Below are 72,089 nucleotides of genomic sequence, written 5' to 3'. Positions count from 1 at the left end.
ATAGCTACTCTGCCAGTCAGTGCTCAGGTAGACTTGATGTGGCATTCTTTTCCCAGCAGAATTCGATAAAGCAGGTAAGCAACCATAGAGAAGCAGTATCTTCAGAAGGTGCTTACATGGCAATTACCCCACTGAAATTCAAGAACTTATGCATGATTTTAGAATCAAATTGCCCAGTTGTTCTTAAGCAAAGGCTTTTTCCCTACTGCCCATTTCATTTCTTTTCTATCTGATTTCACTGTGAAGGCATAAAACCGAACTTGCAAAATCACAGCCATTTCCATGGCAACAGCTTGTGATGTTTTGAGGTCCACTGTTGCAGCAAACAAAAGAAATGACCAAGCTGTTGGGATAAGGAAGCAGTGAGAGCATTTTTTTTAACCATAAAGATTCATTTCTAAAATCATTGCTGGTTAATACGTTTATTTCACAGACATCCCCTATCCCACTTTTCCCTAAGACCACAGTCTCTTGCATAAGTTAAAATGATGAGTCAAAGGGTTGATCTAATAACAGTAAGGTCAATGGAAAGCCTGCTATTCTTTTGGGAAACTAGATGGTACAGGAGAACATGCCACGAGGAATATGATCTAGATAAGTAGTATTATTCCTGTATAAAGGGGATGTAAAATAACTCGATTCTTTGTGATTTACCTAGAATCATGTACTAGATATCTGAAAGATCCATCATGGGACTGGTAAATTACATAATTCTTGTACTATTTTTTTAATAACTTACAATCTAGCTTTAATATTCCACCAACTCTTCAGGTTTGTATCTGTTCAACAAGGTGAATTCTACTTAGAAACAGTGAGTTTCCATTTCCTTTAGGAGAGACGATCATTCTCTGTATTATGAGTTAAATTAAAAGTTGATTTACAAGGTTCAAGGTTAATATTTAAGTTCAAGGTGTACATTTGTATTTCCACAAATGCCATAAAATTAGGATTAAAAAAAAAGAGAGGAAAAATGGATTCTGGTTTCTTACATTTATAACACAATTGAATACAGCATTATCTGCAGAAATATAAATGTTATCTTTAAAACTATGGAGCTCAGTTCTGCAGTCATTGAAGCCAATGGAGATTTTGTTTCAATCATCCCCACTGTCAGTTATACTAAAAAAAAAAATGTTATTATAAAGAGATATATATTTTAAAAGTGCTCCTTTGATGAATGGCAGTAGCAGGATGGAATCTCTGAATAAGCTCTTTGAAGCCTGCAGTTTTATGAGCTCAGTGCCTTCTGAAGCTTCTAAAGTAGTTACAGACAAATGGAGACAGCTAAGGCTTTGCATGCTTACTTCAGACATAGGTGAGTGACTAACTTAGAATGGCCATTAATACTTCAAAGGTGAAGTGTGACCTGAATATTACCTGTCATAGTACAATTTATTAGTGAGTGGATCTGATCAACTTTTTTAAAAATTAGAGTCTTTCCACAAAATCCCAAGATCATGACTTAGATAAATTACACCATCTTAAATACAGTTTTACTTCTGAGAATTCACTTCAGAGACCAGTGAATGCAAGCACTTTCTGGATATTCATATGATGCTGGCTCCCCCTCATGCTTCCAGCTGAAGATTGCCTATGTGTTGCTAAAGCTTTTGTCCTCAGGCACTGTTCTACTCTCTCTCTTCTTGCTTTTCTCATGATATCTCTGTCCAGAAAGCCTTTCCTTCTGCTGAATGCCATAAAACCATCTTCTCTTACAAATTCCTCTTTGCAGTTCACTTTTCCAACAGTTCTCAGGCTACTCTGGACAGCATATAGACACAATCATAGAAACACTTACGATGGATTTGAAGAAGATTAAGAACTGTTACCAGTTCAACTGATGTTGTCACTTTCCATCAGAAGTGTGGAATGATGAGTGCATTGATAATCCTTTGAAAAATCTCATGTTCTAGCAGTCTTGCACATATTGTTTCCCTTCCCCTTCTTTGTCTGCTAGAGGTCATCTGTTTCTTTGTCAAGACCCATTGTATCTGACTGAGACTATAACAGTCCTCAAATGGAATTACTTATTTAATTATATTAAAATAACAATAATAATAAAAAGTGCATGCCTACAGTGATGTGCTATGGCATTAGTAACAGTTATGCTTCATTCTCCGGAAAACAACCCAGAAATGAGAATTGGAACAATTGACCTTTATAGATACAGGGAAAGAAGGTAATCAGGTCTGTTAGTATTTCTTTACGTGTCAGAACTAATTGTAACTTTTCATAGATCCTCTGTTTATGGACAATAACAGAAAAAAAAGCCTGACCTGTATTGTATTGTATCTTGGACTTTCAAGCAAGTTGTAAAGTTATTTGGACAACTTACTTGCATGCATAAAGCTGGACTGAACCCCAAAGTTACTTCTTACTAGTCTTCCAGAAAGACTGGAATGTGTGGGAATGCTTGTTACTTTTCTGGAAGCCTATGATTTTGATAGGCCAGCCACAGGGAACTTACAAATGATCAAACAAAGCATACATCAACTGCTAATAGTGGTGACATTTGGTGAAGAACACTGTGAGAACTGCTGCCACAGCCAAAACTAATTTCTCCAGAATCACAAATCTTACATTTTTAAGTGTTTTATTAGAAAATGAACCATGACTGCATATACTGTAGAAAAGGAATATGTTAAGAAACTGAAAATACAGAACATTTAAGTGGTTTGAAGTGGATTGTTGCAAATTTTTGTTCCATTACAGGAGGAAGCTTTCACAGTTCAGAAAATAAACAATCTTCAGAATAAAACAGGATCCTTTTCCTTTCAAATGAGTTCTCAGCTCCTACCATTAGCTGTAAGAAACCTTTTTGCTTGTCCGAGTATCTCTAGGTATGTCAAGTCACAGATTTTCCAGCTACAAGCAATGATAAATGGACACATTTCTCTTAGTGTTTTAGCAAGGAAAGTTCCATGTAATTAAGAGAATTTGAACACAGGTGCAATGGCATGAGTTTCTAAAACTGACAAATAGGGAAAATAAGTTTAGAAAAGAAAACACTTAAAAATATCAACTTTTGCAACTATTATATTAATGCTGTATGTGGCTCATAATGGAGAGATGACTATGAGTTTGGTAAGATGTAACACAGAATGAGCAGTAATAATGAATTTGAAACATCGTTTATAAATGTCCACTGTGCAATTCCTGATTACTAGATAATAATAAAATAATTATTAAAACTAAGTAGCAAGTTTCATGTCCATGACAAAGAAACCTATATCCAGAGATTATATAAATAATACGTAGATTCAATAAAATCACAGTCTTAGATACAAAAAAAAAAAGTTGGAAAATGAAATTTAAGCTGCAAATTCTATGAGACAAAAGCAACAACTAACAGCTGAGAGAACCAGCTACAGGTAATGTCTGAGAAATACTTCTGTGAGGTAAAGTAAAATGAAGTCAGCCTCTGAGGCTAAATTGTCTCAAGAGTTCCTACGTGAGACCTAGGAAAAGAGTCTCAATCATGGGGAATTTCTCCTCTTTGTAATGATTCGTCCATTTTGCATTCAAGAAATTTATCTTTTGCTTTTCTAGAAATCCTGCGTTATTTTCACAATGAAGTTAGCATAATGTTAAGACCGAATATAGATGAAAGCAGCAATGGAGACACGTTGTTACTGCTCTACTACTCTAGAAGAACCCCTAAATTGCTAGAAGTTAACCAGAAGTGTTAATTATTTTCTGCAATTTTCTCCTAACAGCATCCAGCAGCAAACGATCAGCGGGAGCAAGCTATTACTATTATTATTATTATTATTATATATTATATATGTAATACTATATATATACATTATATATATAGTATTATTATGGTATTATTATTACTATTTTAAGAGCAGGGCAAGTAAAGACAAAAGTAAATTCCCCTTAGAATGTGTTGGCGATTGCCTGATTACACACCTGTACTCCCCTTTCCTCTCTGCCCTGCTCTAACCACCGCTCTCCACTACCTGGCAGCATGCTTCACTGGAGGCCTGCGAGCAGAGGTTTGTCCACGTCTGTACTGTGTTAGGGAGTAACTGCAATGAAATTGTGCAGAACACAAAGCAAATCTCCAATCTATTGTTTCACAAAGGAGTAGAAGCAAGGGATAACACCTCTTCTCTGGGCCTAATTCTCAATACAGCAACCCAAGAAGAGGGGTAGTACCACACTATATTGGACATCTGTTTTTGAGAAACAACAATTTCTGATCTTAGAAACATAATATATATTAAAGGTAACGAATTACTAGGTCATTTGGAATCAGCTATCAGTTTCAAGCTTTAATGACAATTAGCAGAACCACATTTTCAAAAGCAAGTAAATGTGTTATTTCAGCCATTCACCACTTGATGCAACTGTTTATCTCCTTCTCCTGCCTGAAGAACAACTGCCTCAAAATCCCCATAATTCAAGGAATTTCCCATAGACATTCATACTTTCCAGATTCTCAAAGACTTCGCTTACATTCTTTCCTCCAGTGCCCTCTCCAACATTCCTGCCTTAATTTAACAAAAAGATATGTGTATATAATGGATGTTATATTTAAATGTGTGTGTATATCTATACAGACATACAAATTTATAATTATCTCAGTATACATACATACATACAAAGATACAGGGATTGCTTGAGATGCTTGCTCAGGCCACGCACAGTAGCTTGGTGTTGATGTATAATGAAGCACCACTAGACAGAACAGTCACTTGTGGCAGGTAGCTAAGAAATTTCAATAAAGTAAACTCTCAGTATTATCAAAATTATACATTTGGGGCTGTTAGCATGGCCTAGAAAAAGATGAGGACAGGCTCATCTCATTAAATGAGAAGAAATAGTGGAATTAGCTTGAATCTAATTACAAGCCACACTATCTAATGTAAAAACATGACTGTTTTTTCACTCCCATTCATTTTGGCTAGTAATTAGTTTTGGCCTCTAAAATGCCACCCTTTAATCATCCAAACACAGATGTGATTTGCTGTGCAATTTAATCTTGCTTTAATGAAGAACTAATGGACGCATCGCAAATTACTTTCCCTGTTGGAGAAAAATTCTATTTCCTGCTTTTCAAAAGATCAAGAGTATCTTGTGATAATAGCCCAAGCGGCCCTGGCAGCCTCGTCGCACAGAGCAAACAAGCTCTTTTACTCAACTCCCAATTCAATGGAGAAAAAGAGGCTACAATTAGCAACAAAGCAGGGGAAACGCGGCATTACTGCCGAATCACTTTCTGCAGCTCAACCCCCAGCAACCACTGCCTTGTTAGAGCCAGGTCTAAAGTGTCAGGAGCGAACAATGTGCTGTGATAAATTACTCTCTTCAAACAGCTGCACTGCTAATTTTCAATTATACACACAAATGGCTCTCAGATTGGAAGAAAATGGAGTGCATGGGGAGAACAGTAGTAGATTTCTATGTTTGTTTGGTGGTGAGTGTGGAGGCGGGAGAGTGACATCCTGAAAAGAAAGCTGTAGCGTGTGGAGTTGGTATTTCAACACCAGATGATGAGCCCTCCCAAATCTCGCAGAACCTGGTGGCTTCCTTTTCACGTCTATGCCAGGCTAACAGAGAAAAAGAAACGGAACCAGTTATATCCACTTTTCGATTAAGAAACTTTGATCACCGGCTACGTGGATAGGTAGCCTTAGCAGCAGATGCAAGACAGCTGACCAAATTGGAGACAGAGGTTCAAGTCCTGAAAGAGCTGACTCCCTCCCTTTCTCAGCTTTCGGAGAGAAGAACAGGGGATTCCACGTGTTATAAGTGGGAGAAACACTGAAGTACGTAAACTTGTGATTCTGTGTGGACAGTGATAATATGATGTCTTTCATAAGAGCACAAATTTGTCCATGATCAAGGTCACACTCTTCTCCATACAATCAACTGCTGCATCATATCCTGATGCTGTAGGATTGACATGACAAATTCTACAGAATTTGTTTGGGTGAAAGATGCTATTGAAAATATTTAGGAGTTTTGTTTAAGTCACGATTTCTGTTTTTTCAATATTTAGGATGAAAAAGCCAATATGAAGGTCCTCTTAAGATTACTGTGATCAAGATGTGCCTCAGTTTCAGTAAATTACAAAGAGTCAATACTCACTTTTCTTTTGCCTTAAAAAACTTCACAGTCCCACTGAAGACAAGTAGATTTGAATTTGGCTTATCATAGTGAAGTTTGGATTAAGGTTTGATTTTGATCTATTTTCTGAAAGATGGGAAGCAAGTATCAGAATTGCAAAATCGAGCAGCTTGCACTGAGGTAGAATAATCAAATCATAGATTCATTTAGGTTGAAAAAGACCTCTAAGATTATCAAGTCTGACTGCCAACCATCCCCACCATGGTCACTGACCACATCCCTCAGTGCCACATCTACATGGTTCTTGAACACCTCCAGGGTCAGTGACCACCACTTCCCTGGGCAGCCTGCTCCAGTGCTTGTACAAGTTTCACCAAAATCAGGAAAAATACCTTCAGCTTCCCTTGCACTGTTTTGCTTAATCTCAATTTCGATGAATAACTGCTTTTTTCTTCTTCTGCTGGGGGGAGGATGGGGAGGAAACAACTTTGGTTATATGACAAAATTGAGACAAACTTCAAAATCAGATTTCTTACATATTTGATATTCAGACATTGAGATTCAATTGTGGATATCAAACTTGAACTCCAGAAAGTAAACACTTCATATTGCTTTCAAAATCTTGGTCAGCTTTTACATTTTTGTAAGAGCAGAGAGAGAAAAAGCAATTTTGGCAAATGGGAATACTGAATCCACAATTTGGAAATGGCAATGCTGCCTGATCGATGGCAATTTTCCTAAAATTCTTTATTTGGAGTCTAATATTGGCCTTTTTCCAAAAATGGCAATTTAGCACAGCTTTTATAAAGGCAAGGAGAAAGAATAGCCCAGCACATAAAAGGTAAAAATGCAAAGCTAGATCCTCAACAAATGTAAGCTATTGTGGTTCCTTTGATTTCAGTACGAAACAACAGCACTGTGATTTACATCCTCTAATAATGCTTTCTCCTTGCACACCTTCATCAACACCATACTAACTCTAAGTTCAGAGGGAGTTTTGAAACAGATTTTATGGCAATTGCAGTCCATAGTATCCCTGAGACAGTCAAATACGACATATGCTGTTAAAGTGTTTATGGAAAAGGTTGGCAAAGTCATCAGATTTGTTTTATAAATAGCTATCATTTCAAATGAAATGGGCAAATAAAATCTAGTTGATTTTAATACTTTTCAGCCTAGCTTTTTTTTCCCTTCCAATAAATGCTAACATTGTATCTCCTAATTATAAAGCACATTACCATACAAAAAGGATTATTTTTAAATTTAAAAATGCCAGTCACAATTTAAAATTACTTTTCTCAAATATGGCTCCTCAGAGAAGCTAAGGAGAGAAGAGAAATTGAGGGGGGTGGAATGAGAGGGGGAGAGAGAGAGAGGATGCAATATTGAATTGTAACAAGACACTTTTATTTTTTTGCTGAAGTGGGATTTCACTCCCTCTAGTTTATAATCGTTACAGAAATTTAAACCTCAAACCATTTCAGTCCCAGCTTATACTAAGCTTGTTAGTGGTTTCTGATGCTGCATATGATAGTGCTACAGCATTACCATAAATCAGCAGAATTAACTATGATCTTCAGAAGCATGCCTGAAAGTGGGTGACAGAAGTCTGCAATTTGGCGCTCTGAATATTATGATAACATTCTATATTAAATGTTTATAATCTACTTAGAGCTGAGCTTCGAGTATATTTTATATTTGTGCTTTACCCAATATTAGAAATCATGGGCTATTATGGCTTTCCATGCCTATGTTGTTTGCAATATCCAAAATTAAAGAAAATACAAAAACACAAGGCAAGCAAGAGTTGTTTTTTTTTTCTTACCAATGTAATGTTATAAATATTAAGAAGTTAAAGTTTACATACAGGTTAGAAAATTTAAATGTACCTTGGAATAAATATACTTTACCCCTTTCCGTTCATAAATGAAATAATCTACAGCACTGACCGGATTTTAGAAACTCCATCCTAATACAATTTAGAAACTCTCTGCTGGTGTTGGAGATACAGACTCAATTTTCCTTTCAGTCTTCGTAAAAAGTAACATATCTAAATTATTCATCTAAGAGTAAATAACGACGATGATTTGCAGAGGTAAATCACAAACTCGACAGTTTTGCTGGCCAGTATAAAAACCAAGGTTGCTATGTTACACAAAGACATTCTCATCCTAAGCAAGCATGATCCAAAATTTTTTAAAATACAGCCTTGTCTGTACTGGGTAGAGGATCCCAGTGCTGCCCTCTCAACTTAAAAAAATAACAAATTGGAAGAGCCAATATTTTCCTGTATACATATATAATGACAACTGGCTGCAGGGTAGTAGGAGTACAAGCTTTTTTATCAGACTGCTGATGGATACGAGAGTCTTGCTGCATAAACAGGCTTGAGAGGCAAGAAATTACATCCTCGCTACTATAAATCAATACATCTCTGTACTTTCTAGTAAAAGTAGGTTGAGTTTACATTAGCTGATAAGCTAACTACTGACTTTTCAGGAAATTCTGAGCAAGAGCAGGAAAACAATGCTGTCTTCAGGGTTGAAAAGTATGTTTAAGAGCAGCTCACTTTAGATGTAAACTACCAAAAGTACAAACTAAGCAGGGAGCCTGCATTCTTTTTCTGAAAGGACCAATACATACCAACATCAGCTGTCCGACCTTGCTGTGTTAGCTACCAGACAAGGCAGGCAAAGCAAGGATACCAAACACATCCTGTTGAGCAACAAGATAAATGAATCCTGATTTCAGAAAAACATAAAATAACAAGTCTGTTGCTGTTTTCTACACCACTGTTAGACCCCAACCTGCCCACCAACTACAGCAATGAATGGTAAACAAACCAAAACACAACCAAGATAGTCTATGATGTCTGTGCTCCTGTGCATGCCCAGGTTATCAGCGCCCTGCCCGGCACACTGCTCACAAGGAAGGTGAAGAGAGCAGAGGTGACAGAGGACTGTGTTGTGCTTGGGGCTGTTCTAAAGCTTGCTCTTTCAGAGCAGCATAGGGCAGCAGCCGGGGTTCTTGGTGACAAACTCTTTCAATCAATAAGCATTCTCTTAGCTCACACTGATTCTTTGCGGTACAACCAGGGCATCTTATGATCCCAGGCATGACTTTATCTTCCTGCTGCAAAGATTCAGAGAACTGAAAACAACACATAACTGAACCATACTGAGTTCTCTGTAGTTTAATTTGGTTAATTAACAAATTACCTTCACTTTTGAGATTCTTGTAAATGAACTACAGCAGTGGGAAAACAGCTATGCATCATAATATATAGCAGGCAAGAGAGAAGCAAAAGAACCACCTGTTCCTTCGTTACTTTAGTTTCTACTGTAGACTATTTTGAAGGTTCTTCACATTTTTATACCAAATATCCTGAATGGTAGATGAAACCTCCAGCGAGCTGGTTTGCTTTAAGTTTTATTAGAGCTTTTAAGTTTCTTTAAGCTGAAGCATTTTCCGAAGTGAAGACTGAGAGCAGGGATTTACCCTCACGACATCTACTGAAATATTTTCGTGCTAGTATGAAAACTATGAATTAGCATATTGCGGTGTTCCTGAAATTAGAAGCTCCATGAACTAACCACTTTATGATATTTATGCTTTGCTTCATAATGCATTCTCCACAGATGAATCAAAGGGCCAAATGCAATTGCTGTTGTGAGATAATAAAGCATGAAGTGGTGTGCCTGGAATTAAATTTACATAAGACGAAAGATGGTGGGAACGTTTATGATGACAGTAACAATCGGTGAGCGTTCCGTGGGTCTGGCTTCTCAGAAATGGCTCAACAAAGTACCGCATCACCAGCGTGAATAATTAAAGCACTATCTGGGGATTTGATCAATTTAAAAAGGAAGAAGGAAAGTTTCCTCTTTTTTCTTGGCTTTTATGATCAGAGCTGTCTAGGACACGTATCAGAGTTATTTCCCCAAAATAGTCTCATAGCACTGTGTAGTTTGTTCTTCCTGCATTTGCTTCTCTCACAGATGTGTGTTTTATAGTTAGCAGAAGGGCTGTTGGATAAAGCCTAGCAGAATCCCCCACAGAACACACAGATTCAGGGCAATCCACATTTTCAGCCTCCCATTTTCCACCTGTCTGCTCCACGAGTGAAACAGCCCTGTGTCCCTGCCCCCTCTCTGCCACTCTGGAAGGTCACTAGGAGGAGGCAGCCTACTCTGTAGACTGCAGTCATTGATTGTGTCATAGGACTTCTGCCTGTCCCATTGCTCAATGCTTTAGAAGTCCTCAGAATGAAAAAGAACACAGTAAAAATTAATAGCATTAATATATCAATAGCATTAAAAATCAAAATATCTCCTAGAAACGAATACTTTAGTAACCCTCATACCCTCAGATCATCCTCAATGTATCTGGGGGAAATCTGAGGCATGGAGAAATTAAAATATTTCAAAACTAGCTTTTGCTTTCTGGAACACAAGGCATCTAATTCCAAAGACTGCAGTGTTAAGGTGGATTTCTATTCAAGGCATGCAAACGCTTGGACCTTTTAAAGGAACATCTAAATGTGCACAAGAAATCAGACATCGCCTCAAAAAAACAAGTGGCTCCCAGCTTTGTGTCACTTTGGTGGAACCAGCAAGATTGGAATTAATGACCTCTCAACTCTTAAATCTGTTCAGCCATAAGACCTACTTAAAATAGTCATGATCACCACTCCTGATCATGCAATAGCCGTTTACCAAATTGGAAGTACCCAAAAGCTCCCAACAGACATGCTCACAAAGCCACATTTGCACAGTGGCAGCATGAGGCCAAACTGAGTGGCCGCTGACATCCTTAGGCATCATACAAAACTGAAATGTTAGACTTCTGTTAAGCTCCAAGTATTATTAGTTGAAACTTGCTTGGTTTTTCTCAAGTGAGCAGTGGTAAAATCCTCTAGAACACAAAAGCAAGTGTAAGCAACTGCCAGCACTGCACTAGCACTGCTCTCCTCCTCTCCATGAACTGAACCCCTGCTGTCTAAGGGTGCAAATACAGCTAGCAGAAAGGGGACGAAAGGAACACATACTTCTAAGAAGTTTGAAAAAGCACTGCTGTGTTGAAATTACGTCAGTGCAGTTGTGAGGGCTTTTGGGTCTGTTCTAAGTCACTGTCCATTGGACAGTCTCACTGAAGCACCATGAAAGCTCATAAGGCAAAGTTTGCAACCTCAAAGTATTCAGTTAAAAAAGAGAAGAGTTTCCTTTGGCTGATGTGAACAAAGGCAGATTTCTTCGGGTTTCTACCCTGTGATCAGTTATACAACCTCAAAGACAATGACAAATGCTCACATCTCATTCATTAAGGCCTCACTGAGTTTCAGAACATTCTGAAGTTGGAAAATATCTTCAAATGTATGTTTCGTAAAGAGATTAGAAAGCAGAACTCTAGTTAGCTTTTGTCTGTCTGTTTTACTGAGGGTGTTATTCTAAGAGCATGCAGGAGATGAATGATCAACACTGAAAACCTTGACGCTTCCGTAAATGTCTTATGTTCATTTTTTAAGAAATATGACAGCAAGAATTAGTACTGGCTCTTCTATTTCAATAATGGTAGTCATGTTGAAATGACAACAAACATCATTACATTTACATGCACATTTATGCAGACAAAAATTGTCATTACTTATTTCAGTGGAACATTTTATAATTTGCCCTATAAACAAATAAAATCTGTATAAGCTGTTTTTAGCCTTCAGCAGTATGTCAACACAAGCAACTTAGAGTTAGACTTACTGACACTGGGAAGTATCTCCTTCTATTTTTAAAACGCTTAAGATTAAAGATATATTCTTTATTTTTCAGTTTTAAAGCATATAGCAAAAATACTTTTTGATTGTTGGCTGCAAATAAAAAGCAGATGGTAGAAATGTTGCAAATGTAAATTAAAAGGGGGGAAGGAAATAAAGAGGCATCCATGCGCCGGCTTTGACTTTAACGTTCTAAGTAGGTAATAAAATATGGCAAAACAAAAACCAAGACACAAGTTTATAAAAAAGTACACCTCCTTTTGGTCCATTGCAATGAAAATCTATTGTATGTTCCTCCACCTATTATCTACCTCATCTGATCTCACTTCTGTCCTTTGTCTACACTCTGATCACTGTTACACTTGATACAGATACTTTATACCACACTACAGAAATCTTATGGTTAAGGTCATAAGTGCTAGAGTGCTTGGTAAACACATCTATTAAGCATCAGCATAAACTGACATATTGTATAGGGAAAAGCATTTCCTAGCACTGAAGGAGTTGAACTGGCTTTTTTCTTGTTATTTGTTCTTGAAATGGTTCTTGTTAGAATGTACGATTGGATAAAGCCACAAGATTCAGGGAGTATCCAGGCGGGTTGTGGAAGAGCAGGACAGAGCTCCAGGTCCTCTTAATATTGAGTTTAAAACAAAGAAAACAAAAGAAGGTGATTGTCTAATTAAGATAAAGAAGATGGCAGAGGATGAAAGTTGCTGTTACATTTGGTTTGCCATGAAAATTTTTCGTGTAAAGAGGACTTGGATCAGCTTTCCAATGGAGAAAGTGGGAGCAGAGAATCTAACCTTTAGGGTGGAGCTTGAGACCTGATCAGAATTAATATGACACTTCTGTGGCTGCAGATTTAGCAGTCTAAGATATTGTCTTGTCCTAAGTTTCCACGCAAGCTCTTAGCATCCTATAAAAATTAGCACCAGTCAGGTCTTTTTATACAGAGGTAAAATGGAGAAGAATCGATCTGGAACGAGAAGCTGTGTGCTTTTTATTGCCTTTGAGTTCTATCATGCAAGCAGGAGCCAGAATTCAATAGATGTGGCTGCAAAATATCCATGTGCTTTGGTACTGAAGTTTCAGATTTTCATCGTGCATCTTCAGTTACCTCTTCTCCCTCCTTTACACACTGCAACAGGAGAGAACTTCAAGAAACTGTGTACAGAGCCCTGCAATCAACACAACTGGACGTGACCATCTCTGTTCTAATCATTGCTATTTCATGCACCAGCTGAGTGCTTGTTACAACAGAGCCAGTTTAGACTGAGCAAAGTCTGCAGGAAACCTACTGACTTCAGCAGAACTGTCCTGCATACACCTCAGTATGGCTGAGAACAGCATCCTCTGGTGGGTGCTCCTCAACTGAGGAGACAACTTACAGTTCTCTTTAATATCAGGGCTGTTTTCAATATTGCTTGTATTGGTCCAAACTCTGCTATTTAAGTTGAGCATTATACACCCAGATTAGCTTCACTGATGTAAATACAGTCATTCTAAATTTATGCCCATGCAGTTTACCAGAGGATGTTATTTTCCTATTTCTTAGGGCATCTGTAGTACAGATAGCTGAATATGGAGGACAATAAAAACTTTGCTATCAGAAAAAAGCATGAAGAAAGTGACTTAATATAAAAAAGTCATGTAAGTGTGACATACATGAGTGCTGATAGAAGCAACTGAATAAACAGCTGAAGAACAGCTGGAAGCAATCACCTGACCTGGTTAGGGTTACAAAGGGACACTATCTCTGTCATATGACTTAGGTCAGAATTATTGGTTCCAACAACAAGCCACATCTTTCCTCTTTTTTGAAATTCAAATGTGAACAAAATGTATTGCCAACTACAAAGAATCAGCACAAAGTAATACAACCCAGCAAAGAGGTAGTTACTGGTTACTCCTGCTGCTACTACTATTGCTTTCTGAATTAAAAAATGAAAGAAAATGGAAAGTTTCACTTTGAGACAAGCTTCCTGACTGTTTCCTCATCCTCACTGTAATACACTATGCTAAATGCATACCTTGACGCTGTTCAGCCTTTTAGTTCTTCTTGCCTCAGAGAAAAAAAAGCCCTTGTGAAGGATGTGCCATTAGGTATCATTATTAAAAGAAAAACAAGTTTTATGAGTAAGGAAAAGGAGGGATTGATACAAATGGCTGTAGTGTATCTGTAGTGTATCTGATGCTATTTGAATAACAAGCTATAGATCATGAATGTATTTGTTAATGAACAGTGAAACTAGAGCAAGCAGAGAAATACGTGGTTTGCTTCTCTGCCTTCATTTATATTGGAACAACAGACTACATTTATTTAGTTTCAGCACTGTTTTCTTCATAAAGATCCAGCCTCCAGCTGATAAAGTTGATATATATAACAGATTCAGTATCAGTAGGTGAAATAGTGAGAGGAGCAATTTCTGAACAAGCTCTTCTAAATACTGAGGAATTGTGAGGGAAACCTAAAACTAAAACATATTCTCACGAGGAGAAAAAAAATCATTTAAATGCTTGTCATAAATGAAAACAATTTACTTGTGCCAGTGTCCTTAAGTGCCACAAACTCTTCTGCCTCTGCTGCTACATTCTCTAATGATATTACTGCACATAGCACATCTCATCTAATCTGTTAGTAAAATCCTAAAGTCACTTATGTCAGTCTCTAATGCAAGCCAAATGAGTCTTCCCAGTAATAAGAAGCTTCGCAGAATTAGTTTTCGTTTTGCAGAAAATTGCCATTGGGGCTGGCACTTTTATCTAAAAATTTCACTCGTGCATAAGCAAAAAACTCATATATTATTTGGTTACATTCCATCAGTATGAGAAATAACATTGTGAGAATTCTATGCATGCTAATGATATATAGAAATCCACCTGCTTTCAGATAAAATGAGTTTAATTTTCTGTTGCCCACTGCCTGGTTGGCCTTTCATAAATTACTTATGCACAGCTATTATTAAAATAGAGGGAAAGCAAATTAGAAAGTCCTCATATCTCTCCACTGGATTTAACCAAGGCAGGGCTGTGACAGCTAGAGTCAGCGTTTTTGAAAAAATTCTGCTCTCTTGAAAAATTTTGCATCTCTATACAATTCTATGCCACTGTTGTAAACGTTCTGACCTGCCTTCTTACCAAATTAACCTAAATCCTTTCTATTTTTCAACATTAATGGAATCCTCTAGAGTCTTGCTGATATATATTAAAATATATTTATTGGTTAATTTGAATTCCAGCATTTTGTACCTCATTTCCCAGTACTTCTGTTATATCTGAACAGCTTGGAGCTTTAGCATTAGAAACTTACAAATTAAGATAAATACATCTGACAATTATCAGATCAAAACAACTTAACTTTCATTGGAATATATGATTGCAAATTTCCCTTCCTGATGAAAGAGAAAATGAGGACTGTCTGCTTGAAACAGTTAATTGGATTTGAAAGTACTGTACATTTCAGCAATCGGTGCAGCTTTTGGTTGGTCAATGACTACTTGACCTCCTGATTTTCCAACAGACAATTGGTTTTCATTTCTTGAGGGTCTTTTAAGTCCACAGTTCATGGTGACTTTAAGTTTAATTTTCTGTTAATGATATTATTTTGCTCTCTTAGGATAAAACTTTCTTGTGATGTGCTGAGCAGCAGTGGCAATCCCATTACCGGCTGAGGAAGGACGCCTCAAACCGCATCCTTCAGCATTGTCTACATTCTGTTCTAAATGTTATTTTAACATTTCTGCTTTGTAATTCTTGTGCATTTAAACTACTCGTTATTCCTCTCCTCGAAAAAACACAAATGCAAAAAAAAAACACCAGTCACAAAGCCTTTGTTGTCACCTGTCCAAAGCTCCCCTTTAAGTAACTGGGTCCTGATTCTAATCAGCTACTAGTTTAATGCCTTCCTCTGCTGTACTGACTGCTGATTAGTGGTGGTGTGGGTTTGTTTGGGCCAAGGACGTGCCCTACAGGTTTCAGGCTCAATCTCTCCATTTTCAAGCCCATTAAATTTGCATCCATACCATATAATAGTGCATTAAGCCCATCCACACAGCAGGCAATTTTCTAATGCTAACAACAATTTTGTCCATAGCTGACATCCACAGCACTTTGCTAAGCCCAGCCAATCAATGCTGGCACTGCTAAGAAGTCTCTGCAGCTCCTATACTAAAGCAGTTTTTCTGATGTTGAAGCAATTATTCTGCAGGAGTTTTTGACTACGTATATATAAAATGCATATTTATTTGTTATCAGATATAGGCATTGTTTTATTTCATGTCATTCTCAGCAATGACAAGAGCCATACAGATGTGCCCACACCCTCGGGCTGCTCCTTCCCACCGGAGCTGTGCAGACCTGCCAGCCACCTGCCACGCTCCAAGCCAAGGGAAAATGTCCCAACTAACATGTAAGCTATATGTAGGGTAACAGCAGAACTGGGCTCTGAACTACTAAAATTCATCCATAATGTGTGCACTTCAGCAGTGATGACAAAATATGCACATGTGCATCTTTTATTTCACAAAGGAAAACATTTTAAGCCCAACCGCCAACTGGCATTACCACTGTTGCTCACTTGACTTTTAATGGAATAACAACTGCTGCCAGTGAACCTGGTATAAAGGAACTCTAAAAGGCAAAAAGTACAATTCAGGCAAAGAATTGCAAGGAACTGTTTCTGGGGTCTGTTCCTCATCTTGCCATTTTCTCACCCAGGGACCTTGGCCTACAATGGTCTCACCATTTCCCAAAGTAATCTTAGAACTACTGACATAAAAGTTGAATGCCTTTCTAATATGGAAAATGCTCAGATTCCCATCTCTACTCATTTTAGAGCATACACATTCTCTCTTATTTCCTACACTTCTGTTTGCTAACCAAGAGGACAGGTGACTTGCAGGTTAAGTACCAGCTTTTACCCACACTGAAAACATTTTAAAACTCATTCAGCTCCTCCAAATATTGTTAAATTTGTCTCTGGTTTTGAAACTCTCAGACTGCATTTCCTTTCCTGTGTCCAGAATTACAACTTTGCATCCTTCTCTCTCTGCTTTTCAATGACAACTGAAATTATCAGAGGTGTGTGTATGCAGGAAGGTTCTCCAAATGAAAGTATATGTTGCAAAATCTTTGATAGGATGGGAAGAATAGTATGGTAGAGTGCCAGAGTGTAATACTGAGTTTCATGCATATTACTTGATTGTATGCTTCAGTAAAAGTGACGCAAGCTACAAAACATGACAGAAGGCTGTAGGGACGTAGTGCTCTCCACAACACCTTGCCTTCCCCTTCAGCTTCCTGTCCCTCCTGGCAACTCGTTGTCTGTGGGTCACACTGTGCATTCTGACACAACTCTTACCCTGTGCAGTTAAGGCCTGAGCAGCTAAACTTCGTATTGAGGTCTTACCACGCACAAATGCAAAGGTTTTAGACAAAGCTATCTGACTAATCTGTGATGAATTACTTCAGTGTAACGTTTATATGATGGGAGGACGCAGGGATCCTTGTGCCACTACAGCAGATGGTAGACAAACAGAAAAAAATGCCACCCCTTCTGCAGAAAGTTTGCAATCTAGACATAAGTTGTAGGTGTATCTCTGAATACTATAATGCACTATATAACTAGCTTATGAGAATTCCATAGACTGAAATACATTCTCCTAATGCCAATGACAGGTAATTTTGAGCAATAATGAGCAATTATGTTTGTTTTGTTTTTTCAAATTGATCTGTTGGCAGCTCTTGAATAGTTCAAATATTCACTTTATGTAACTTAACCAGATGCAACAGGAAGAAATGAGAAAAAGCCTTTCATGAATTAAAAAACCGATATAAAACACATAAAGAACACCAAAAACTATGATTTATTTCTGTACCCTCTCAAGTACAGAGTGTCCTGTGCACCAGTAGAGGACATTCTATACTGTAAGACTGTTGAACTGCTGTAATTAAAGGTCTGTCAGACTTTCCATTAAATCCCCGATTTTCAGGGTTTAATTAATAATAACAGTGAAAATTAATGTGAGTAGAATTAAAACCACTGTCACAGCCCTACTGCATATTAATTCGTGATTTTAAGTCTCTACAACACGTGGGACTGATCCAACTTTCTTTAGGCAGAGCTCCCATCACAGGGAAAACCTCTTTGAATGTAAAATTGCTCTTTGGAGACAGTGGATGTTTGTCTGAGCACAGACAGTGCGACTGGGTTCTGAAACACCTATGGCACTTTCATGGTAAGTCAGATGAACATTTCAGAAACTGGGGAGTTACAGAATTGAATAGAGACAAGGAAGAAAATTCCCTGAGAGTGCACTTGTTAAGCACGGTTCAAATTCATACACCACAAACATTCTAAATCCATCAGTTAAATCCTTCTCATCAATCAACTCAAGGTAAGCTTATGCATTTACTTAAAAAATATTTGCATTCTCAATTACTGCTAATTTTTCCTAAGCAAGAACCAAGGGATTTGTCCCATAATGGGAGATGTAGAATGTATGTAAATACTCGGAAATGGGCTTTCTCTGGAAGTATGAGAGCAAAACCAATGTTCTGGTACTGAAACAAAAGCTACTGCACTTCATCAGTTTGGAACACAGAACAGAAGACAATTCCCTGAAAATAAGGGCTAACAGCTTCCCATACAACACAAGGAAATTAAATCTTTGGCATAAAAAGATCAAATAAAACTACCTCAGTGTGGAACTGTGGAGAGGGACCTGGCAGAATACTAGAGGATATTCAGCTCTCTGAGGAGTAAATAGTATTACAGCTCAAAAATGGGAAAGCATGAAATTTTCTCAACACTACTGTGAGAAACAGACCCAGAAAGATCAGGGATCTGCAAAATATTACAGCAAAGGGTGGAGAGACAGCACATTCAGGAATTGCTGAAAATGTTAAAATAGTTTGTTTCAGGTAAAAGCACCTATTATAAGACTTGTCCAGGTTCCAAACAAATAGCTGCCATCATTTTCTCTTACATTAAAAACATATGTTGTAAAGTAAACCTCTATCTCATACTTTAACGGTCACTAGATAGAAAAGGGTTCAGAACTTTTTGCTGCTAGAACTGTTAAGTAGGTCAAGGAAATTCACAACTAAAATCTCCATCTCATAAAGAAAAACTGATATTTGAAACGTAATATAATGAAACCTATGGCAACTCAGACAGAAGCACCATCAAAAACAAAGTCCACCTACAGAAAAATGGAAATTATGTCATAAAAAGTGAGCTGAAAGCAACAGCAGAGAACACGATCTGTTTTCATTAAAGTTGGATACATCTGCAGCACAACACAAAAACTGTGATAGAATGTATGCAATCAAAATGCTTTAGCTACTCTGGTGTATCTACATTTTTGGCTTCACTTCTTCCTGCAGCTGGAGCATTTTGTTCCAACAGCTCTATGCTGTTTTGTGAGCAAAGCTGGCAAAATGCCACAAATTTATGAGAAAGTCTGCAAGAGTTTGGTATTAAAGACTTCTACTTTGCAGTCAGTACAGCCTGAGCTGATAACACTGCTACTAAATGTAAACGGGGACATCTTACAAATATAAAAGCCAGGCAAATCTCTCTTTTCCATGCAGTTTGAGATAACACCTTGCTCTGTCAAAAAGGGAAAGGAGAAGAGATGTAGGTACAGCTGGAAGTTTGAACACGCATCCAGGTGTATGAAGTACTGGCTAATTCTGCAGTAAGATTTTGATTCCATCAGAAATAATACATGGGAAGAGATCACAAAACACATTTACACTGTAAAAGGGGGAAAGGAATTTCTAGCACATTGCATTTTAGCAGTCTGAACTTTTTTGGCTTGTTTACAGTACTCAGTTTACAGTACTTGTTTTACAGTATCTAATCCCTATTACTAATAAATAAAAGACAAATTGCATTTTCTATTGCCTCTCAAGTGATACTTCAACATGCCCCTAAGAGCAGACATTCTACTCCTATAAGCCCATCTTCAGGTACATCCAGAGAATGATCAGTCACAAGCAGTGACTTCAAACACTGCAAGGCCTTCCAAACACGTGTGAGCTGTCTCCAGGCAGTCAATGCTATGGGAGATGAAAGGCTCAGAAAGCACATCATGCTCATGGCTGCTCCAGGTGTGCAAGAGCTACATACACTGACAGCAGCTGGTGAACAGCTACAAGCTGGTGAATAGCTACAAGTCAGAAGTTCAGCCCCAGTTTAAGTCATTAAAAGGTTCATGGGTCAGGTCAGGCTACAGAAGCTGCAGCAGGCAACAAGGGGATCACTCATTTTTGTGACTCAAATTCTCATGTGATATATATATATACATATATATATATGTATATGTATATATACATATATATGTACATATATACATATATGTGATATATATATATATACATATATATATATATATGTATGTATGTATGTAACAGTTACAGAACTGCTTAGCTTGCAGTTCCTCTCCTCTTACATTTAGGCTGTCTGTTCCTGACACAGCCACTCTCTCAGGCCTGTAGCTATGCTTTTGAATAGCAGAAGTAATTGGACACTGGGGCAGAGAACAGCTGCTTTTAACACAACTCTTGTAAAGAATTTGCTAGGAGTTTTCTTAAAAAAACTCTTCTTGGAACCAGAACTTTTCACAGGAATTTAGTAATTTTAGCAAAGCTTTTAGAGAAAGAAGTCTTTCACGTCAAAGATTTCTGACAAAGAGCAGCTCGATCAGCACCTCCACATATAGGTAGTAGCTTGAAGTGCCAGAGCATTCAAAGTTTACATTCAAGGAAGGGTTTGTAAAGTTGTACCCTATGTTCTGGAATACCTGCATTCTTCAGACTGTCACCAGACAAGAAGCTGCCTGGATGCGTGAGACTGCTACATACCCTAGTCCTGGACAAAGATCCAAGCTACAACCTTTACAACATGAAAACCATTTCAAGGGCCATCTTTCTCGTCAGGGCCAGGGGTACAGTGCTGTCTGAATGCTGAATGCACGTGTCTAGAAAACCTCGGTGTAAGGGAGAGGTAAACAGAAGCTTACTGCAAGTCTGAGAAGCAACACCTGGAAAGTTGCCTAAGAAGTCTCCAAGTGCTCCCTCAACACCCATGTGACAACAAAGTTCATCCAACGAGTTCAGTGAAATTATCTGCATGGAGGAGTCTGAGAAAAATGAAGCTGCTTAAATGGTAAAAAACCTTCCTTGAACATCTCATTGTGCAAACCAAATAAAAACACAAACACAGCAAGTGGAAAAGCAGTCCAAAGAATACTCTCTGCCTGTAGGTGAAAGTCATTTATGTTACTCAGTGAGACACAATAACGGACATTATTTTTCACTTTGCCAGCTTAAATTGTGACACTGGGGGAAGGCCAGGCCGTCAAGTTTTTGTGCACAGTTCCTAATTTTTCACCACACTCCTCCTGCCCCCTCTCCATTGTGTCAGGGGTGCACGAGGTGGTGGAAGGGCAATGAGACTCAACCAGTGGGTGCAGAGGCTGCAGCAGGGGGACTGAATTACAGGCAGCCTGCTGAGCCTGGCTGAAAGGCGGTGCATTTCTCTTTACGACTGATACACATCTGCGTTCCCCATGCCATATTACATGGAAGGGATTAGAAATAGGATTTCTGATATTTCAGCTGACGTGAGGAGAGATCACTCCACGCAACTGTCTATCTTGCAACTTCAAATTCACATACTCTGCTTTCTAAAGGGATTGTATATACTCTCATCTGTACTCCTAGGCTCAGAATCTTATGTGTATGACCGATTCTGCAATTAAATGTACTTCAGAGTGTCTAAATCATAGACAATCTTTTGTATCTGTAGGTGTACCTTACTCCCCAGAAACACAATTGGCTACATGAAATAGAAATAAGTATCATAACAGCTCTAAAATCTAGGTATATCACAGCTTGCAATAGTATGGAAGTTGTTTTGAAAAGCAAACATTAACATCTTTCTTCTGATGGTTTTTGTTTGTTTTTTAGCCAAGAGAAGAAAATAAAACAGGAAAAAAAAAATACCTTAAACTTGCTGTAAGTGCCAGATATTGCTGCCTATAAATAATGCTGTCACATAAAACTTAAAAAATAGATTCCTGCAGCTATCAATACAGCTTTACAGTATCTAAAAATTTGGTTTATTTTCAAAGAAAAGTACAGGATCATATTAAAAATATTATACTATATAATATTTTACTGTACATGTAGCAAACATGACAGCAAACATACACTTTAGAAATATTAATTAACTATTGAATAAAGACTGTAACATTTCATGACAAAGAGTGCAATAACAAGACTTAGGACACCTGATCTCCCTATACAAAACATTCTTAAATTCTCAATAGTTTCATGGGAAATGTAACTTTTTTTTATGCTTCCCTGGAAATAGGCTTGAGGATTCCAACTGTGTTATAGAGATGTAAGATATTCTAACTTTTCTGTGTTCAGGCAGTCAAAATTCCAACACTACTCCACAGAAAAATTGCTTGGGTTCTGCCCTTGTGCTAGAATGGATGACGTAGGTTATGGTCATTTCTAGCACTCCAGCAATGATGTTTTCCATGCTGAATTCATGCAGACCACTGTCCACAGCAGGTACAATTTAACATAGTTCTGTTGGTTCAGATGAGATACTGAGGATCTGTTTGACTGTTTTTAGTAAGTTTGTCCAGAGTGAGAAACAAAATCTCCCAGTGAAGAGTACTACCATAAGAACCCAGCTGGCAGCTTAGACCCAAGGAAGTCCTTCTGGAGTATTGAATAGTATCAAAAATATTAATCAGAAAGTTCCAGTTGCTAGAAGTTCTATGTACTAAAGAAAGCCACGCTCACTTTCTGTCCCAACATTCGAAAATATGTGATTTACGCCAATATTTTCTATGGATATGTACACAACAGAACAGATACATTGAAGAGAAGATCACTTTGAGCCCATAAGTATATACCTGAGAAAATATTAGGATGTTTTTGTCTGAAGCATGAGCTCCATCTCATTATGTTGCACTGTGTATAACTTATTATCCCTAATGCATAAATTGATACCATTTGAAGAAAAGGGACCACACACGTTTATAGGACGAACAACAAAAGACCTTGGTTCTCTGGAGGATGTTCCTGCCACATTTCCTTCTGCTGTTCTCCATCAAAAGCTGCCTTGTTGCCTTGACAACTGTGGGGCATTTTCTGGCTCTATGTATGCTGGTGGGAAGAAGGCCAATTTCTTCCCACAAAAAACAAACAAACAACAAAAAAAACAGAACTGATAAGAAATAAACAATAACTGTTCCAGTTCCCTCAATATCACAAAATGAGGAAGGAAAGAAGGAATTTTATTAGATGTAGGTTTTTAAGTCAGAAGAAAAAATATTCAAGCACTGAGGGACTCATAGATGAAAGTGGGGAATTGAAGAAATAGCAATTACTTGAGATTCTAGCAGTGCTGGGAATAGTTGTGGCTAAGGTCAGGGCTCAGTTCTTCTCTTTGACCAGATTCCTGCAACTGTAATGCCACTGGCCTTCCATGGCATTGCCCTGGCTTTACTGTATGTAACTCTGTTTATAAAAAAAGGAAGTGATACTACACATATATATGGAATGGATCTGTTTGTAATTTCCACTACTTCTGCATACAGCCTTTGAGAATACTAAATACAATTAACTTTATCTCGAATTCTGTGCCTCGTTTTTCTGAGTGCAAGTGTTCTTCGCTTAACGCGTCTCCAAAGCGAAAAGAAGAGTAAAGAGATGACAGTATCTGCATTTCACTAGAAAGAACAGGAGATGGACACAATTTATTTGCAGCACAGAAACAACTATCAGTGTGCTGCCTTGAAGCTCTGTCCCTTTCTGTTTCCTTTAACTGACATGGAGATTTTCAGCTATGGAACATTCATTTATGTGGCTGTTCTGTACCAAAAAATTCAACACATCCATGAGGAAAAAAATCACATGCCTTGAAAGTCAAGGCTTCTACAAAGAAACACAGATATGCTGTCATAATCTTTAAATTCGTAACTACTTTAATCATGTATCATGGCTTTTGCCATTTCTCTTGAGTTATCAAACCTTAACCTCCTTTAAGGGTTAGCGAAAACACAAGCTACCTATCTTGCCAGTAGATATTTAACAAATACATTACATGCATTCTTTCCTAAGATTAAATTATTTTGGAAAGTACTCATTAGTAATTAGAGCTCAATTTTCAGTCAAAAGAAGCTAAAATTGCCTGTAATAAAAAGCAGTGTACTCTGTATTGCAAAGAAACTGCAGTATATCAAGAGACAAATCTGCCAAATGTACCTAACACCACTGAAGTTCTAGTCTAAGTTTATTTACTGCATTTTATTCCATGAAAGGAAAGACAAAGGCTGTTGCAGTAACACCTCTGCTAGCAGCATAAATTCAACATGCAAACATTTATGGTCAGGATTCAGAATACATCAGCCTGCTAGTCAAACTAATAGCATTTTTATTTTAAGTTAAATGGAAAGGGATTAGGGCAAGAAAACATCCCTTATTGACCACTGAACACATGACACTGTTTATTACATAAGAGGCAATTGCTTAGTAAAGATTCCTTCTGCTTTTGCTGCAGAAAGCGCCTTAGTTTGCCATTAACCCTTCTCCCCTTACAGGATAGTCACATATGTACCAGTGCTCACAGAAGCATAGGCAGCCTTCTGCATGATTGAGGGCAAGGACTTGGTAATGCACTACCTTTATCTGTCATATTTTGGTCTACAGCAGTAAATTCTGTATGCTTCTACAGACTACTCCCCAGAAATACGGTAAAGATGTGGCCTTTTATACAAAGATAAGGTACACAAACGATATCCAGAGAAAATACGGTAATAGAAAATAACAGGCTCAAACAACAGTGAACAGCTCACAGTCAAATCCAAAAGCATTAGAAGATTTCAGGCTGTGTGGTAGAGTACAAATCCATCTTGGATCAAATTATTCACCCATTTACTGTGGTCCCTTGCTTGGCCTGGCAATTAGTTCAACTGCGGAATGGTACTTACGGGTACATTCACAATCCCTACATATTCTCTACAGCACAAATGGACTTTGGAATGGAAGAACTGGATACAGGCTACCCCAAGTAACCAGAATAGCAATTACTTTTATACAGAATGTTATATTTGTGTCTGAAAACAAAATGCAAACATGCTGGGTCTATGTGGCAAGATTTTGGTAGCGGGGGGCTGCAGGGACACCATTTGTGAGAAGAGCTCAGGAACTGCCCCATGTCAGATCAGAGCCAGCTCCTAAAGGAACACAGCAATGGGCAGAGCTGAGCCAATGAGCAGTGCTGGGTGTGCCTCTGGGAAAGCAGATTTAGGGGAAAAAAAAACCACTACTGTGCAACAGCAGCTGAGCACAGCAGAATGAGAAAATGAGCGAGAAACAGCTATGCAGGGCAGTGGAGAAGGAGGGCAGGAGGTGCTCCAGGCAGTTCTTGAAGAGTTTCAGCCTGTGGGAAACCCATGCAGGATCAGTTTGAGAAGGACAGCATCCCATGGGAGGGACCCCATGCTGGAACAGGGAGTGGCCACGAAGGAGCAGGAGGGAGGAAGTGTTGCAGACTGACCACAGTCCCCATTCCCTTGCACTGCTCAGGGAGAGGAGGTAGAACAGGGTGGATGGAGGAGAAAGGTGATTTTAGTTTGCTTTTAGACTTAGAGCAGTGAGAAACTGTCTGCAATAGGAAACAAATTATATTAATCTCCCTGCCTTGAGTCTGTTTTGTCCATGACAGTTATTGGTGAGGGATCTTCCTGCCCTTATCTCAAACCTTGAAATCTTTTCCATTGTTTTTTTTTCCCCTGATCTTTCTTTGAAGACGAGGAGTGAGAGAGTGGTTGTGGGGTAGTTTGAGAGTGAAACCAGCACAGCGAGGAAATAATTCCCATCCCCTGCTTGGTGTTGCAGGCAGTCTGGGGCAAGTTAGTTGACCTCTTTGTGCCTCTGTTTCTCCATCTTTGTATCAATTATCATACAACTGCCTTTGTGAGATTCACTGTTTTTGGCTCTAACAGAGTTAACTTTCCTGTCATGTGTAACATACATGTATGTTTAGCAATACAGATAAAGTTTAGCAATTCTACATGCTACTGTAAAACATTGTTCCCTTGTTAGGCCATCTTAACATGGAGAAAACTCTTCTACTAAGCAAAAAGTTACGTTAGCAAAACTCACAGGCAAAACAATACCCAAACCTAATCTTTCATGCACTCTTGAGAAATTCACTTGAGCAGACTGAAAGTAGAAATGAATGCTACTGGACAGGCCTGATCTGCAGAAATGGACTTTTTCCATTCTTTCCAAGAAACAAAAATTAAGAAATGCTATTTTTGGAATTACCAGTTCTGATTTACCATTGCATGACACCATTTCTACAATAATTTGCAGGGAAATGTTGCAATTAGTCTAATCCTGTAGTGATGTAAGCTACTTTATGAATGTGTAAATAAAACCGTTTTAGTCTAAGCAGCAAAGCCTCAGTCTCTTCTCCAAACTGTCTAAAGTAATTTTGGTATAATTAGCCACCCCTCCAAATGTAATTATTCTGACAGACAATTCTGCAGTAAAGCTTCCCTTCCCCTCAGATGGGTTTTAATCAGAAAGGTCACTTTGGCTAATAATTTCTATGACCTTTTCTCCCCATCCTCCATAAAGTTGAAAGCTTGAGTTAACATATGATGTCTTTAGGGGGAAGGAACATCCTGTCTTCTTTGGACTGAGAAGCATGCTATAACTCTGACCTACAAGAATAACTTCTGGGAGAAGAAATAAAATGTAGTCTCCTAAAGCAAGTCTTTGGCTTTACTCCCAAATTCCTGAGAAGGCTACTCTAATCACAGCATCAAACAAAAGGGTGATTTTTTAATTAGTTCTGTGCTTATCTAAAGCAGAGTGCTGCTTATTCTTTGACATTTGCTGACTTCCACCCAGTTTAAGCAGTTCCTTAGCTGCCTTTCAGCTGACCAGTGTCGACAATAACAACAATACTTTTTTTATACACTTGAATCTAAATGCAAGTTAGCACTGCACATGTATGCATGCGCACACAAATGTAAGTAAGATCTGAACATTTCCAAAGGCAACAAGTCCCTCTGGAATAGTAATGAATAGAGAAATCATCTTGTGCCCTGCATGAGATAGGTGCACTTCAAGATTTTCCTATATAGCTTCCATGAAAATTGGCCCCTAAGCAAGGGTGTGAGTCATTGATGAATGCAGCTCTAAGGCTTCACGCTGTGCAGCAAGAGCTGTAAAAGGCATTAGAGGAACACAGGGGAGGAGGAGGAGAGAGAGAGAGAGAGGTTAGGAGGTTATTAAATAAAACCTAGTAATGGTTTTACATGGACATTTTCTGAACAGTGTTTTGAAAACCTATGTCCAAACCACTGGGCACTGACCAGATTACCGGCTGCAGCGCCCTCTGCTGGCGGGCGCTCACGGGGGGCCGTGCGTAGCCTTCGCTGCCGTAGAACAAGTTTTGCCGACCCTTGCAAGGATTTGTTGTCCCAGCTACACTCGTAATGTCTCCCAGTAGAAAACTCCACTTGTAAAGGGAAAATTACCCTATGCCACTGGGTAAAAACTGTGCTGGAATATTGATTTCTCCTCTGCACCCATATCCACAATATGAAAGTCCACAACCACAAAACTGTAACAGCAAAGTCACTCTTTACCAGCGTAGTTGTGCAAAAAGTATGGAACAGGTCAAAGAGAATCTACTGCTGACTGATCTGAACTTCAAATTTCAGAGGTATCTGGCTTACACTTGTCTTTCTTTCCTTAAGATCAATAAATTAAAGCTGCTGTCAATTCATCTCATTCACAAGTTAGTAAAGGACTATACATAACTGACAACACATCTGTCTTGAATTATGAGCAATTCAGCTTTTTATGTATCTGTGTTTCGCCTATCCAAGTTAGAAGATCCAAGTGTCAATACAGACATAACATTTTTAGTCAACATGCAAGACACTGTCATGCCACATTCCCCATCCTTCATGCTTTCAACACGTTCTGTCTTCTACTCACCGCTGCTGTTTCCTCAATCTCTTCCCATTTTTGCTTCTTCCCTTGTGTTACCAGTCTTGGGATATCAATCTGAAAGAAGAGATCGAATACATCCCATTGAAAACATCTTGAGACTTACAGATGAAAGGACTTCAATGTGAAATTTAGTATAAACACTGTCTAAATGACAGTAGCTGGCTGTGTTGCAGTTGTAAACAATCTAACAGACCTTTAAATGGGTCTTTTTCTTTTTTTTCCAGGAGACACTCAGCCAACAGACCTTTCTGTATTTTAGATAACAGAAATGCCTTGCTAGAAAACAAATCATAAGAACTTGAGAATTTAAAAAAAACCTTTGGAACAAACAAAAAATGGAACTTTTTTTCTTCCTCCATAAGACATAAAAGAGGAACAACACATTTTAAATGCAGTAAAACAGTGATTTTACATTTATATCCTTTGAAGAAATAGGTGTAGTGGTCTACATTACTGAAAACTCAATCCAAAAGGAATGCTGAAACAGGAAAATAGTGTGCCACACTGCAATTATTTTTGTTTTTCCAGACAGCCTTAACACCTATACATTTTAAAAGAAAAGAAAAACCTTGGTGTACTTACTGATTTTTTTTTATTCTTAGAACAGAAATTACATTTCCCTTTTTAACTAAAGAGTTTGATAACTGTTAAAAAAAAACAACAACAAACACAAACCAAACACAAAACCATCACCCTGAAATGCACAGACGTGCAGCACCATCTGCTGGATCAGCATCCCTGCCAAAAATTTCTGCACTTAGCAGAAGATAATTCCACAGGCTAAAAAGAAAAAAAGCCATACAAACAAAAGTATGTAGTACATCACAGACACTAATTTAGCCAGTAACCAGCAAGCAGAGGGAAGGAGCACGGAATTTCCATGAAAACTGCAAAATAATACTCTGCTCATACAGCGCTTTCTACATCTCTATTTATACACTATAAACATCATTGTTTCTCAATACGGTCACTGTTGCTACCATGCCACAGAACCACGTTCTGTATTCAAACTCACTGCAAACCCCTTCCCCAAACCTCCTCCAACAAGCACGTTTTAATTGTGCTCCGATTAATTTATTTCATGCCTTTTCACCTATTAAGCCTTCAAAGACCTAGCAGTACTTATTTAACCTTCTAAGGATATCTTCTCCTAAGGATACAAAGTCATCTTTCTTTAAGCTGGACTCCTAGCAGCTACTTCTACATAGTTTCATGTCTCCTTTTTGAGAGTAAATGTTACGCTGCTGCAGGAGAAGATGAGTTAATGCTTCAAGCAGACAACAAGACAGATAGCTACCAACAGAAGGCTTCTGCAGCAAGATATTTCCTTCAAAGTCTGGAATGCCTTTCTTCATCCAGGAACAACCAAATTCAGTGGTAGGGGATGCTTCCCAACCCAGAAATATAAATAAATTCAGGTTCAAGACACCTGTTAAGAGATAACACTAGCAGCCCGTTCAGAAACAGGACGTGCAGCAGGCGCTCTATGGCAATCTATTATTTGGCATTACCAGTAACAGGTGAGCTGAGCACTCACACCGGCCCAGCTGTGATGGAGCATGCTGGGGCACAGAGCACTGAACCAGGTGGGATTCTGACGGGCTGTGAGCAGCCTGTCTGCTGAAGGCATTTCAGCCTGAGGAGTTCAAGTTCAGTGAGGTTACAAGCAGTTACAGGTAAAGTTGCCTTCAAATAATTCTACAAACAGCCCTGCTCGTGCCTTGCTGCAAGCTCTTAGAACTTTCTGGATTTCGCACCAGTGGACAGCAGGCTTCTCCCTTACCTTCCTACCGACCAAGGAAGGACTCACATTGCAGCCCTCGCTTTTCCCGCACCACAAACATACAAGCTCAAACCAGAACATAAACCTTTGCTCTCCACCTACACTCACTTCACCTCGTGCTGCCCAGGAGGTACTTCGGCCACAGCCTTGTGATGCCTGGAATAAAGGGCACCGAGCCATAGGGGCATAAAAGGGGACAAAGGAGGGAGGAACAGCCTGGAGGCACTTCTGGTATCAGAGCTCACCCAAGGCGAGGGGAAATGCTGAACTGCTGCGTTAAGAGGCAGGCGGATTTTTGCTCACCAATCTAACGAGCTAAACAGCTCTTTTCCTCTTAGGAGTCGGGCTGCCTGTGGTACCAACCGTGCAGCAAGAACCCCTGGTGAGCAACCAGAATCCTTCCGCTCAGTGAAAAGCAGCCCGCTCTGCCTGTTAGAGCCAAGGAGGCAGAAAGAACTACAAAACAAATAAATAAACGTGAAATTGAGAAAGACCTGCTGTGTTTTTGAGGTCTCGTTACACAGAAGATAAGCTTCGGAGCCGACCAGCCGACGCTCTCCGCCAAGGAGGCGCGAGGGGCGCCGCGCGCACAGCCGCTCTCCCCGCGAGGCGGGGCGGGGCGGGGCGGGAGGCGGCTCCCGGCTCTGCACTTCCCGTTTGGTTACCGGGGCCGCGGTTGCTAAGGCGCTCGGCCGCCCTCCTCCTCGTACCTGAGGCCATGCAGAGCACCGGCGGCCGCTCCACCGCCTCGGTGCTGGCCGAGCTCCAGTGGGACGATGGCTACGCCGTGCCCATGGCCGACGCGGAGAACAGGGCGTTGGAGGACGACGTGAGCGCGGGCTGCGGCCGCGGGGCTGTGGGGCGGAGCCGAGGTTCACACACGGCGGAGGGGCGAGGGGGCTCCGGCAGGTCGGCCCGCGGAGCTCGGGAGCGCTTGGGACACGTTTGTGTGCTGGCCGCTGCTGGGTGCCGGCAGCCTCCCAGGCTTGATCCGCAGCAGCACTTAACGGCTGCTTTTGCCGCTTGTTTAAAATGTTTAAACATTTCACTTGGCCTCTTTGAGCAAGAAGTTGCAGGTAAAAAGCGCTGCCCTCCAACGGCTTTATTGACAGTTCTAACTCTTAAACAGCTACAGAAGATGGAGAGAGAAAAAACGAACCTGCAAAATCAGCTGACTGACTTTGAAGAGCGTGTGGAAGCGATGACATCTCACTTGAAGAACGTGAGGCAGGAGTTCAGCTTCACCCAGGTAAACTGGCCACCCGGCAGGCCTGTCACTGACACTCAAGCAGCGCTGCGATCTGAGCGCCTGTCTGTGGTTGGAGTCCCTGTGTGGCAGCTTTGCAGGAGTTCCTCTGGCCTTTCATCTGGGACTTTCACAGGAATCACAACTCAAACTGTGGCCCCCAGTGATGGCAGTTGATGGTCCATAAAAAGATCCTTCCTGGATCAAATGATGGTACCTGGAAAAAAAGCCAAAAAGGACACAGTTTAGATGTCTTTACTTGTAGATTTTAGGGGAAAAAAAAAAAAAAAAAAGAAAAAAAAAAAAAAGTCAAAGAAGAAAATGAGTGTTAGGGAAAAACATTTCTAACCTTTTTAACAGTCAAGAGTTAATTGTCAGATTCTAAAGAAGAATGAGATGGTAAAGGTGCAAGAGTGCACTTTTGTTGTGAGTTAACTGGCTAAAATGGGCTGCTTAGCTTTCTAAAGAGTTCCAAGTCACAGCTGCACACCTCTAAAGTTGAGAAACTGTCCTGCAACTGACCAACTTTCCTGTCACTGTGCTAGCTGCACACTTTAATTGGCGAGTGAGGAAAGAGGCAGCACATACCATGCAAGAGAAGCCTCTAGAAAGTGACAGATTTGTATTATGTAAGGGAAAAATCCTGTCAAGTCACTTTGTCAGAAAGATTAGACATGATACTGCTGTAGGCCAGCCTGGTGGTCTCTCTCAACACAGAACAATAAAAGCATTTAATTCCCTGTACCTTCTGAATCTTACTTATAGCTGCTGTGAGATTAAGATTTTTATTCTAAGACACTAAGATTTAGACTATTTAGACTTCGGAAGATCAGTATCCTGAATTTAGGGTGAAATATCTTTGACTTGGGTTCCTAGGGCTATACATGGTTGATCTGGGATAGCTGATACAATGTGTATTACAAATATATATATAATATTTACATAAAAATGCATTTACATGACAAAATCATGTCCTCTCTTTTGGTTGATTGGTGATGAGGGCCTGTTGTCTGTTGTAAAATGCTGAACTCTGTTATTCTCTAGTCTCTTTACAAAGCCAGAGAGAATGAAATTGAAACTGAACAACACTTTAAAGCCCTTGCTGAAAGAGAACATGGACGTCTTAAAAGTGAGATCAAACGTCTGGAAGATGAGACCGTTTCCTTAAGAGAAAAGAAAAACAGTCAAGAAGTAAGTTTCAAAACTTTTGTAGAAGAACTTCAATATTGTAGTTAAATTTTATTACTTTTGTCCTCACTTGCAGTTAAAGAAATAATATTATGAGATTCAAGAAAGCTGTCTATAATTAAAATTTTTAAACCATAATAAGGTAAATAGAATGACACTTAGGTTCTCCTTGCACAAACTGGTCAAAACTTAGCAAATATTAACTAGATATTGAAAGATTTCAATTCTTAATGCCAGATACACAGCCACACATCTGTGCCCCTATCTTGATAACTCTGGAAGTTGTTTTCTTTATGGTTCACAGATTAGATTGTTGGTGGCAAGTCTTCTTTCCCCCCTACAGTAAATTCAGGGTATGATTTTGAAATGCAAAGGTTGCTTTACATAAAGAAAAAAAAAAGATTAAAATTGAATGCTGTATAAATACAGCATCTTCATATTTTACGGAACAGTCTCTTATTTTTCTACAAATTATTTACACTTTTGTTTTCCACAATCTCTTTCTTCTTGTTATGTCACTTTGTACTCTCCACTCTCTCAGACAAGGTAGCAGAATGAAGATATCTTTGCTATTCAGCTGCATCCAGATACTATCATATTTATATCAGGAAGTCTCTTCACAGTCATCCGGGACCATTTGTAAATTCCTACACAGGATAAGGATCTAAGAACGAGGCGCTGAATGTGTGAGAGAGAAACTTCCCCGTGTTGCCTCAGATCAGTTTATTATGTGGTGCAAACATGTTGCACGTCGGTGTCACTTGCAAAGAACTGACTTTTCTGGTTAAAATCGTTTGCATTTTAGGTTTCTGATAACTTATTGCCTTGTTTCTTCTTTAGGACATATATTAGCACTTCTCAATTATTGGACGCAAAAAACAAACAAAACCAACTCAAACTACTTATGGATTCTATTGACAACAATATGTGTGTAAACTTGCTACAGTGCTTGAAGCAGTTGTTTCAATTACTAATCAAAGAAAATATTAGCTATTTAACATCAACCCTTAAATTTATTTCATGTTTTATTAGAACACTATAAATAAAACCACGAAGAAGTTGGAAAGCTTAAAACAACAGATGAACTGCGATGAGGAAGTTTTGGAGAGTTGGATAAAGGAATCAAATCGCAAAGATAATGATATTATCACAATCCAGAAATATGCACAACAAGACGAAGGGAAACTAGGAGTAAGTAGAAATGACTGCGATTTTCAGAAACAAAACCAGGAAAACATATTTCTTTTTTTAGCAGCTAAAGACTTTGTTATGTTGTCAGATCAGGTAAGAGTGAGATTTTGTACAGTTTAAACTCATGATTTCTAATTAGCACAAGAGTGCTTGAAGAAGGCTCATTTCAAAGATAAGAGAGAACATGTTTGACAAAAGATGAAATGCATTACTGAAGACAAGAACTTCTTTCTCTGTAAGGGAAACATTTAAGTTTGAAATTTTCTGAGAATATGTACAAATAGCTAGTAAAAAAAAATTAGACAGCTGACAATTACACTTAATTCAGCGGGAAGTTTGTTCAATAATGTGAGTCAAATTTGGAAAAGTAATGTAGATTTTCTCATTAGAACTAAAATTTTTAATATTACTTAGTATAAAAGATTGCTATTTCATGCAAGAGTAATGAATATTATACATGCATATAAATAGACACTCCCATCACAAGTTCAGACTTCCTAATGGTTCGTTCCCAACTTAATTTACACAATATTAATTTATAAGTATCCCTTCTTTTTAGCTTTGAAATACAGTGGGGAGAAACCTGCTTTTTAGTCATTAAATATTTAACCACAAAACTTTAATTTAGACTCATAGTCTCACTGATAACATCTCCATTAGCAAGTCACATGGTATGCTAAGAAGAGTTGGGTGAAACAGCTGGTGGTGAGGAGTCCTCACACACATTATGCACGTGGTGTAAAAGGTTCCTTTGGCCTTGCTCCAGTCTGGGCCTAGGGACATAAGATTATGGCCTCTTGTACGAAGAAAAAATTGGGTTCTTAGTTCTTTGTTCTGTAAAATAGAATAAAATGGATGCCTCAATAACTCCATCCTCAGTTGCTGCAGAGTTTCAGAAATTTAAGATTTTATATATATATACTTTTAAATACAGACTGTTTTCATATCATTTCATTTCAGGCACTAATCCTTCAGGTAGAAAAGTTGACCATGCAAGCAAATCAGAAACGCAGAGCTCTTGATAATGAGCTTACAGAAACCATAACTGCTCAGGTTTGTCCATGAGGTTCTTGAAGTATCTTTTTATATACAATTTTTTTAAAACAAGAAATCATAGGAATGCTTTTACTAAGCAGATGGAGCTCGACAAGACAGCTGAAGATTTTCGCAGAGTTCACCATGAAAGGCAAGAAGTCATCAGGCAGTGGGAGAACGCAATACAGCAGATGCAAAAAAGAGATCAACAGATCGATCACTGTGCTTTGGTAAAACTGCTTTGCCTGATTTGTATCACTATGTCAGCCTACTTTTCTATCTGCGAGATTGAGAGAAATTTTGCCACTTACTCATGAGAACAATTGTTTGTTTGTTTTTTTTAGATGCTTAGTGTTCTTTTTGTTGACCTCTGTATTTTATTAAGGTGTTTTCAAGGTCCATCTATTTGTGAAACGTAGTCAGAATTTATTTTGAAAGCATTCTCTCTCAGTGTAAATAATAGTGCTCTGCTTGATGCTGTATCAGGTTTAATTTTCAGCCTGAAAATGCAATGCATGCCAGTTTCAGTACTGCTCTTTTGTATGACCTAAGAATCTAAGAAGCGACAAGATGGAGTGTTATTTATTTCTTAGAGTGCAAAGACAGCAGCAGTGAGGGGATTATGTCTGGGATGTGATATAAAGAAAGGAAAAGAAAATGGTGAACCTTTAGAATTGGAAGGAGTTAGCATTTCTACATCTCTGAACAAATGTACAAGAAGTCTTAACAGTAATCTGTCTTTTGGTTTTGCTCTAATCTAACACATTACATAATGTAAGAAAACCTAAAGTGTTTTTCTCCCAATAGCTACTAGCAGAGTTAAAACAGGAGATGCGAAAGAAAGAAAGTGTGCTGAAAGAGAAGGCTTCCTTTTTAGTGAATGAAACTATTAATAATATGGAATATGAAAAACGAATTTCTGTTGCTGAGCGAGAAGCAACCAGTCTCCGGAGAGAGTATCAAACTCAGGATGCTTACAGAGTTCAGCTGGAGAACGAGGTGAGGATGTCCAGTCAGTGTGGAAAACCAAACTGAAGCTATAATTTCTTAATTTTGATTAGATGGAGGAAATACATGAATAGCATTTACTTTTCTGTTCACATACTACGCTCTTCAATAGTTCAACAAAACATCTGTTCTTCCCAGTTTACTCTTGATTATTTAGATCTTAAGCCTGAATTTAAACCCTTCAACGACAGCACTGAAGAAAAGCAAGCATACGGCCATTGAAATGAGCTTGTATTCTCTGTGGTGATGGAATTAAATGAATTCATTTGCTCTTAAATGATATAACACTATTAGATGCTTCAGATGGGTCTGGCTTTTACTGTACCTAGACTCCAGTATTGTATACAGATCAGAGAAATGTCTTCTGAACAATTCCTGTCCTGTACTGCCAGAAATGAGCGTTGATTGCCCAGGGAGTCAGATTAAAATTCTTGAAAAACATTTTCTCATAGCTTTCTAATCAAAGGCAACTCTCCTGTGGATAGGAAATGTTTGATGTTGTTTATACTTATATTTAATCTGCATTTAGAGCCAGAAATGAGCCACATTGCTTCATTACTTAAATATCTGTAGTAGTTGTTCCAGGAGGTAGTTCATGAATCTGTGCAGGAGGGATACACTTGGATTACCTGAGTAAGTTTTCTCTCAGCAAGAAAAGGGTTTTACTGGGCTACTCTGCAATCTTGGCAATTTAAAAGTTTAATAATTTAAAAATTTAATAAAATACAGTTGAATTAAGTTTGGACAGGTTTTCCATACGAGGTGGTTCATGTACTGATTTCCTAATTAATTTATTAGCTGGACATTTTGAAATCCACTGTGAACAGAACTGCTTCTCATCTGGAGTCTTTAAGAATACAGGTAACTAATATGAAGAAAGAAATTGAGAAAAAAAAAGCCAGGTAAGAAACAGACTTTTAAAAATACAGTTTGTAAGAATTACAGATATAATCAGATCCTTCTTCTAGCAAAGAATCTTAAATAACGTTAATTATTAAAGCCTCCCAGCTTCTGGTTATTTCATGTCTACTTTACTACTGTGTACAGTAATTTCTTAGTTAGAAAATATTCCTGGTAACCACTGTTTATTAAAGGGAGTGGAACAGCCAGCTAGGACCGTGGTTATCACAGCTTCCAGTTCAGTCTGTGTTATTAGGCAGCTGCTCAGTAAGATACTTTATATTTGATTTCAGAGGTGTTTTAAGTGCAACATGCATGCAACTTGTTAAATCATCTATTTTTGTTTAGACTGAGCTATCTTAAAGAAAGAAATGCAGGTCTTTCCAACAAGTTGAAGCTTGTAACTGAGAAGACGCTCAGTTCAGAAGACAATGCTTTGAGAATGGAAGAAATGCTAAAGGAAGAAGAGAAAACATTCAAGGTAAAAATGTTTTTATGGCTTCTACAAATGAAGGTTCATTTGAATTTGCAAGCTCTTTCTAGAACAAACACTTAAGTTGGAATAATAAAACACTCCATTAAAATGAAAAACCTACTTACTGCCACTTAAAACTATTACCAGGGTGGCTAAACCATTAGCAGGGTTTCTCTACTCGCGTCTGTGGCGGATAACCTAAGATGACACTGAGCTTGGCAGCTCTGGAGCTTCAGGGTAGTATTTTAACTTGGATGCGCTATTCTTGAAGAGTATTTTAATGTATTAGTCAGAAAGATGCTTTCCATCAACATTAGCTACACATGACTTTTTGTGGCATCTATTAATTTGCTGTGAAGAGATACTTACAGGAACAATGTGGATGAAATCTCACCATTTTACGCTTTAGTGCTCTGATACTTCTTCTTCTATCTCTGCCAATACACTGTTGTGCCACCAAGCTTACTGAATATCCTTGTGCTATTGACAACCACATTTAAAGAGAGGGGGGGAAAATTCTACTAAATCATTAAGATATGCAAGAGAGACTATGAAAATAAGGTCAAATCTTGATCCAGTTTCAGTTGATGAATCAGTAATTATTTCCACTAGGTTCAGAAATATACCTCAAAATTGGACACAGGAAATTAAAAAGCTTACTTCTTCAGTTCCTCTGCTTGAGTATGATCCAGGGTCTGCTGAAGTCAGTGCAAAATACTATAGTCCTTAATAGATTCAATACTAAACTCGCCTTGCTTTTTCCATCCTGAGTTTTTGATTAGGAATTGCGCTTGCTGTCAAGTTCAGCTACAAAAAAATCTGATGGGTGAATCTGGTAATGAACTTCTAAAGGATCTAACTCATCTTACAACGTTACTAAAGCCAGCAAGATCATTCACAAGCAAAATTCACAATGCATACTTATAAAATCAAAAATAAGTGCACTTTTAATCAATTTGAAGAGTGAATTCTGTAGTGTTTTGCTTTATTAATTAGAATGTGCATATTCAGACTCTGTACTGGAGCTGTACTAAAGGTAATTGAGCCTTTCAGAACAGGACTCTCACAGGCAGCAATGCCACTTACCTCATTTTTGCAGTGTACCTTACAAGAAACAAGTATACAGAGCTGCCTGAGCTTTGGAAGGTCTTTTGTCATTTGGGGTGGTGGCGGGGAGTAGTGGAAGGATGGGAAGGAAGAGTGCTGTCTTCTTGTTAGGGTTACTCAAAAAACAAATTCTATTCTGTTTCATAACATTCCTGGTTCCCTGGAATGTTCAGCACTGTCTTTGTCCTAGCAAACCCTCCTCAGACCTCGTTTACTGTGTCAGTGGTAACTTACCTCTGTGGATAAGGAAGTGATTTAAAAATGTATACTTAAGTTCATATAATAGCAGGATAAGATCAAAGTTAAGGCAAAAAATCTTTTCTCTTGAGTCAGTTTTTTTCATTGACAGCCATTTTGAAGACCTGTGAAATTCCATATTCTTATTAATGGATATAGTATTGAAATTTTTTATCTCCCTACATATGATTAATAAATCTTCCCAACTTACTTAACGATTTTGTCACTAGGAAAAAGAAGCAGAACTGGACCACCTAAAAGAAGTATTTTTCAAGAAAACTCAGGAGCTAAAGGTGCAGATGGATAAGGAGAAATGTGTTCTGGCAGAAGTTGAGGGAAGTCGAGCATCACTTAAAAATCTTAACAGCCGTCTGCGCAGACTTGATGCAGATGCATTAAAACAACAGGAATTGATATATAACCAGGTAAAACTGATATATAACCAGGTAAAATGTCAACACACTTTTCTATTCTGATTGTTCCCAAGTATAATGAGAGTAAGTTGGTCAAGTTCTGTAATCCCTGTCCGTCTTTTGAAATTCTTGCAATGCTGTGCAGTGTTAATCTGAAGTCTGCATTTCTGTCTCTAAATGTATCAGTAAAATTGAAATAACTGAAACTTGCTGTGTATCACTTATGTTATGTTCATATGTATCTTGTTACTTTTTGGATCTGATACTTTTCCCACTAATTTCTCAAATCAGTTATTTTCTTTGATCCCTGTGAACCATGGACACCTCAGGGTAAATTTTTAAAGCAATACAAGAGGTACATGCCAAAATCCTTTTATTTACTAATTGGATTTTGTGCAAATTTCTTATGCACTACTTTGAAAATTTGCTCTTTTATATTGGCATCCACTGGTAACAGCAAGATGGCAACTATGCTGTAAGCCTCCCTTAGAGCAGACTGCTTGAGCGTGCTTTGTTATTCTTCTAGCAGATTACTTCTGAGCCATCTCTGCACATCAGTCATCTAAGAATATTCTGATAATGTTTTACATTTATGAGGTCTATAAGCCATAAATTACTATAAAACAATAGCTTAATTAGGTGACTATCCTAAAGCAACATTTAGATCCAGCATTCTAGCTTTATAGGAAGGCTAGAATTGCTTATCTCAGACGATGAATTCACTTTCAAATATTTTAACAGGATTTTTATATTCAGCAAGTACAGAGACGTCTGTCACGGTTAGAAGGGGAGGTTAATGCAGATGAAAAACAAGTTTTGGAAGAAAAAGTTGCTGAACTTAAGAAAGCCTTGGAAGAAAAGAAAAGTGCATATGATGTTTTAAATGCACAGCACAAGAAACTTCAGGTATCTTCCTTAGAACATGAGGTTGACTGTGTTATGTTTATAGCCTGCAGTATTATTGGAGTCAGATAATTTTATGAAGATGAACTAAGAATATCAAAGTCGTGGCCAGACATGACTGCAGATGTTTTAATTTTTTTTAATGGACCAAAATACAAGATTATATTAGTACTGCCTTATTGGCTGAAGTATGTATGTTGTTTAAATAAGAATTAAGTACCAGACTCCAAATGAAGCAATGACATCAATATTGCAACAGCACTCTCCATCAGGACTGCAGTGCTCTAGGCACTGCTTATGTGGCAGAATACAGACACATGGACAAAAGATGGTTATGGCACCTGGCTCCAGCACTTAATTCTTTTCATTTAAATATACCAGTAGCTTTTTGTGCAACTTTCATTAACAGAAATAAATTAAATATAACTTAATTACGTATAACTACATATAATTACATAAAATTGAATTAACAGAGTGATGTCCATTTCATCAAAAGAGCAATGGATAAGACAGGAGAAGAAGCAAGTGGTCTGATGATCAAGATAAACGAACTAAATCTTTTCAATGAGAAATCAGATCAAGAGTTAAAAAAAGCTAAAGCCATTAAGCAGGTACTGTATTATTTTGCATTTTTTCTAATACAAGGCACTATTTTTCCCCCTAATGTACAGAAATTCATGTGAAGGTTGGTTGTCTTGCCTGGAACTACACTTTATCCATAACAAACCCCTATTTTATTATGTTACACCTTCCATCCCCAATTTTTATTTGAAGTCATTTTCATCACTGTAATCTTACCTAAAAATGATACTTTCTTAGTTTGAGACCTTTCTGGCATTTGATAGGAGATGATGATTGAAGATAATCTCCTAAAACTGGAATTGAAGCGTCTTCAAGATACACTCTGTAATAAGACAGAGAAGGTTTTAACACTGGAAAAGCAGAAGTTGGAGTTAAAGAAAGCCATAGCAGAAAGGACTGAGGAAATTAAGATCCACAAGGCAATGCTGGATTCCCAGATCAGACTCGTGGATCAGGAACGGCAGCGCATAAGGTAAGTGCAGCAACTCCAAAACAACATTACAATTTAAAGCTTCATTTAAAATATAAAAGTCCTAACAAATCGTCCTTCAGTTCGTTCAGTTCTTTCATCTGAAACTAATTGAGAAAAAAAAAACAAAGTAAAAAAATTTTCTTAAGTACCTTTTCCATGAGCTTGCTTGAAAAAAAGGCATTTTAACCAATTTTACCAGTTGGAGGAAGTGAGAACAGAGTAAATCTTGCTGTTAGTCATGTACTGCGACAGGTGAGGCTAACAAGCAATCTTCTCTGAAAACTGGAGCATTAAGCACTAGACAGATCTCTGTCTTTGCTGTCCATTCTCACTGATTAGTGAGAGACTACAACTTATTCTGTTACTGAAGATCCCCTACAGTATTGAGAAGCCTCAGTCGCAGGCATTTTGTCTGAAGCACATGTTGTGTGTGCAACCCTGCATTTTTCAAAATAATCAGGAAACGTGCAGTCAGTGGCTGGAGCACGAGAAAGTACTCAAAGAGTTTAAAACTCGTATAGTATGGGTGTTCTTTTATTTTTACATTAAAAAAACTGTACTTAGTTATCTGTTCTATACAGCAAAAAATAAAATCTGCTCAGCTATGTGGATCTTACTTCTTGCCAATGTACTGTAATACAGAAGATGCCATCTGACAAAGCAACCACATAAAAAAACCTTTTCCCTTCTACAATAATCACTCTGAAGCATTTGGAACAGGCTTTAACTCTTAAATGCCAGTATCTGTATCTAGTAAAAAATCAATGCTTTAGCAGCTGAACTCTGAAGTGTGGCAGGGTTTTTATTCACTCCTCTGCTAACCCCACCCCACAATAGGAAATTAGAATGAATTGGTGTGACTAAAACTTAACTGCTCACCAAGAGCACAGAATGGGTGTCTTTTTCCTTTGGTAATTACGCAGCTAATTGATACTTCCATGTAATTTGATTTGAGGTGTTTGCTTGCTGTTATCTCGAAGTGGCAATATTAAGATAGGATCAGCAGGGGGCAGCTTGCGCAGCTGCAGGATTTAAATGCCAAACCTTTAAACGTTTTCAGGGAGGACTGTGGCACAGCCCTTCATAATGTTATGATCTGAAATGTGAAAATAAATCTGACTCATTTTAGAACTGAAAACAGTAAATAACCAGAAAAACAGGTGACTGTGGCTGGGAGAATACAGAAAGCATCAAAAACCAGGAACAGCACAAATGCTGCTTTACCCGCATCCTCATAGAGAGGCAGGCTGCAGGTCTAACAATAATTTAAGCTGCTGCAGCAAACTGCACACAGAATGATGCTACACAAACATTTGCTCATCTCATTTGTTTTTCCCCCATAAAATTCAGTGCTGAATTTCAAGATCGCCTAAATAAAATTGATAAACTGAGATGCAGATATGAAATTCTTACTGTTATCATGATGCCACCTGAAGGAGAAGAGGAGAAAACTCAGGCCTACTATGTAATAAAGGTATTTTATTATGCTTGTGTTCAACTTAGAATCACAGGATCACCAAGGCTGGAAAAGACCTCCAAGATCATCCACTCCAACCACCCACCTATCACCAATATCTCCCACTAAACCACATCCCTCAGTACAACATCTGTGCATTTCTTGATTTCTTCGCTGAAATCCAAAAAGATTTTATCTGCTGGCCTCTCTTGGTGAACTAGACAGGTGACCTTGTCACAAAAGGAAATTAAGTTAGTTAAGCACAACTTTTCCTTTGTGAATCTATGTTGGCTGTAACCAATGACTATGTTGTTTCTGATGTGTTTTTCAGTAACTCCCAGAATAATCTCCATAATTTTATTAGGCAGCAAAGTGAGACTGTCAGGCCTGTAGTTACCAGGATCTTCTTTCTTTTCTTGAAAATTAAGACTCTTCCCAGTTTCCCATCAGCTGGGACTCCTCCTGATTCCCAAGGCTGTTGAAAAATGATTGTGAGAGTTCTCACAAAAACATCAACCCTTCTTTCAGTAACTTGGAATGAATCCCATTGGGTCCCACTGACTTATGTGCATCCAGCTTCTAGTATTGTAAATACCTACTTCTTCCAGTAACTCAAATTTCAGTCCAATCCTCACAAAGATAACCTCAGGATTTACCTAGGATTTTAACCCCCTAAATACCCAACATATTCTTCTCTGTGTAATTGTCCTAATGTTTTTAGTATGCATTCAGTCACCTAAGATACCAGTTTTATTTTCAGGCTGCACAGGAAAAGGAAGCACTTAAGCGTGAAGGTGATGATTTAGATTCAAAGATCAGTAAAGCTGAAAATGAAATTGTTGCTCTTGAAAACACCCTGCAAATACTTAATAACTGCAACAGCAATTACCGAAACTCTTTCAAGGAAGTCACTGAGACAAGTATGTAAAATGTAAATTACTGTTTGCTGTGAGTTACAGATGATGGTATAACTGCTATACAGTGGGGAAATGCAGTGGCACGAAAGAATGAATCACAGCCAGACTAAACTTGTAGTAGCAAAAGGGAGTGAAATTGACACACTACTATTATTAGTTCAGCAAGGCTGAGCAGAGTAACCACTGAAAACGTTCACATTCTTCCATCTGATTTATGTGAACATCCTCTAGGCCTATATAAATACTGCAAAGGAACATTTGGAGGAAGCAGAGCATAAAGATAATTACTGGGAAAATCATTAATGGGAGAAAGGAATGACAAATGAAGTATGTAGATAGAGTTGCACAACACAAGAAGCACTACTTTCCCTGCAGTGCTGCATCTCACACTGTAACCAGCTCAAATTGCAGATACAAAACAAACTATGCCACTGATCAGCTTCTGGTATCAACTGAACTAGCTGGGTCACAAAATACCCAGAGCAACTGGACTGCAACTCCAGCTCTGTTACAGCCAGCTTAGGTCATGCACTCCTAGTGAATGCAGATCCTTTAGCTAAGCTATCATATATGGTTCTCACATGGAAGAGGAGAGGAAAAAGTAGTAACCTCTCATCCAGGAAAATGATTAAGAAAAGCAAGAGAAACTGCACTGTTTTAAGGTAGTGTCAGCTAAAATAATAAACTATAAACTCTTTTGGATATTGGAAATCTCAGAATTCTGGAACTTATCTTCACCTATGATTTCTGTCATAATCTTGTATTATTTTCAGTGGAACTTCCTTTATTTAGCTTATAAGAAGCATCATTATGAGCAATTATATAAATTTAATCCTAGAAGATATTTAACTTATGTCTTCTCCTGGCTCTGGGAACACTGGATTTAAAATCATTATCTTCCATAAAGCTAGTAAGTGATTTGGAACAAGTAAGGGAATGTAACAAAAATATCTTAAATCTTGAGGTATCTGTAACACTTTAACTAACAAAGTCATATTCTGCAGTGCAACTATATTCAAGTACAACTTATTTTGAAATGGAAACTGTGTTGTGTACAACTCTGCCTCATTGTTTGGGATCACAGGTGAGGAGTATGAGGAAAAACTGAAACTAGAAGAAGAGAAAAGGGTTGCTGATGAAAAATACAGATACAAACGAAGACAAGTCCGGGAACTTCAGGAATATCTGAAGGTAAAGTACAAGCAAAAGCTCCAGTCAGACATGGCCGCAGCACGTAGTTCAATCCATACAAACCATCTCATCAAAAGAATAGCAAATTCTGGAACAACTTTTGCCTCATTCTCTTTTACAACTTATACTTTGTATCAATATATGCAAATTTTTATGTAAGGCTCTACATATCCTTTAAAAACTGCTTATCTGCATTTCCTTGAGTCACAACTGAACAGCAGGCTTTTTAGTCACGTATGCCTTACAGATCCAAAATCCCAAATCCATGGTGAATAATGCTCTGCACTGGCATCCAAGAAAGCATTTACATCTTTGTAGCACATTGTATCAACTTGTCCAGTATTGCAGGTTTTAAAATCGACCCATCTTGCCTCCTCTGGCACTTTTTTTTGTCTATCAAAGGTGCTCCAGTTTGTCTACACAGCATTACAGTTTAGCTCGAGGAAGCTAGGTGATTCTTATAAGGAAAAGGATAATCTGTGTTCAGGCTCTCTTGGCTCCAGTTATAATTAGAAAGCATCCCAGGCCCTTAAGAAATAGCCTAACTTAATTAAGATTTCACACATTGAAATTAATATATCCTCAAACAGAAGAAACCTAAGGCATGCTGTTATACCCTACACAACTGTTCTAAGCCTGTAGGTCAACATTCTTTTTGCTTATTTTACCTCCACATAACATAGCTGTCGTCCCTCTTCTTTGATGTCAGAAATGTTTTCTTAAGCTAGGTTTGTCTTCATTGGGCATTAAATTCTAGGGAGCTCTTAAAGAATATACTTTCCTGCCTTTTTATTAGTTAACTGAAAACAGAGCCACCCTTATAGAGCTGGTTTTGCTCACTCCAGCTGCTGCATCCCATCTCTTTTCTTGGGAAACAAATGAAGAATGTTATTTTTCTTGGGACAGCTCACAAGGGAAAGTATGGCTCTGCAATGTTTGGTACTACACTGCATAAATCATTTGTAGATGCAACTCACAGCCACATCTGGAAACACATGCCTGTAATTTCATTATTCATACCTTTACAGTCAGTGGGAATTTACTAAATTAATTAGTGGTCCTTTGTGCAAGTATTCATCCACTGAATAGTCTGAGAGAGCTGCAGTACCATTACTACTATTTGCTTGAGCAACATTTAGAAACAAGTGGTAGCAATAACAGATCCTCTGACAAAAACTGAAAGGACATCAGAACTGCTTTACAACTTAAAACTACTCTTCAAATGCATTTGCAGAGCATGGAAAAAAACTTGGATTCACTACTGAAGCAGGAGGCCATCTTTCAAGAGCAAAATAAGGAAAAACAAACTGTTATATTGCAGCTGAACAAAGACATAGAAGAACAGAAACCAAAGCTAGAAAGGGTTATCAAACAGGTCTGTATGTTGGTTAACAACTTGTAACATTAGTGGTCAACAGCTGTACTGTGTTAAGACCCCAGCACTTGTCAGCAGGTTTCTACAAGGAAACTGCATCTCCATCACAGCATGTTTTAAACTTACTTATGTTAGTGTTCCAGACTCTCCAGAGAGATTCAGTCCCTAAGGAAAACTAAAACAGAAACACAGGAAGAGAAAGACATTGATCTCCGTGCTCTGAAGAACTTCAGCAAAACCATCAACAAATTGCTAGCCGATGTTCTAAATGCAAATCCTGATTTAACTACATCCTTTCAGAAGTACTTTCACCAGGTGAGCTTTGCAGTTAACCTGCCAGTAAAATCCTGATTTATATCAAGGCCTACTGACAAGGTGTCTTTCAAATGCAACTGCCTAATTCAGCAATGAAGTACAGTACTTACAGTACAACAGCAAAAAATGTGCTCATCAGCTTTCCATATACATTTAAATACAAAGCATTATAAACTCTCCTGCTGTGCTGTATCCTATTACACAACTTTTTTTTTCTCCTCCAAATTTTCTAGTTCAATCTAGAGCTGCCAACAGTTGTTTCTGTTGAAGGTAGTCAAAGTTCTCGATCGCCATCCACACAAAGCTCACTGTCTTCTAGCAGGTAAGTGCTAACAGTGTTCTTTTGTGGTGGGTGGGGAGGTGCTCATTTATTTTAAACTAAAAGCTAAAACATCAGAATTATTCCCTACACGATAAAATTCCTTACTCTTGCAGGTTTTCTCAGTCTTGCCTCTGCTTACGCTTACTATGAAAGTTTCTCCCTCCTTTCAGTCTACTAGATTATTTTTAGCACAGAATTAAGTTTAAAATTCACAGTTGAAAACAAATTGATTTTTCTGCAGTTATTGTTCTGTTCTTCTAATTGTGCTGTCACTTACAAGTGGTCTCACATACAAAGTGGCCTTACAAGCCCACATTTGAGCTCAACCAGACTTGGCTCTTAAGTTTGTAAGCTCCCTTTCATAATCAATCAGGAAAGACAGGCCTATACTATTTAACTGATATCTTTCTCCTCTCTCCAACGGACATTTGATTAACAATGCATGAAACATACTGAATCAGGTGTGATCTAACAGCATTTCCACAGGTTACTTAAGCCGTTAGTGTCAATGTCTACCAAACTTCTGTTGTGCATTTCCCTAGAACAGACACTGATTTTGTACACTGATGAATAAATTTTTGTTTTTCAGGTCCTCCAGAAGCACAAATTCAGCCTCTAGTCAGACTTCGTTGCTCAAAGTCATAGACTTGAACTTATCTGTCAACATTCCTGCAGAAGCAGCTGCTGCCAGTTCACCACCATCCAGCAGAACTAGCAACTCTGACAGTTCAAATCACTACTCTTAAATAATCTTTTGAAGGCCACGATGAAGGCTTCTAAATTGTTTAAGCTGAAACTTAATTTATGCAGGTCTGCTGGCAATTAGACCACTATAACTTTAAAATAAAACTTAAAGTAAGCAATATATTATTTACTATAATGGATGTTTTGCATAAGTAAACCTTTAAATATCTTCCTGATTCTGCTGTTGAAGAACAAAAGACCTGCGAGACCTTTTAGAAACCAGTAATTCACATGCTCAATGAAAATAGCTTTAACATAACTAACATCAGTTTTAGTTAACTGGTATCTCACAATTACTGCAGTCTGCACAACTCAGAACTCCAGGTAGTCAGCTGACTGCATTATGCCTATTCTGTGCTTGCAAAAGCTGCAGCAGGGGCAATAAATCTGTAAAAAGGATCAAGCTTAATCTTAATTACAAAGATGTCACATATTTCTGTAACTGTCTTTCTTACCTTAACAGCAATGCGGAACATTTGCAACAACCCAGACAGTAGTTGTGCACTGTTTCCAGGTCACTCTTGACTTCTTACAGCCATCTTACCATAATCAAAAGATGATGGTATACAATAGTGTAGTCAAAGTCAGTAAAACACTGCTTTGCAAAATTACATGCTACCCTTTGGCAACTGACATATTAAGAATTACTCTGCAGAGGTACAGATGAAATGAAATACAACTGGTATTATACATCATTAGCCAGATGTTAGCGAGTACTACAGTACTAATAAATAATAATAAATTTCTTTTTACAGAAACATTAGAGAATGTGTTTGATATACCTAAAGAGCACAAGGCATTTGTCTTCTCCCAGACACTGGAGAGTTCAATTCACTAGAGCTGCACATAAAACAACCACTGCACCTCTACCAAACAGCCCAGCAACAGTAACAAAAAACCAAGACACAAAATTAAGAAAATTTATTGATCAAACGAGTTATATATGTTGATGGCATATGAATTTAATTTAGTATTCCACCTTCAATGGCTGGAAGTTAAAGCTTGAAGCAATAGTCAGTTGTATCCCAGGGGAAGAAAAACAAAAAACAAATTCCTGCTGTTAAAGTGTATTTGATGGAAGTTCCACAGCCACAGTCCAAGAGAATCAAATGATTTCATTCCATCACACAAAGCATACTGTACAGGAACATCTTGAGAGGATAAGAAAATTTGATTCTAAATAATAATCAATATCTTATGTAAGGTATCATTGCATCTCTTTCCACCACAAAAATCTTTACCTTAAGAACTCTTTGACATTCTGCAAGACAAGAAATTCTGCTTGTCATTTTTCACGTGTGTTCCCTTCAAAGAAGCCCAGATAAAAATGCATAACTACATCCAACAGAAAGCATTTTCTTATGTATTTTGCTGTTTCTTCTGCTTACTTCCTTTTTCCCGCTCAAACTCAGCAATCTGATTGAATATGTTAACTAAGTTCTGGGGCAGGTTTCTTTTAGTGCCGCCTTCTGTTTGTCCTGTGTCATTTAAAGTAGATTCCCTGTCTGGTTCCTTTGTTTTATTCATCTCCTCATAACTTCTTTCCCTGTTCTTATGCCCACTTTCATTTCTATGCTGAGTTAACTCCTGCCTATCACTGTCATAACGTTTATCACCTTCGTGTAAAGGAGTGCCAGAATATGATCTGTACTTTCCCATTGACTTGCCAGAATAGTCAGACCCTGCTGGTGACGTGTAATACCTGTCCTGACCCCAGCCGTGCTTTTTATAGTGTTCTCTTCTCCCTTCTGCATCCCATTCCGACCTCCTAAAGTAATGCATCCTGCTTTTATCATCTGACTTATAACATGAACCTGAATATCCCCTTCTACTGGAGAAAAATCTGTCTGTTTTATGGTATCTTTCGGTTTTGCTAGTACTTGCCTGAGTTTTGGAACTACAAGAATCTCTTGAATCTTCAGACCTACCTCCAAAAGTGTCTTCATCATCACCTGAAGTCCTCGACAGAGAACAGTGTCTGTCTTTCTCTCTTACCTCTGGTTTTGGACATACTAAGCTGTCCTGCCTTTCCAGCAGTTTCTCCATTTCAAAATTTTGGTTAAGGAAGGAGGCGGAGGTATCAGCTGGAGGTGAATACCACTCCTCTTTCCTAATCTGATCTTTATAATGTGAGGAAGCTCTGGAAGAGCGTTTTTTGGAGCTATGGGATGACTCTGATCTATTCCGATGCTTTTTCTTGCGTTTCTTGTGATCAGAGGAAGAGGAGGAAGAAATTGATGCATCGGATGAAGAATCGGTTGAGGATGAAGAAGAGGATGAAGAGGAGGAGGAGGAGGACGAAGAAGCTGATCTTTTCCTTTTCTTCTTCAACCTAAAAATACAATTAACCTGTGAGGTAATCTTCAGCATTAGGCAAAGATTTTATCTACAAAACAGTTCTGCACTCCCCATAGTCTGGCTGAGATTGGACTGTAAGGCATGAACAGAAACTGGGCCTGACTTAGCAAGACACTTTAAAACGTCATTTCTTTACCAAAAGAATTAAGATTAAATCCACTGAACAATGTATCACAAAGTATGTCCTGTTCAACACAGCACTGCGCTTCAATACTTTACGAAGTCTTACAAAGTATTTGTAAACATCTATTCAATAAAAGGCTGTGTAACTAACAAATGCTACCATTACATAGTTCATTTGAAAATCGATTATACGTGGACTTACATGCACTTGTACCCTTCTCTTTTTAAAATCATAAGGCCTATTCAATGGCTAATGTTGAAATAATAACAGGATGCAGATAATGACTCAAATTTAGTAGACTGCTCACGTCAGAGCTCATTTTTCATCAGCCCACATTAAAAGCATGCGGTTGGGACACAACCATGGAGCTGTGTTGCTTTAGGTACTGTGATTTTTCTTCATTTAGCTCGTGCATTAGCTGTCAGAAACTCTAGAATTTACAGTGGGCCCCTTAACAGTTTGTAACTTCCTGGTTTGGGATGCTTTCTCTAATAGAAAAAAAGAGCTCACATTCTGGCTTAATGTGCTCAAGAATCAGTACTGAATCAACAAAGGTTACCTTTTTTCCTCTTTTAAAAGCTTACGCAATTTTTCTGCACTTGTTTCTACTTGCTTTTCTTTCTCTCTCTCTTCTTTTGCAGCTTGTTTCTCTCTCATTTCCAAAGATTTCTTTTTTGAACCCAAACATCGTAAAAAAAAATTCATTAAAAGTGTTAATTAAAAGTTAAAGTTTTCCCCATGCCCCCAACGCCATTCAAATATATGGTTACAGCACGGATGTTTTAGCAGGATTCCCAGATTGACAGTTAATAAGAAGTTTGGCATTGGCCATTGTTATGATCAGGTTTTTGTTAATGACCATATCGCAGTTTTTTATCCATTGGGAATGTATTTGACCAACCATTGCAGTGGACCCGTGATCCAGCACACCACGAAACACGTGGTCCAAAGGGTATAGAGAGCATATGCAAGAAGAACACAGTGTTAGCAGTGTGGAGGAAGAGAGCAGGAAAATGTTAAAAAAAAAAAAAGAAAGAAAATATTAAAATAAAAAAAAAGATTGGAGGGGAAATATTGTTATTGCAGTTTACAAGTAAAGTATGGCAGAGCCCATTGTAAAATGTGTTGAAGTTGGCCATGTTTGCATACAAACCATTTTGTAACAATTTCACAGACCAGTTTGATGCATAGTTTACGTAAGAAATCATGTTCCAAGGGTTTGTTGGTGATGAGCAGCACCAGATGTCAGATACAGCAACAATGGTCCAATTCAGAAGAAAATGCATTGAAGAAAAACACATAATCAGTATTACAGGAAAACACACTTGGGTGTTGTTTCAGCCATTCTAACACAACAGTGACAGTACCAGACTTGCATATTCAAATGCATATAAATGCAAGATTGTGATTATCAGTTGAATAAGACAAGCCTATTAAAATCTAGTAAGGATCAGACTTCTGCAATCTACACCCCTAAAGAGCAGCTCTATTCAGAAACAGAAGCAAGTCTGGTGATTTTCAAAACTTAGCAGTAGTCACAACAGATACAATAAAGGAAACCCTTAATAGAAGATACAGCTACGCAAACCAAAGAAACAGCCCACGTTATGTTTACCTGCTGCATCAATGACCATAATACCAGAATTACAAAATGCTGAAAGAAAATGAAGTATTTCCTACTTGCTACAAATATTCTTCATTTTAACCAAGGCTTTAAGATCTTTCCACTGCAGCCAAACATAGATAGTGCTCAAATACCATACAACAGTTCATCTATAATGCAGTTCAGTTTTATTAAAAAGGTTGTCGTAGATCCTCTTTCCCTTCTCTCAAAGCAACCTGTCAGCATTATGGCTTCACCAACTGAAGAAGCATCAACTGAGGCCACCTGCCTTAGTCTCTTTACTTCATAATATGCAAAGCAAAGCATAGAACACACCAAGCCTGCCCCTCAGTGCTTAACCTTACTATGATCCTCCCTGGAAGACAATACAAGTAAAGGAGATAAATAAAAGGAAAACGGGGAAGGAAAAAAAAAAAAAAAAAAAAAAAAAGACAACAGATTAGCAAAAAGATTAGCCAGGGCTCACCTGGGAAACATGCTGTGTGCAAGGGAAGGGAGGAAAAAGATAGCTAAGATTTTCAAAATCATCTGCCCATCCTCCCAGCCCACTCTTTTCCTTTAAATCACCTACAGATTCCCCCCTTGAAATCTTCCTGCACTTTGGCTGGTTTTACCTAAGGTTAATGGTTTTATCCTCTTTTCCCATCTCCACTGTTTGGCATTTTTTCACTACTCTGTTCAAAACAGTGGAGTCATCAAGAGGTACCTCTCTTCTGGTAGGTACAGCCATAATGCTCACTATAAAAGATTTACTATGGAGAAGGGAAGCAGAGAGCAAGACAAAGCATCACTGTCGAGCCTCTCTGTTCAGAAGACTTAAAATGATTTTTATTTATAATTATTATGATGATTTATTATATTGCTACTTATAATATTTATTTTAATTGAGTTATATGAAGAGAAAGTAAAGAATCACCTGTATACGCTTACGGACTTTTGTTAAGGCCTCTTCTGCTTCTTGAAAAGTCTCATCCAAACTTAAGGCTTTTTTATAGTAACTCTCAGCATTTATTAGTTTGTCTTCCTCTTCCAACCTAGCATTTAAATGATGAAGCATGTACAGTTAATATGTATCTCCTCGTGTCCTGGTCATCATCAGAAATAATACTCTGTACAATTTCAATTCCAGTTTCAAAAATAATGTGTCTCTTCTTAATGCAGATGCATTCTGCATTATTCTGCACCTATTCCCAAGTACTCCAATTCTTCCGTTGCAGAGGCTAACAAATATGTCACAGAAGTGACAAAACATGATTTTGATACAAATAATTTCATAAAAATATATACAGACATATATGAGAATATATATTCCTCTATACATAAGAGAGTCAACATTCCTATACACATGGGAATGTCTTCAGTCATTTCACAGCACTTCAAACAAGCTTGGCACCCTGCCTGTGGAAAGACATCAATAATTAAATCTTAACTATTTTGCAAAAGCTATAACTAGGACAGAGCAGAAAATGTAAACCCACAGCAGATGTATTTCCAACATCTAAATACCCAGGAAGGTCAGGTGCCAATCTGTGCCCCAACTAGGGCCATATTAAAAAATACTGTAAGAAAATTATTCTCAGCCAAACAGAAATACAATGCTAACTACACTTACTGCTCGCCTCTTTCCACAAGTGTCTGACAGAGGTATTTCCTTGCGTTCCTGTGTGTAGGACAGTTTTCTAAAGCAATTTCAAAATCGCTTATGGCTTTGTTCAGACTTCCTTTAGTTGCGTACCTACAGCAACACAAAAGTTGCACAGGCTTTAACAATGTTTTTCTTTCACAAAGTAGGAAATCCAATGAGACAAGCAGACTTACAGAGCCCCACGAGCTACCAAAGCTTCAACATTCTGTGGATCTATTTCCAAAGCCTTGTTGTACTCATTCATGGCTTCCACGTGGCGCCCATCCTTGAAGCAATCAACCCCCGCCTTCACGCTAGAGAAGAGTATTTATATAAACATTATGATGGTAAGGCTACAAATTTTTTACTGCCAATAATTCAGGAATTAGTGCTCCACGCAAGCAGTTAACTTATTAGAAGGTAAATTACATGAATTAAATTTCAGAACTTTCTTTAGACACTATTATTTGTAATTTAAGATAAGATCTGTCATCGTAAATCTTTCATGTATTTAATTGAAGCTGCTACATACTATTGTTTTAAGAAAAAATGTTCTGCTAGCATAGAATTCAGAAATAGTAAATACTCATCCCCATTTTTCCCCCCTCACACCTAGTAATTCAAAAGAAGTATTTCAACAAAAAACTGAAGTGTGTGCTGTGGAAAAACTGGTTCAATGGGTGTTTTCCTTCAGGAAACAGAGCTGTAGCCTAACCTAATCTTACAACAACCTCTGAAAAGAAATCAGCATACTGCATACCAATTCAGGGCCCAAGATTCGGACTGCTTTTTCCTCAATGCAGGGGCAAAATCTTCTTCATCAATATTTTTCCTTTAAAAATAACAAAAATAAAAGTTAAAGTTGCCTTTTAACTCTGTAACATTAAAATTATAATACGTAATGCATTTGAAATAAGCTAAAATATTACTTTTACAATGCATTGCTTCCCTCCCTCAGTCAGGACTTATTTTTTCTGGATTCACTTTTCCCAAACTGTTCTAACACTGCAACATGGCTACAGCACATTTAAAAAATATATATATATATATCTCATATTCACATCTACCTTGGGGTGCATGATACCAACACATACATACACGTCTTAAGTTTATTTTACTTACTAACAATCATCATGCATTTCAATCCAAAGACATTAACGAGATTGAAATAATAACCTGCTACAGCCTTGGCATCAAACATGCTTGGGGACACGTCTCACTCAAACAAACAATTTTAAATACTAATTTCTTACTCCAGAGGAGTTTGCCTTTAAAATATTAAAGGACACAGAAGCTGCAGTCATGGAAACTGAAATAAGAATGGTTGAAGTACCAGTGTCTATGACTTCCACTCAAGTCTACGTTGGGATTAGAATAACAAAGTGACAGGGTAGGAACAACGTAAAAATCACTTACATTTGTAGACTTCTCATCAAAGATGGTGGATTTGATTCACTTATTCCTAGTTTTTCTGTTAAATACTCAATTAATGACGGATTTGCAAATCCTGGGGAACGATGCAACACCTCTTCAAATGTCTCTCCTGTTTTTGCAACTTCCAAGCTTCGCCTTCAGAAAGCACCAGCATACACAGAACAACACGGATGCACACGACACTGAATGTTATGCTCAGAAGATGTAAGCAGCACTGTCAGTATGGGTGTACAAGCCACTTATTTCTACAGGCGTAAGTTTTCCTACTGTTTAGCTATACTGAAAGTGGCAGAGACAGCAATGAGCTTCCTGCCAAAGTAAATTTTAAGGAATTTAATATTTCAGTCCCAGAGTCACAATAACAACAAAAACAGTAAAAAGTAAAGCAGTTTTACAATGGCAGATACCTTCAGTTCTGCATTTAGCCAACGTAACTTCATTTGCTTTTTGCTTTTCTTGCATTCTGGGACAGACTGTGAAAAATCAACTACAGCTGATAAATCTAGAAAAATGTAAGTGACAGCAAAGACCAACAAAAAGACTGCAGTTACCAAATTAAATTGGAAACAATCCTGACAAGTTTAAAGGACAGCCTATCAAAGACATTCTTCAGACAAGCTGAATACCTTTAGTTAGAAAGCCTGGACAGCATATCCTTACCTGTAATGTAAGGGCAAGTCCTCAGTGGCAATTACTCCTAGTTTTGTACTGGAAAGATTGGGCGGAAGAGCTGAGCTGTAGAGTGACAACGTGATCTTCTCGTGGTATCGATCGACATCCTTAACAGCCGCTACAGAAACAATTCAAGTCAGGACAAAGCACTAAGATCCCAAAAGTGAAACTGATTCCTAATTACAGCTAATTCCTAATTAATCGCAGCTACTTGCCTCGAATAAGATCTCCAGCTTGATAATAAGATAAAGGATCTCCATGGTTGGTTTGAGAAGGCACATCTCTCAGTGGACAAAGAGCCTACAATACAGGAAAGCAGGAATAACATAAAAAAAGAGGTTTAATTACAGAGCTAAATTGGCTGCATTACAGAATTTTCCATGTTACTGCCATTGACTCACAACTTCATCTGCTCAACAATCTTTCAACACACATTATATATAAAGTAAGAACACTCCATGTGTACATGAACTTTTTTAAGAATGGAAACTCTTATCTCCCTGAAGTAAAACATGTGCTAACAACATCAAAGCCACTACACACGCTTACATAAAAGCATTTGAACAAAACCAGGCTTTTTTGCTCCGCAAAATTAAGATGGAGGAATGTAAGTTTAATCTTCCCACACATGAAAGTCATAATAATTGAATGCATGGCTTGGCTCAAATTACAATTTATGAATCCGTAGATAATGAACTTTTCCACTCTCAAGTAACACATTTTGAGCATGGAGTATAATGAAAGTGCTTGCTGACTCAGCCAAAGCATCATAAAATCATGAGTTGTCCACAAATTCAATTACCACTCCCTGTCCCGAAGCTCAGATTCACCTTTACTTGTACCACTGCATTATGAGATACAATGCAAACCCATAAAACGATCACAGTCAAATCTTACACTGATTTGTAAGTCATCAATCTGCCGTATGAAACCACTTCCCAGACACATCAACACCATGAAAAAGCCAAATTCACGAATGGAAGTAATCCTCCCAATCACAATGTCTCCACGTTCGATGTCTCGAAAAAATAACTCTCTCCTGATTTCCCCAGGAACCTCCATGAACTGCTCCAGGGGAGGCATCACAGCGTAATACTCTGCAACACAGGAGACATTCACAGTTCCAAAATGACCAAATTACAGCCTGAAAGCACAAAATGCTTCAAAACAGCAGAATGCTTTAAAACCTGATTCATTTATAGTAGCAAAAGTTTATGCACAGACCAGAAAATGTAAAAGCAAAAAATTTTATCTGGGCTTCTAAATATACCTGGAGCACAGTGAGCAGTTTAGGGCACCACAATACAGGAAGGGCATAAATCTGTTAGAGAGAGTTCAAGGAAGGACTACAAAGAGGAGGAAGGGCCTAGAGAACAAGATGTATAACGAATGACTGAGGTGCCTTGAGTTTTTCGGCCCAGAGCAGAAGAAAGGCCTCAATGCAGCCCACAGTTCCCGAGAGGGTGTGGAGGGGAAGTGCTGAACTCTGCTGTCTGGTGACAGCAACAGAACCCGAGGGAACAGCAATGAGCTGTGTGAGGGGAGGGGGAATTAGGGGAAGGTTCCTCACCGGAGGGCGGTGGGCACAGAACAGACTGCCAGGGCAGGGGCCGAGCTGCTGCAGTTCAGCAGGTGTTTGGACAGCGCTCGCAGACATAAGGTTCGGGTGGTGCTGCGTGGTGCCAGGAACTGGCCCTCACCTTCATTTTCTTCAATGTTGTCGGCAATAGGACCATTGGGCTTCCACGACTGAGCAAAGAGTAGGTCCGCCTTTTTGGCGATGAAGCGCTGTATCTCGGCGTCGAGCTCCGCGTCTTCCTCGGCCCTGAGAGAGGAGAGCGAGCTGAGAACGGCCCCGCGCCCCTCCAGGCTCTCCCGCCGCCCCTAACCGCCCCTGCGATCCCTCACCAGGCGGACGGCGAGCGGGGGGCCCCGCGGGGCGGCTCGAAGACGGTCCCCGGGGGCGGCAGCAGCCCGCGGAAGTCGGGGTTGTCGTGCTGCTCGGAGCGAAGTAAGGCGAGGAGCGAGGGGCCATGGTAGCTCAGCACCTGGCGTAGCAGCTCCCGCTCCATAGCGCCGCCTCCACCAGGACCGGAAGCGGAAGGGAGAGCGCAGGGCAACGCGCACGCGTAGTGCCAGGTAGGAGAGGCCGGGGCGAAGAGCGGGACGGGGCAGCATCAGCGCCCCCTGGCTGGCGGGAGGACTCCGGGGACCGCTCTGAGCGAAGCGGTGCGGCGGGTCGGGGGCCCTACGTTGGGTGCCCCGGCAGCAGAACGGAAAATAGAAACAAACGTGCCAAAAAGGCAGGGGCTTCGTGCGCTCCGCCCGAGCCCGCAACGCTCAGGGAGCGGCGGCAGCAGCAGCGGGCCGCCAGGGGCCGCTGCCGGGCCGGGCTCGGGGGGCTGCATGGGAACAGCGGCTGCACGTGGGCTGCAGACTGAGCGGGGCTGCTGGCGGTGCGGGGCTCAGCTCCTCTGTCCGGGAAGTGGATCTGTGCTTCTTAGCAAATGCAAAGAGCGAGCAATAAAAACTGTTTGCAGCACAGACTTTGCTTTCGTAAGCGTTTCTCCTGTGCGGTATGCAGATACACATAGGTGTAAAAGTGTGGTGCACGGCTAGAGCTGAACCCCATGTGTTACGGACTTTTCCTACAGACCTTTTCTTCTGTGAGCAGAAATCAATTGCAGTTTAGGAAATTGAGCAATTCAAACTCTGCCGATCCACAGACTGTATCTGGTTGCCCCTCAACGTGAGGGTTAATTTCATATTTAAGCAGACCATTTTGTCGCCATGCTACCATCATTGCACAGGGACATCTGCCTTAGAGACAGTGTGTAAACAAAACAACACAGCCCAGTGTATAATTAGCTATACTAGATTTTACCTGGGCCCAACAAATTCTTAAATTACCTTAATCAGATGTGCAAAACACACACTGTATAATTCCACCTTTGGAAATAGCTTTGCAATAGCAGGCTGTAGGAGCATGAACTCATCATTTTCTTTCTTCATTTTCAGATTATAGGAATGAAATCCAAAGCAAAGCATGGCTACCAAGAACCTTCTGTGCACAGTTCCGTCACACTCAGGATGTACACAAGCCCGTGCTGTCCTTTCTTGTCATGGGCTATTGCCTGGATATTTGCTGTGCTATTAAAAATCTCTGTATGTTCTTAGAGGTGGGTCTTTTTCCCCCCATATTTTGCTTGTTTTTCTTCAGTTAGCTGATAGGAAATGCTTGGGATAGAAGGATACAGCAGCCATCACATTTCAGTTAGGTTAAGATTAAATGGGACAGTATGGAACAAATGTGAGTGCGCACACAGCGTAAGAGATTCCAGGGCCCAGGGCTGGGGCATGCAATCCTCAGTTCTGTTGACTTCTAGAACTGCCTGAATAAGCAGTGCTTCCTCCCCTGCTGAACAAAGGCAGAGTTGTGCACGACATCCCTGCTCCTGCAGGAACAAGTTACAGACTTGACAGAGCAGCATTCCAGGCACTCTGAAACCAGCCTTGGCCAAACGAGTTAGATGTAAATTTTCTGACAGCTTAGCTCACTGCACGGTAAAAGGCTGCTTCTAAGATCATGTACCCTGCAGCTCTTTCAACACAGAGCTTATATTTTCACACCAGGCTACCTTTGAACCTAGGGTCCAGCCTACAGTGAACAACCCAAAACCTGATCAGCATGAAAGAATTTTAAAGCGGATATGTGAAACACTAAGCAGATTTTCATCAAACTCCAGTAAGCACAGCTTGAATGCAACAAGGTCAAGCTGCTTTTTCGTGTTCCCAGGTATATCAGTGGTAAAGCTTACAAGAAAATTGCAGAGAAGAAAGGATTTTGTGTCAAGAAGCACATTTTATCATGACAGAAAGATCTCCCAAGATCATGCTTTTCAAAGTGTTATTTTCTGCAAAGTTTGAGCAGATTTAAGGTAAATTTTAGCCTTCTCCAAATGGGAGTGAAATGTTCAGCTAAATTTATTCTTTCGACTAAAGAAGATGAAATTAATGTTATTGATGACAACTAACATGAAGAGCTATTCTCCCAAATGTTTTCTTGGAGTTGTTTTTGGGAAGGCTCTGCCTGAAGTAGTCCTGCTGCCCAACCTTTCTGATCATTTATGAGACAGCAAAGGGTTTGTTCAAAGCTGATGTGATAGCCGAGATACTATTTTAGTTCAAGAATGGGGGAGGGATGTTCAGTGCAAAATAATTGCTAGCCAGCTAGCAGCTCTCCTTTGTGAAAAACACGATGTCTGCAGACAGAACCACCAAATTATGATGGAAGCGGCGTGAAAACAACACCACACTGAATGGCTGTGCAACCCAGGCTGTGCACATTCAAGCATTTCCCTTTTTAATATGTTCATCCTAAATCCAACTTTGGCATGGTCTGTGAGAGATAGTAAGGTTTCAGTGGAGACTCATGGAGGTATGCTGGGCACCTGGCTGTGGTGTCCGGGTCTTTGCACATCTCAGATGTGTGGAACTGTGCAGGCAAAGAATACTTGGTCGCATGTCGCAATTATGCAGAGATGGACCCTGAAAACTGCCCAGGCTCTGAATGAGCAATTAGGCGCTGCTGGAGTACAGAAGAAATAATAGTTAAGAAATGTCAACTGAGCACCCCCTGCGACTTTCAGCAATTTCTGTCAAACTTGCAGGCAGAGGCACTGCTGAGCCTTTGTGAGGCTGCAGGGATTACTGCTCGTGCTGTTGGTGCAGCACTGTGTCTGCAGATCACTGAGGAGCGTTGGCAGGCTTCAGGTGAAACTGAAAATGTTGCTGAAGGAAACACCGACACTGATATTTTTTCACTTGCATGTGGAAAAGCAGGCTGTCGTGAGTGAAGATTTACTTATTTAACGGGAACGCCAATTAAGCAATTTAGTGATAACCATGACACAGACAATATGTGCACACCCACCTGTGCAGTCTGCAATGCATCTGGAAATACTGCCTACAGAGCAAATTCCCATGGCACGTGAGGAACACGAGTACATGAGGGACTCGGCGGAAGGCAAGCTGAGCAGGCTGATGACTGTGCTTCCTATGAACTCCCCAGCCTCCCCAGCACGCTGGTGGTACCTGCTGCTTTGAAGCAAGGGAGTCATTCTGGCTTCAGAGTTTTAGAGTAAATCATTACAGCTCTGCAGCTTTCCACTCAGCAGAGTAGATCGTTCCTTACAACCCACAACTTTAGTTCCAGCACATAGCAAAATGCAGTGCCAATATTTGACTTCCAGTCAGCAATCACTACAAGACTTTTAACTTCAAGCATACAACTCTCAATTCTTATCCTCCTCTCATCCACAGTAGAGCAGTGTCCATATTTTCATTGTAAAGTTGTTCCACCGGCAGTTCTCATCTTTCAAAATTGCTGTATGCCATATCTGAATTTTTCAAAGAAGTTCAAGAAAAGTCCATAAAGTATTCTGAAAATGTGAATCCCCTGGAATTTTCCTGTTCCTCTTGAAACTACCCATTTCTTTTTGTATCTCACAGGCGGTTGCCCTAACCTTCCATGTGTGCAGCATCTCTAATACTGGCTAAAGAGCAACTGACGAATGTTGGAAGTTATGTTCTTAATTGCTCACAATGAAGGGAGTTGTACCATTGCTGCAAACTAATCAGCAGCCTCTTTACGTTGTCACTCGTATTTCTCACTATTTAAAATACACTAAATTTAAAAATAAATTAACTGTTTCAACTCATGAAAAGTTAAGCAGTCGGCAGCTTCTCACCACAGATTAATTATCTCCATGTTTGCTCGCATTTAATGCATGAGCATAGCTTTACTTAAAGCAAACAAACAAAATGGACCTAAAATTGAATGTTGTCATACATAGGTGAAACTTTGATTGAAACTGATAAGCTGAGTTGGTTTGATATGATGTCCAATTAATTTTCATTTCCTGTAAGCATTGTTTGAAGATAGAATGACTAACAAATAGTTTTGCAAAAAGAAAGAGAAGTTAATTCCCATGTATTCTGGATGATGTAATTCCAAAATTAACAGCCATGAACAGTGAGTTTCATGTGCAGCAAAGACATCCATTGGTCTTCTGACAGAAGGTTTGGTGCTCCCCTCACCTGGGAAAAGCTGAGACCAAACCCACAACACAGAAGATCAAACTGCCAAATTGATGTATGCATATGATGTTTGTTTCTTTAAACACTTGGCAAATCCCTCACAGCATTAAATCCAGAAAGCTGAATTGATTTGCAAGTAAATTCACATTCCATTAAAAAGAAAAGGCGTATCTGCTCTGAAATTTAGAAATATCATTTGGTTTGTAACTTAAGGAGAGGTTTCCAGTTTGTATCAGCATTTTAAAACATCAACAGTTTTAATAGCAGGCAGCAAATGAAGTCTGTTGTCGTTTTGCTCATGGGAGAATTTAGAAAGGCTGTGACAGCCACAACTGCCACTGATTTTAATGGGAAGTTTTGTGCTTCTGATGGATTTTGGATGAAGATTTTGAGGGCTGGCTTTGACTTCAGCAGGTTTCGGGTCAGCCACGGAAGTCAGAAATCTATCATTAAAATGTCTGTGCTTGCATTGCTGTCTGCAATTAGGAAAGCATTAATCACAACACATCCGTGCAATTGAGTGTCACTGTGCAGGCATTTTGGCTGGAGCTGCTGAAATGTAAATAATATACATCTGCTGATTTTCTCCAGCTATGTGTCTTATTAAGGCAGTTCAACTCAAATACATATTCACAGAAAACAGAAGGTCTTCAACAAATGAAATCTAATGGAGAAACAAGGAAACAACAACAAAAAATGAACAATATAAACAACAAATGTGAAAGAAAGCTGTATGCACAAGCAGGTAAAATCACTGAAGTAAGAGATCTACGTTGAAGTACAGCAAGAGGCAGAATTCATCTTTTTTTTTTTTAATATATATTCCAAATCTAATGACAGGATACTGAGACAAGATATTGAAATGAAAATCATGTGTTCTGTTCATCTTTTTTCCTCCTATTTGTTATATTTTCTGTGAAACTGAAAAAAAAAATAAATTGTTTTTAAGGTATTTGGCAGCTAAAGGCACAGGATGGTGCCAAGCACTGTTTCCAAAAACAAACAAGTAGGTTAAGCTTGTAAATACCTTTGAAAATTCTGCCCTAAGAAAGAATGATAATTTGAGCCACAAAGTTCCTACATATGTAAATGGCATTGTTTGCTGTCACAACTAATTACAGATATAACTCTGTGCTTGGTTGATTGTGAGTGCAGAATAAACATACAAATGTAAAACACTGGGGTTTAAAACTCCCCTCTTGTATTGGTGGTGATGTGATCTTCCTGAAACTGACAGCTCTGTACATGAGGGACTGTGGGTACATGTGTAGGAGCACAGCAAGTGGGAGAAAGGAATCTAAATTTCCCATCTGCACAAAATGTCAACACACTCTCTATAAAAAGCCATCACCAAAATCTTGATAAGCAGAATTCAGTCTGGTCAAGTTCTAATTTGCATCTTCACTGACAACGAGAGTTAATGAGAACTTCAGCACAACGTTTCATTTAGTTGAAAATTTAGAAGAAAATGGTGCTTTCAAAAAATGCAGTAGGAGTTGGTTTATGCTGGACAGCACAACTACAGCTACAGTTTAAACAAAAGCTCAGTAATCCAGGAGCAGGTGGGCCCTGCAAACATCTCAAGCCCATGTGGTTGAATTGCCATGTCAGCTCTCAAAGACACGAGGAACATTTTTTTCTGAAAAAGCAGCAAATTCAAATGCATCCAAACAGCCCTTTGGGTCCCTGCAACCCAGAACAGGTTTGGACATTTCAAAGTGTGAGAAGGGTTTCTCCCATACATTTCTCCTTTAGAAACTGGGCTCCAACAAGAAGGGGAAAGTCTTCCCGAGCTGAAGCCAACAGTTCCTGCTTGTGAGTGATGGGCTGCAGAGAAACAGTTACAGCATCACGTGCTCAGAAACTCCCTACAGTCTGAGAAATCACTTGTAATAAACTGCTGTCCAAGACAACAATAAGATAAACCAGGCCAAAAAACAAACAAGGGTGGGATGTAGGACAGGGAAAAGAGAGGTTAAAATACATAGTGTCTACAGTAGGGCCAAATGGAAATATTAAAAAATAACGAGGTATTAAAATAAAAACAACTTACTAAAATAAAACAAGAGGGCTATAGTGAGAAGTCTAAGATAGTCTGTAATTGCAGACTTGGAGCAGTAGCATATTCGTGTTAGTAGCTAAAACAGGCCATAACCCTCTCTATTCTGCTTCAGAAGTTGTGTCTCACACAGCTGAGAGATGAAACGGACATTTGGTCTCTTTAGTGGCTATGTTAGAAGCCACAAAAAATGGGGAATAGTGGCAGCTTGCATTGTGCCATTTACAAATCCTTTTCTTTTAACATCGACATCTTATTGCCTTCATACTTTAAAATAACTATCAGAGAGAGGAAAAAATATTATAAAGAAAGATAAGAGTACAAAAGTTACTGAGCTTCACTGCTAGTGGAACTGCGTTATTTAGCTTGAGAAAAGGAAAGCCATCACTGGAGAAAATCTTAAAACAGAAAAATATACAGCATAAATATTTTGCATTTTCTGAGGGGAGCATCCTTTGGTATATCAAGCTCTCATGCAGCTTAGCAGCATGACACATCTTAGTGATTAAATGCCAGCTCCATGGCAAAACCCAAAAAACAAAACAAACAAATTTTTCAGTGGAAAAAGCCACTGTTCTCTAATCCTGCATCTCAGCTCTCACAGCTGTAAAGGCACAGTGGCAGGATGGTAGAAATTAAATGCTATCAGCAGGTGAACTGCAGTCTGAACTTCACAGTCTGCCTCTATCTACCTTCAGTCTCATGTGGCTCCATGAAAAGCCCTGGCTCAAAGTAGCACCAAAGGAACAGGAGGGGCAGAACTTCGCCATCTGAAAAGTCACCTTAGTTTTGTTCCAAATGGTACAAAACAGTAACATGTTTTGGTGAGTTAGCAGTGTTTATCCACCTTTGTTTTCCTCACACTGCTTGTAGCTCAGTCACATTTGGCAGCTGACCATGAAGGATATTCTCCATAGATCAGAGACAGCTCCACGGGTGCAGCAGTCAGATGGGGGCTGATGAAAGGCACGCGCTGACACTTGACAGGATGGTGATTGTCCCATAGTTTAATAATAACATGTTAATCATCTTAGAGTCATTATTCACTCTCAGGCACACTGTACTCCCATACTGACATTAAAAAAGGATCCACTAGAGAGAAACAACAAACAGGACATTTCTACAGGGCAAAACACACTGGAAATCTAAAAGGATCCTGTCAGTGTAAATCATCTCCTCACCTGCCCCAGGACACAAAACCAACAGAAAGGTGGTGTAGCTTTGTGCTACCTCCTGGTACTCACCCCAAATGATTTGGGTTATAAATACATAGCATTAGGGTGCTCCCACAAAGGAGATTCCTACCAGAGCAGAAAGTAATTGAGTTGGAAAAAATTAAATCTGGAAAGAAAGTCACGCTCTGCAAATGCACAAACAGCAAAGGATGACAGATTACCTTTAAGATTTGTGCTCATTTAGAGTTGGCTATTGATAAAGTGAATTGAGTTAGTTCATATTCTAATTCGAGCTGATCTATGAGTTTAAAGGACTCTGGGGATACTCACAACTCATATGAAGGGTGGGCTGGTATGAGGTCCTGTCATGGGTCTGAATGGCAGTTGTTTGGGGTTTGCTGCGCCCCAAGCCAGGCAGTGACAGGCAGCCCAGTCCCTGCTGTCGCTTCATAAGGTAAATACAAATTTAATGGGAGTTTGTGTGAAGGTCATGTCCTGATGCTAATAGAAATAAATTACTTGCTGAAATACATTTAATCAAGACACTGTCCAAGTCTTCAAACAAAGAGGCTTAAATAGTTTCCTGGGAGAATTTTACACTGTCTAGTTCATTTCTGTATCAGAGTTACAATCTTTGAGTTCAGAATATTTTCATCTCTTCTTTTCAGCACTCATCTGGCCCAGAACATCCCAAATAATTCCTCTTCCTTCTTATTGCTCATCCCACCGATAGACCGTTGGCAAGTTGTGAAGTTCTCGGCCACTTGATCCTCCTTTCGCCAAGCTATATATATAGATCCACTTCAATCTTCCCCTCTATGTCTGTTCAAAAATTCCTCACTATTCTTTCTGCCCTGCACTGAATGACCTTCAGCTTGTTTGTTGTAATGTGCTACCTGGACAAGCACACGTTCTCCTAGCAGTCGTACAGAGATTAACAATTACCTCCTGTCTGATGCTGTGAGCACAGGCAATCCAACCATTTCTCTGCCCTTCACATCACTGCTCTACAGATTTGCCCCTCAAAAAAGCAAATACGTAAATCTTAAATGTTATTTTCTTTTGATACAATTGCTGTCATTTTCCGCAGTTGAATTTAATTTTTCTCGTATTTAATGAATTTTTTAAGAACTCCAAGAAACAGATTGATTCCCAGTTGCTTGCTTTCCTTTTTTGTCACAACTCATCCAGAGTACAGCCAAAGCACAATCAGAAGGTTTCATTAATATGTGAGTTACTTCTTTCCCTAGATTATCAGGGAAATATTCTGGGAGGACCCACCAGTGATCTCTACAGTCAGTCGCATTATTCCAAGTCAACATTTGTCCATTTATCAACCTGGATCTAGATTTCACTCTTGATTCATCACTAGCTTTAGGAAACAAACAACTGCCTGGCTTATTTAAAAGTTGCCATATCAGTTGGGAGTCTTCCAGAAATTGAGACATCTGCAATTTTGGTGTTATATATGCACAGATACACATGAAAATCCCTATCATTCACTGCAAAGATTACAATTTTATATTTCATACTCAAAACCATTTCATTTTGTTTCTACTAATACAGCAGGTACTGCAGCTGCTGCTGCCAGCAGCAATAGCTCATGCAAGTTTGCAGCCTTGAATATTGTTGTAAATTGCAGCCATAATATAAACTACCCTGGACAGTGAAGCAAGAACCTTCCACAAATGTCTGATAACAGAATTTGTCTTAGTAGCCATAGAATTACTTCTGCTTAATATCTATCCACAAAAGAAGCTTGAAAGCCCGTTTGAGGGAGTTATTTTTAGATCAGTTGTCTGCTGATAAGAAATTCTTTCCTTCTGCATCCCAGCCAGAGCATATGAGAAAGCACTGAGTGTTGGGAAGCACAGCCACCTGCATCTCTCTGGCCTCAGACCGAGTCGCTGTTTTGATTCCGACAAATGAGACATCGTGTAGCAAAATCTCACTGTTTGGGCTTACAGCACCTGCTAACAACATCTGGTTATCGCTATTTAACTAGAGCTCAGATCCTTTTCTTTTCTGCCTCATGTGTTTCCCCACGCTTGTCCTCATAAAAGGTCATGGAACAGAATGAAGTCGTCCCTATTTGTGATCCCTGTATAATCCTATTGGTTTGCCTGTTGTTCAGCTCAGTTAATTTCAATTTGCCTACTTATGACTATTTTCTCTCAAAGTTTATAAGCCTAATGCTAACCATTTTAGTTCCAGCTATCATTTATTTGTGCCAAACCGCAGGGGTGAATAACGAACGATGAACTCCGGTGCTGTGCCTCAGGGATGCAGCACAGAAATCCCAGCCCATAGCACAGCACGCCCAGATGGCTTCAACAGTGCTGGAGGCAGCTGCGGCGATGCAGGAGGACTGTGCAGCTGCTCCCAGGACGTGAGCACACTGGCTGACACCCGTGGTGGGTTCCTGCTGTTCTGTCCCCTTGGGAACACCTGCCTTGACTTAGGGCTTGATTTAGCTGATGTTTGACGAGTTCCCTGGGCTCTGACATAATTCAAAACGCACAGCCTGATCTGTGATGTGTCTCTCAATGCTGAAACGCCTTTTACATGTAAATCCTGCAGGCAGCTTGGCACGGCAGCATGGGGAGAGTCCATCAGCAGTGCTGACCAGCAGCAGCACATTCACATTCTGCGCAGTGCTGAGGCCCTGACAGCAGCGTGGCTGCTCTGATGTGGTGCCAAGGCTGAGGTCATTATACAGCTTCACGGGGGGAGACGCATTAGTTCAGGAACATTGCATTAAAGAAGTTACACTGCGCTCCGTTTCATGGTGTGGGGGAGATGTGCCCTTCATAACACCGGGCATGGGAAGGGCTCTGCTGGCTGGCGCCCTCTGCTGCTATCAAGCTTCTGTTGGCTGAAACAGAACTGACTGCATCAGGTATGCAACAAAGGAGAGATCGGAATATATGGCGGTATAATCACTAGCCTCCGAGTCAGACTTATATTTAAGTGATATCTTAACAGAGCTGTACTGATAAGGAATGGCCTCTGCATTCTCTTGTGACCATCCTCTGAACGTATTCTGTCATGTTCCAGGGCTTCTGAAACATGATGAAAGCCCCGCAGATTCTGAACCTCTGTCCCTCCCTCCCTTTCTGGTAATACTGATACCGGAAGGTCAGCATTCCATGATAGCACAACACTGACAGAATCATCAATTTAGTCCAAATGCAGTAGTCCACAATTATATTTTCCAAAACTTTTTCAGGAAACTGTTTTCACACCCAAGAAAGATTATTCAGTATTTCTTTCTGTAGAACCTGAATGTTCTCTCTAAAATCCACTTCCAGTGGATATCTGTACCAGCTGTAACATTTTTTGTTAGCAACTCTTTCAGCTCATCTCTGGATCTGAGACCTGGAGCTTAGAGGAAAAGAAACATTTGCAAAACGGCAGTCTCAGAAGCACAGTGTTAGATGACAAAGCAGGACTGAAATCTATCACACCGTGTCCTCCACTTTACCCCTATTTCAGTTAGGGCAAGCATTTTTCCAAGAAAAACAAATAGTTAACAATAGATCCCATACCAGCGTTGCTTTAATTAGATCAGTAGCAAAGAGAAAACACAAAATATAATCGCTGACTGACTCAAAAATAGCTCCGGCTACAAGTAACAAGACACAGGTTAGAGCAAGGCACAGTGCCTGGAGATTTTGCCAGGCAGCAGAGCAAACAGCCAAACTCCTGACAGCCTCTGCAGCTCCCCTTCACCTGCTGCTTCCCAGAACGGCAGAGTCATGGGCCATTTGTGAGTCACCAGTCGGTTCATCTTTGCAAACCATTAATGGCACATCTGAACTACTTTCAAATGTCACAATGGAAACAGCTGTCATGAAAAGAGAAGGGAAGAGGAAGAGGAGGAGGATGAGGAGGAGAAGAAAAAGAAGGAGAAGAGGAAATGGGAGGGGAGGGAAGGGATTCATTGTACTTTTTGGAAAGGTTTTAGGAAAATGTCTTTCAAGTGATTGACAGGCCTACATGTGGAAAAAGTTTGAGTGGAAATAATCTGTATAAAAGCCCTCCATATGTTCATGTAGAGTTATTTTGCCACTGACTAAACATTTTCAATATGATTGAGCATCAAATGCAACATGCCATTTTTTCTACGCTTGCTTTTAAATGTCTTCTATGAAGAAAATCAGCCTAGCAGTTGTAATTTCTCTCAGTTCCCTGGGGAACTAATGCATGTTACTCCAAAGAGAAGCATGTGGACCTCAAACTCTACAGATGTATTTTTTGTACAACTCGCTGATTTTGTGCCTCAAGGAATGGAGTTCACAACAACCTTCTGTGTGCCACAATAACGAAGAAGCTGACCAGTGACTGCTGTAAAGGTACTGCTAATTGCACATGCCTGGCTGTCTGGGCTGTAATGCTTTGACTCACACATCTAATGAGGCCAAAGCTAAAGCATGCAGATCTGAGGAGGAGTAGGGAATCAGCATGTAGGGATGAAGGGCCAGACCCTCTCCTGGCTGCCAGCCCTCTGTGCTCCGCTGCACAGCCCTGAGCTCAGAAGTGTTCCTGGCAGTGATGTGGTGCTGTTTTCTCCCCCCAGTGTCACCAGGGCACTATATATCTTCAGCACAGCCTTGTTAGTGCTGGCTCCCCAGGTGGGAAATGCAAGCAAGGATGCAACAACAAAAGCTCACCTCTCTTGCTCATGAGCAAACCCTTAACTCAGCTCCTCAGATCTAATTATAGCCAAAAGTTCCCTCTCTGCTGACTGTGAAGAGGGATGGAGTAAATCTTACCTGACTCAGAGCTACAGCTGGACTGAAATTACTGCCTGCTGGAGACACACAATAATATTTTTCTTAAGATACTTTAATCTCTATTTTCATTTTGTGGATTTTTTTTGTTTGTTTGTCTGCAGCTTTTAAAATATTAAAAATATCATTAATGCTCTGAAATGATTAAAAACAGGCTACTAAGAAAATCACTGGAAGTTTCTCAGGGTAACACACAGTCTGACCTATTGCAGATAGCAATAATTTCCAATCAAGGGCGGTGAGAACTTTACAAGAAGATTTTGTATACAATAAATCCCAAAATAAATCTATACATCCATATGGGAAATCATACAATCACAGAATCATTGAGGTTGGAAAAGACCTCATAATGAAGTCCAACTCCAACCCAGCCCCACCACGGCCACTGACCACATCCCTCAGTGCCACATCTCCACAGATCTCAAACACCTCCAGGGACAGTGACCACCACTCCCTGAGCATCTGTGCCATTGCATTTCCACTGTTTCTGATAAGAAATTTTCCCTAATATCCAACCCAAACCTCCCCTGGCACAACTAAAAGCCATTACATCTTGTTCTATTGATAAAATAATTAAGTACAGCAAAGAGTGAATCTTGTATATCCACCAACTGCCCTATGTTTTGTCTAAAACTCTGCTTATCGCTTTCAATTAAAACCAAATTTTCCTCATTGTTAAGATGGATGCAGTGCACAAAGCAAATTCTGATAAAAGTCATATTGTTCTCTCGCACTTGCTATCTGTAGATCTCAAAGAAATCTATAAAAAAGAACAGTGTGATTATCTTCAATTTCTGGATGGGAAAATTGAGGCGTACAGAGGTGAGGTCACTTGCCTGGAATCCTCCTGCGGGTCTGAAGTTTTGTGCTGAAAGCAGATCTCAAAACTTCTGCAATAGATTTATGTGTAAAGAATTCCAGAGGAAAGACCTTCTATTCAGGTCAACTCATAGCCTGAAAGTTAAAAGTTCTTGAAGTTCCCAAGTACTCAAAACAAGCACCGGATGTTCTCACTGCATGTTATCCTCCTTAACTAGGTAGAGGAACCTACTGTGCTAGGTATGTTATACAAAATCGGTAAGAATTAGTATCTGCCTTGAAGAGCTAAAATTCTAATCCTTCGGTTATCAAACACTCTTCGTTACATGTTAAGAGTTTCACAATTTTGGCTCCCTTGCTGTTAATTACATATCTCTTTCTTCAAGTTTTCAAAGAACAGCTGCCTCAGAGATCAAAGCTGAACGACCTAAGAGGGGGTGCAGGGAAGGAGTTGCATTCACCTTAATACATTCATGGGGGTTTGATCAAAGTGGGAAGAGAATCACATTAAGAAGAGATTGAATTCAGTGGGATGCATCTATATTCAGCTGACAAATGGAAAAATAATCTCTTCTAGTTTATTGGATACAGAAGTCTGTGTTTATCCTTTCTGTCTCTCATCTTCATTTTTTCCCACATAGTATTCATTATATATGTGTGAACTGAATGATTCAGTGGTGTTCAATGCGAGAGTCTGGGGTCACGACTGCCTGAACTTAATCTTCTCCGTTATGTTCTCGATTGCCAAACTCTGCCACCCACAAGGCAGAGCTGGAAAAACAGCACAGTAATGAGCTGCATCAGAGGTCCTCGGCAAATATTGGAGGGCGATTGTTACTTCAGATAGCCCCAGGCTCTGCTTTTGTGAGCAGCAGTATTGCCCCTATGCACAGATCCACAGCTTTGAAGGCAGAATGCAGTGCTACAGATATTCTGCCTTGCTTAGGAAAGGGTCCAGAGGGCCAGTGTTGTGTATATATGAGACAGGAAAAAACAGCCTTTGTATACCAGAGAAGCAAGGAAATCTTTACATATCTTTAAATTATTTGGTATACATAGGAACTTTGCATGAGAAAGTAGCATTCATTTAATTGAAGTCAGATTCCGGATCAGTGTAATTAGACTGACACAAAAGATTTTCCATATCCTATTATTTTAATATGTAGTTTGTTGCTAACTAGAGTAAGAAGTTTCTAAAAGCAGAGTAATTTGTTTCTAAAAATGTAATGTAAAATGGAAAAAAGAAATCAATCAAGTTGAAATAAAAGAAACCTATTTTTTTCTGCACTAGCTCAGACATCTTAGATTAAACTCAGACTTCAAATGATACCAGTGCAGTTCTGATGTAAAGGTATGGATGAACATAAGTATGCTCATTAAAGACACAGCAAACTGAAAGGAATAACAATGACGTGAAACACGTGGTCACGAGGAAAGGTTGTGAATCTATCAGGCCTCATAAAACCCCTGATCTGTTCCTAAAGAAAGCACGTGCATGGTAAAATACTCTGACATTTTTGTAAAATTCTGTTGAACTCCTATTAAGTGCCCAGATTGCAATGCCTGAACAGCCAAGCAGTGTTCAAATTTCATTTTGTCCAGGCACCTACATTCTCCCTTTTCCATTTGGATCTCCTCCTCCTGTCCTGAACTCTGCTGTGACAGTTATTACACAACACTGCAGAGCTCTACTGCCCTCTCCAATGCTTTGCCAAGAGGTAGATTATTATTCATTTACAGACAGATAGCTGCTCACTTATAAAGGGGCTCATTCTGCTTTTACACTCCCTGTAATTGTGTGAAACTGTATCGAAAATATATAACTGGTGAACAAATGGGGAGAAAGATAAGGTCATACCCGAACTGATGAGGTTCTCAAGAACAAAAAGGACTTATATAAATAGCAACTTATATTTTCTCATTAATAAGAGTGTTTCTTCATCTTCTCCCTGGGGTCATGATTCTGCTGTTCCAGTCCTTGAGAACAGTTTTCAGTGCCTAACTACGGTGTTTCTCAAAAAGTTTTAGTAAACAGCAGAGATTGCAATTCATTCACTGGTAGATGGAGTGCTCGGGTGAATTCAGTGGGCCAGGGCTGAGCCCAGAACTCAGGCTGAAGAGCTGTGTGCTGAAAAGTGCTTTCATCTTAATGACCAGTGGCCAAATTCTGACTGCAGATTCCTCCCACATAAATCAAAAGTGGCACTGCCACAGTCGGGGATTAGAAACATAAAATGCCAATAAGAGAGATGAAAACAAAGCCTTGGTGGGGGAACTGTTAAGAAAGTGGCTTACATAACTGAGCAACTGTTGTCAAGGAAGCACTTGGGGACAGTTACGTTTAATTAGGCTATGGCTCGTTCTTGTGTGGGAAGTTTTGTTTCAGCCCCAAACCTCTTTTCCTCTCACTGCACCAAGGAGAACCACAGCAAGCAAATACAGCTGTTAGGAGAAAACCCAACTGCAGGAAGAAAACTTCAGCAAGTGCACGAGGCTTAGGAAGAGGTTCAATTTGCTGAGAGATTTTTTTCAATTGTT

General features: G+C 39.3%; 2 protein-coding genes across 2 annotated transcripts; one reads left to right on the top strand and one right to left on the bottom strand.

The window, feature by feature from the left end:
• Positions 1–30,411: 30,411 nt before the first annotated feature.
• CCDC39 (coiled-coil domain containing 39) lies at positions 30,412–46,882 on the top strand. The gene is made up of 20 exons (XM_042881202.1): positions 30,412–30,522; positions 30,823–30,942; positions 31,984–32,130; positions 33,160–33,318; positions 34,279–34,371; positions 34,455–34,583; positions 35,161–35,352; positions 36,160–36,263; positions 36,610–36,742; positions 38,311–38,505; positions 39,235–39,399; positions 39,870–40,007; positions 40,242–40,450; positions 41,801–41,924; positions 42,667–42,826; positions 43,908–44,014; positions 45,249–45,389; positions 45,525–45,704; positions 45,938–46,026; positions 46,616–46,882. The coding sequence occupies exons 1-20, from the start codon at positions 30,412–30,414 to the stop codon at positions 46,770–46,772; spliced, it is 2,853 nt and encodes a 950-aa protein (XP_042737136.1). The 3' UTR covers positions 46,773–46,882.
• A 794-nt stretch (positions 46,883–47,676) lies between these two features.
• On the bottom strand, positions 47,677–56,692 carry TTC14 (tetratricopeptide repeat domain 14). The gene is given in 13 exon segments (XM_042881203.1): positions 47,677–49,102; positions 49,812–49,921; positions 51,793–51,910; positions 52,489–52,611; positions 52,695–52,814; positions 53,261–53,332; positions 53,917–54,069; positions 54,595–54,724; positions 54,822–54,906; positions 55,504–55,703; positions 56,307–56,411; positions 56,414–56,449; positions 56,531–56,692. Coding segments are annotated over 13 exon segments (2,373 nt in total). The 5' UTR covers positions 56,679–56,692; the 3' UTR covers positions 47,677–48,129.
• Positions 56,693–72,089: the final 15,397 nt, after the last annotated feature.

Source organism: Lagopus leucura, unplaced genomic scaffold (genome assembly GCF_019238085.1).
Source record: "Lagopus leucura isolate 7727_CA_CO unplaced genomic scaffold, USGS_WTPT01 Super-Scaffold_100029, whole genome shotgun sequence".
NCBI lineage: Eukaryota > Metazoa > Chordata > Aves > Galliformes > Phasianidae > Lagopus > Lagopus leucura.
Note: the sequence above shows the minus strand (reverse complement) of the source record. Positions and strands in the feature narration are given on the sequence as shown.

Coding starts and splice junctions, on each gene's coding strand:
- CCDC39 (XM_042881202.1), top strand. CDS start 30,412: ATGCAGAGCACCGGCGGCCGCTCCACCGCCTCGGTGCTGGCCGAGCTC. Junction 42,827..43,907: donor CAAGGAAGTCACTGAGACAA/GTATGTAAAATG, acceptor TTGGGATCACAG/GTGAGGAGTATGAGGAAAAA. Junction 45,390..45,524: donor TAGAAAGGGTTATCAAACAG/GTCTGTATGTTG, acceptor TACTTATGTTAG/TGTTCCAGACTCTCCAGAGA.